The sequence below is a fragment of the Gossypium arboreum genome, chromosome 4, assembly GCF_025698485.1.
Source record: "Gossypium arboreum isolate Shixiya-1 chromosome 4, ASM2569848v2, whole genome shotgun sequence".
NCBI classification, from domain to species: domain Eukaryota; kingdom Viridiplantae; phylum Streptophyta; class Magnoliopsida; order Malvales; family Malvaceae; genus Gossypium; species Gossypium arboreum.
In genome coordinates this window covers 72,909,901-72,981,989 of record NC_069073.1, presented here as the reverse complement: position 1 = coordinate 72,981,989, position 72,089 = coordinate 72,909,901, and the positions used below count along the sequence as shown (strand labels likewise).

The 72,089-nt window shown below is 36.4% G+C and overlaps 1 protein-coding gene, 1 long non-coding RNA gene and 1 pseudogene across 8 annotated transcripts; all 3 read right to left on the bottom strand.

Annotated features, from left to right (window-relative positions):
* Positions 1 to 38,302: 38,302 nt before the first annotated feature.
* On the bottom strand, positions 38,303 to 57,798 carry LOC108458892 (mRNA-decapping enzyme-like protein; annotated as a pseudogene).
* Positions 52,091 to 52,970, bottom strand: LOC128291840 (uncharacterized). Its single transcript, XR_008281775.1, has 3 exons — positions 52,606 to 52,970; positions 52,420 to 52,454; positions 52,091 to 52,298 (listed from the first exon to the last, which is right to left on the bottom strand). It is a non-coding gene; the product is annotated as an uncharacterized LOC128291840 (long non-coding RNA).
* A 1,712-nt stretch (positions 57,799 to 59,510) lies between the features above and the next one.
* LOC108458406 (uncharacterized) lies at positions 59,511 to 63,540 on the bottom strand. 7 transcript variants are annotated; one of them, XR_001867289.2, is made up of 8 exons: positions 63,103 to 63,540; positions 62,563 to 62,653; positions 62,111 to 62,274; positions 61,964 to 62,021; positions 61,812 to 61,860; positions 60,552 to 61,439; positions 60,325 to 60,475; positions 59,511 to 59,794 (listed from the first exon to the last, which is right to left on the bottom strand). XR_001867289.2 is itself a non-coding variant. In XM_017757788.2 (8 exons), the coding sequence occupies exons 2-6, from the start codon at positions 62,621 to 62,623 to the stop codon at positions 61,398 to 61,400; spliced, it is 345 nt and encodes a 114-aa protein (XP_017613277.1). In that variant the 5' UTR covers positions 62,624 to 62,653; positions 63,103 to 63,540; the 3' UTR covers positions 59,511 to 59,794; positions 60,325 to 60,475; positions 60,552 to 61,397. The 7 variants fall into 7 exon arrangements, 4 of the variants coding, with proteins under 4 accessions (XP_017613277.1, XP_017613278.1, XP_052883259.1 ...); XR_008281784.1 differs by having other exon boundaries at positions 60,552 to 60,705; XM_017757788.2 differs by having other exon boundaries at positions 61,993 to 62,021.
* Between the last annotated feature and the right edge of the window lie 8,549 nt (positions 63,541 to 72,089).

Genomic DNA, 72,089 nt, shown 5'->3' with positions numbered 1-72,089 from the left:
AGTATGCCGAGTGTTCAACGGCTAGTTCTAAAGGAAGTTCAAACAGTAATCTTGATGAATACATCAAAGATGAGAAAGTAAGTTATTATGTGCAAGTGGCACAGGTATGTACATCGAACTCATGTGAATGACATGAGATATGATAGGCTTGTGGTAAGAATATATATATATATATATATGAAGAATGAGTTTAAGAGATTTGATAATATGCAAGATCATGTTCATTATGTTAAACGTATGATTAATACTTGTTTAAGTTGCATTTTATTTGCATGTGAACTTACCAAGCTCTAATGCTTACCCCATTTCCTTTCTCTTTCTTATAGTGTTGCCAAGCTAGCTCGGGGATCAAAAGACGTCGGAGACTCGATCACACTATCAGTTGAATATTTGGGTATAACTAGTCTCATCATTTTGAGTATGGCATTTATAGGGACTTGGTCTTTTTGTTATATGTCATATTGATTAGCCAAATGAGTTGGCTCACGAAAGTATTATGATTATTTTGTATATGGCCATGAGAGGTGGCTCATATTGATTATTTGAGTTGTAACTCTAATTATTGGTACATACATGCAAATGTGTTCACGTTTTAATGTGGTTATTGTAACACCCCAAACCCGTGACCGTCACCGGATTTGACCACGTGGTGTTACCGGGCTTACTTCCCTTTATTTGTCTCTCTGAAATATTTGATTTACATTCTAGGCAGGCTAGTTAACTGCGTCCACTGTCACCTTAAAGTCATATCTCGAGTTCCAGAACTCGAAAATCAGTTCCGTCAATTTTCCCTAAAACTAGACTCATAATCCCATCTACACATTTGTTTCTAGAATTTTTGGTCAAGCCAATTAGTACAGTTTATTAGTTAAAGTCACCTCTGTTTCAGAGTTCCACTACACTGACCTTTTCGCATTACGACCTAGATATCATATCGTACAGAGCTTCAATGATCATGCCGTTTGTTTCTAATGAAACTAGACTCAAAGGGGAATCTATTCATATAAGGCATGACTCCTAATTGTTTCTGGATAATTTATAGTAAATTTTCAAAGTCGAAACAGAGGATCCAGAAACTGTTCTGCCCTGTCTCACAAAATCTCGAATATCTCTTAAAATACGGCTCATATGGTCGTTTCGTTTCGTCCATATGAAAATAGATTCATCAAGGTTAAATTTCATAATTTGTTCACTATTTAATTCTACTTATACTATTTTTAGTGATTTTTCCATCTCACCTCACTACTGCTGGCAGCATCTGTTACTGAAGCAAACAATGACTATTTCATAATTCTTCCATGGCCGACTATTTCATCATACATAATACAACTATGGCCACCTTATCAAAATTAAGGTTTCTAAGGCTCGTGACTATAGGTTTTAGGATCACACTCAACCGACCACATAGGCCATTTTCGCATGGCTTAAAGTTTACAACCCACAATTCAACAAAACAAAATAGCCTATACATGCCAAATCTTCTCCTAGTTTAACTACGAAGACAATACCAAAAGATTTCCAGCGGTGTGATGACTTCAACGACGGTTCCGAAAGCACGCAAACGATCACGAGTCCAAGAGACCTAAAATGGGTGACAAGAAAACACCGAATGAGTTTATAACTCAGAAGTCATAAGCATTCATCAACCATCCATTAATAAAATTATCACAACATGAAACGATAAACGACGCTAGGTACTCCATCCATATCAAAACTATACCATAATTCCTCGGACCTTTCGGTTCAATCTCATACCAAGTCATACATCCACATTTCATATTCCGTACAATAAGATATTTGAGGCATTTTCACACACCAACTCATTTTCACCATAATCATACAATTGCAATCATCACATAGATTTAAAGCTTACCAAGCTCAACCCCGAGCATGAGCATATTGCCTATTCGTCATGAGCTCAAGGTACTTACCCGATCCGCTGTCCGGATTAACTCGATAATGTCGCACACTCAGTGCCAATTGTAATGCAAGAGCATATAGTGAATCCGCACACTTAGTGCTATAAAATCAGCTCGCACACATAGTGCTATATAATCAAATTCGCACACTTAGTGCTATAAAATCAGCTCGCACACATAGTGCTATATAATTTGAGCTCGCACACTTAGTGCCATATATTTCCAGCTTGCACACTTAGTGCCATTCTCATCACTTGTACACACTTATTGCCCGCACACTTAGTGCCGAAAGCAAATTTTCTACACTTTTCACTATCTCTTTTACATTCATCAATATCATCTTTTCATACACATACATTCGTATATATTTCATCTCATTAAACACAATTGCATAGATATTACGATCATTTAATCAATAACAAATATATGCTTAATGACTTACCTTGTGTTAGGTAAAACGGTTCCAACTCAACTACTCGATGCTCTTTCCCTTGCCTTTGCTTGATTCTCCCCCTTTAACTTCTTGTGCTAAATCAATAAGTTAACTAGTTTAACCGTCTTGCTAAATATTTATATCAAAATATTAATAATTTCATAGCATAGGAGACACATGACAAATTCATATATTTCTACTTTATGCTTTTGAGCTATTCGGCTAATAACCTTATGCAATCACCATACTATCAGTAGTCCAATCACACATGCATATCCATACTTGGGCATTCGGCAATCACCCTTGTTAATTTCTCATTTTCAGTCGGTTATATGTATACGTAATCCTAAGGTAATATTACGAATGGGCTTACATATATATGCATCTATGGCCGAATGACCAAGCTCAACTCGACATCACATATGCTCCTTATTGATGGTCGAATATGTATATATATATATATATATCAACTATGCTATCACCTTTAACTCATCAAATCACAAAATTTTATCTCATGAACACTTGACCCATTTCTCATGAGAATGAAACAACAAATAAGATGAACATCCCATTTTACCCCATGTGGCGAATGCACCATTTGCTACCCAACTAATGATTTCACAATTCCAACCTCATTTCAACCTCAACTTATGCCATATAACATGAAAACAACCTCTACCCCTAACTCTTGATGTACGGCTTAGTGCTCCAAATCTCCATAGTAGTCTTGAGTTTCTTGACATTGTTAAAATGTATGCAACAATTGGATAAACATGTATAAATAAAGGTTTAAACAACACTTCAAGACTCACCTCCAACTAGCAAAAGGGTTGCCGAACTTCATAAATGAAGACCTCTATTTCCTTCCCTTAGTTTTGGTTTTGGCAAGATGGAGAAGAAGATGAACACTCCTCTTCCATTATCTCTTTTATTAATCTCTATTTCTCATCTATTTTAATTTTACTTGCCAATATAAAATGATAAACAACATAACTTGGTGGGATGAAGCCTTGCTTGGCGGCCACTTAACATGGATTGGGCATTTTGACATGCAAATCCAATCTTTCCTATTTTAATACTATTTGGTCCTTACTCATTTACCTATCATAATTCTCTAAGTCTCTCAACTAAATCCTTTCAAGCAAAATTCACATTCCTCCTATAAAATTAAAACATCAAATTTTTATACAAGTACTATCACACATATAAGATATGCAAATAAAATTTTAAATAAATTTTATGACTCGGTTTTGTGGTCTCGAAACCACTTCCCGACTAGGGTCAATTTGGGGCTGTCACAGTTATGGTTGCTTATGGTTAATAAGTGTGATGGATGGCATGTCTGATTGGTGTATGAATTATGATTAAAATGTATAACAATAAAGGTGATGCAAGTATGTAACTTGAAAGTAGGTAAGTAAAGATGATAAACAAATATGCAATTGGTGTGGAATGCCATATGTAACTCTCCCCCACTTAAGAAATTTTCGTCCCCGAAAATCTTACCGGTAAATAGGCTCGAGTATCGCTCTTTCATAGAGTCCTCAAGTTCCCAAGTGGCTTCTTCAATTCCGTGTTTATGCCACAACACCTTCACTAATGGGATTTTCTTATTTCGCAACTTTTTTACTTCACGCATCAGAATGCGAACCGGCTCTTCTTCATAGCTCAAATTAGGCTGAATCTCAATCTCAGATGGAGTGATTACGTGCGATAGATCGGACCTATATCGTCGAAGCATCGAGACATGAAAAACATTGTGAATCTTTTCGAGCTCAGGGGGTAAAATTAATCGGTATGCGACTGGTCCAACTCGTTCGGATACTTCATACGGACCGATGAATCTCGGACTCAATTTTCCCTTATGGCCAAATCTAAGCACCTTCTTCTAGGGTGAGACTTTGAGAAATACCTTGTCTCCAACCTGATATTCAATGTCTTTCCTTTTCAAATCCGCATACGACTTTTGGCGATCCGAAGCAGCCTTCAAACTTTCACGAATTACTCGAACTTTTTGCTCGGCATCCTTAACCAAATCAACCCCGAAGATTTTACCTTCACTAAGTTCAGTCCAGAATAGTGGGGTACGGCATTTACGTCCGTATAAAGCCTCGTAAGGCGCCATCTTAATACTTGATTGAAAGCTATTGTTGTAAGCGAATTCAACCAAAGGTAAATACCGTTCCCATGAACCACTAAACTCAAGGATGCAACATCTTAACATATCCTCGAGTATTTGAATTATCCGTTCGGATTGACCATCGGTTTGGGGGTGAAAAGCAGTGCTAAAATGCAGCTTGGTACCCAAAGCCTCTTGCAATTTCTTCCAAAATCGCGATGTAAATCTTGGGTCTCTATCCGACACGATAGAAATAGGCACCCCATGCAATCGAATAATTTGGGAGACGATAATTCGCCAATTTATCAAGCGAAAAATCCGTGCGGACAGAATAAAATGAGCGGACTTGGTGGGTCTATCAACAATGACCCGATCACATCCTTCTTACTCGTTGACAATGGCGGTCCGGATACAAAGTCCATGGTGACTCGATCCCATTTCCACTCGGGTATCGTGATCGGTGAAGTAATCCCGATGGCACTTGATGTTCCGCTTTCACTTGTTGACATATCGACACCTTGAAACAAATTCGAAATGTCTCGTTTCATCTTGGCCACCAAAATTGGCGTTTAGTTCATTGTACATTTTAGTACTACCGGGTGGATTGACATTCGACTCTCGTGAGCCTCGTTCAAAATCATCGAAACAAGTTCAATTCCTTGGAATACATAATCGACCCTTGAACGTCAAGCAATCATGGTCGTCAATCTGAAATTCGATTCCTCATTGAAACACATTCGCTCGCTTAGCGACCAATTCGGCGTCGACCTTCGAGATTCGAGTACTTGATGAATCAATAACGGTTTGGTCTCTAATTCGACTACTAGCACCTCATCGGGTGAAGCAGATAGATGAGCATCCATCGCTCTCAAAGCAAGCAAAGGCCTTACGACTTAAAGCATCGGCCACCACGTTGGCCTTTCCCGGGTGATAATCAATGATGAGTTCATAGTCTTTCAACAACTCATGCCAACGTCTTTGTCGCAAGTTTAAATCTCTCTGAGTCATCAAATATTTTAGACTCTTGTGGTCCGAATAAATGTGACACCTTTCTCCAAACAAGTAATGCCGCCATATCTTCAAGGCGAACACTATGGCTGCTAGTTCAAGGTCATGGGTCGGATAGTTTCTCTCATGCGGCTTTAGTTGTCTTGACGCGTAAGCCACAACTCGACCTTCTTGCATCAACACACAACCTAACCCAAGCAAGGATGCGTCACTGTATATGACAAACTCTTTACCGAACTCCGGCTGTACTAGTACCGGGGCCTCGGTTAAACAGGTTTTTAGTCGATCGAAACTTTCTTGACAAAGATTCGACCACTCGAACTTAACATCTTTTTGAAGTAGTTTTGTCATCGGTGCAGCTATCATCGAAAAACCTTTCACAAATCGTCGATAGTATCCGGCAAGCCCCAAAAAGCTCCTAACCTCGGTAACATTCCTTGGAGGTTTCCAATCGACTATGGCCGAAATTTTGTTCGGGTCCACCCTGACACCCGATGCGGACACCACGTGCCCCAAAAAGCTAACCTCTTTCAACCAAAATTCACATTTACTGAACTTTGCGTATAACTGCTTATCTCGTAAGATTTGCAACACTAGCCTCAGGTGTTCAGCATGTTCAGTTTCATCTCTCGAATAGACCAAAATGTCATCGATAAATACAACTACGAACCGATCCAAGTATGGCCTGAAAATTCTATTCATTAAATCCATAAATACCGCAGGGGCATTAGTAAGCCCAAACGGCATCACCAAGAATTCGTAGTGACCGTACCTCGTTCTAAAAGCAGTCTTGGGTATGTCCGATTCTCGGACCCTTAAGCGATAGTACCCGACCTTAAATCTATCTTTGAAAACACCGAGGCTCCCTTTAATTGATCAAACAAATCGTCAATTCGTGGAAGCGGATATTTGTTCTTTATCGTCACTTTATTCAAGCGACGATAGTCGATGCACAATCTCATAGTTCCATCCTTCTTCTTCACAAACAATCTTTGGTGCGCCCCATGGAGAAAAACTCGGTCGAGCGAAACCTCTATCCGTCAATTCTTGCAATTGAACCTTCAATTCCTTTAATTACGTTAATGCCATACGACACGGGCTATTGAGATCGGCGTAGTACCGGTACAACCGATGCGAATTCCACTTCTCGAACCGGTGGCAATCTCGGTAACTCCTCGGGAAAAACATCGAATACTCACAAACCATCTGGTACCGATTCGAGTTTCCTTTCCGTCTCTTTACTTTCAAACACATACGCAAGGTATGTTTCACACCCTTTTCACATACCTCCGAGCGGTCATAGAAGATATTATCGGCGGCACTCCTTTTAAATCATGAGACTCGACTCGGACTACCTCATTATTTGCACTCCTCAAATCAATGGTTTTCCTTTTGCGATCCACCATCGCATCATGTACGATCAGCCAATCCATACCAAGAATAACATCGAATTCATCAAATGGTAGAAGCATCGATCGGTAGGAAAACGAGATTCTCGAATTATTAGGGGCATCTCTTGCACACTTTATCAACGAGTACGTATTGACCCAAAGGGTTTGACACTCGAATTACGAACTCGAAGAGACTCAACAGTAGAGTCTTCTTTGGATGCTAAGGTTCCACATACATATGAATGAGTAGAGTGGGGTCAATCAATGCAATCACACTAGTATCAAAGAGAGTGAAAGTACCGGTGATAACGTTAGGGAGGATGCCTCCTCTCGTGCTTGCGGATGGCATATGCTCTAGCAGAACACGGGTCTCGGATCGGACAGCCGTATTAGAGGCTCCTCTCGACTACCACCCCTACCTCCAGAGATTCTCGGGGCCTACCTCCAGCCGTCGTTCCACTAGGTCTTGCACCTTGCGTCTTATTCCTCTCATCTAGCTCGTGCAATCTCTAATGAAGTGGTCCTTGAACCGCATCCATAACAGCCCTATTAATGACTTACCCCAACATTCACCTAGGTGTCGTCTTCCACATTGGGGGCATTCAGGTCTCTCTTGACGATTATTGCCCACACTAGCTATCAAGTAGCTCGGAGTCCGTCAATGGTCGGGCTCGATGGAAATTCCCGATCGCCTCGACTTATTAGTGTCCTCCACGAACTTCTTTACTGTCGAGAACGGAGCTTTACTCGCCAATCTTTTACGATAATCTCTGGCTTTAAATTCAGCCTTCTTCTTTTCCTTTCCGAGTTCTTCCGCCTTGCAGGCTCGTTCGACTAGTGTTACGAACTCTTTTATCTCCAAAATACCCACTAGCAGCTTTAAGTCTTCATTCAATCCTTCTTCAAATCTTTTGCACATAGCAACCTCATCAGCCACACACTCCCGAGCATACCGACTAAGTCTTACAAACTCATGTTCGTATTCAGATACGGTCATCCGGCCTTGCTTGAGTTCCAAGAATTCCTTACGCTTCTGATCGATGAACCGTTGACTAATGTATTTATTTCGAAATTCGGAGTGAAAGAAATCCCAAGTAACTCGTTCATTTGGGACTATGGAAATTAAAGTCCTCCACCAATAGTAAGTTGAGTCTCACAACAAGGATATAGCACACTTAAGACATTCATCGGGTGTGCATGACAGTTCATCTAACACTCGAATGGTGTTATCGAGCGAATTCACTCTTTCGGCATCATCGGTGACTATGGCCTTGAACTCCCCCACGCTTCCTAACCAAGTCTACTGGTGGTTTGCTTAGCCTCACAGGATCAGAATCGGAGGCATTACGGACTCTTGGGCGGAGTATTTAAATTCGGGAATGGTTGGACAGTAGGGTTGGTTCGGGCATATTATGCGACCCACTCATTCATCATGGTGAAGAAGGCTTGTTTCGCCCTTCATTTTGATTATTCGCGGATGACCGAGGCTCAACAGCGGTGTCCCTTGCGCGGAGCAGCCGCTACACTTTCAACGCCATCCGCCAAGGGTCTCTATCCGGGTTCCATTGCTAATCAAAACAAAAATTTCAACCGTCAAGTCATCACATTATTAAGCACTAACAATTTGGCATGTATAGCTACACTCACACGCGCTACGGTAGTCCTAGAACCGACTAAACCATAGCTCTGATACCAATAAAATGTAACACCCCAAACTCGTGACCGTCACCGGATTTGACCACGTGGTGTTACCGGGCTTACTTCCCTTTATTTGTCTCTCTGAAATATTTGATTTCTGTTCCAGGCAGGCTAGTTAACTGCGTCACTGTCACCTTAAAAGTCATATCTCAAGTTCCAGAACTCGAAAATCAGTTCCGTCAATTTTCCCTGAAACTAGACTCATAATGCCATCTACAAATTTTTTTCTAGAATTTTTGGTCAAGTCAATTAGTACAGTTTATTAGTTAAAGTCACCCCTGTTTCAGAGTTTGACTACACTAAACTTTGTGCATTACGACCTGGATATCATCTCGTACAGAGCTCCAATGATCATACTGTTTGTTTCTAATGAAAATAGACTCAAAGGGGAATCTATAAATATAAGGAATGACTCATAATTGTTTCTGGATAATTTATAGTAAATTTTCAAAGTTGAAACAGAGGATCCAGAAACTGTTCTGGCCCTGTCTCATAAAATCTCGAATATCTCTTAAAATAAGGCTCATATGGTCGTTTCGTTTCATCCATATGAAAATAGATTCATCAAGGTTCAATTTAATAATTTATTCACTATTTAATTCTACTTATACTATTTTTAGTGATTTTTCCATCTCACCTCACTACTGCTGGCAGCATCATTCTTGAAGCAAACAATGACTATTTCATAATTCTTCCATGGCCAACTATTTCATCATACATAATACAACTATGGCCACCTTATCAAAATTAAGGTTTCTAAGGCTCGTGACTATAGGTTTTAGGATCACACTCAACCGACCACATAGGCCATTTTCGCATGGCTTAAAGTTTACAACCCACAATTCAACAAAACAAAATAGTCTATACATGCCAAATGTTCTCCTAGTTTAACTACGAAGACAATACCAAAAGATTTCCAGCCGGTGTGATGACTTCAACGACGGTTCCGAGCACGCATAAACGATACGAGTCCAAGAGACCTAAAATGGGTGACAAGAAAACACCGAGTGAGTTTATAACTCAAGAAGTCATAAGCATTCATCAACCATCCATTAATAAAATTATCACAACATGAAACGATAAACGACGCTAGGTACTCCATCCATATCAAAACTATACCATAATTCCTCGGACCTTTCGGTTCAATCTCATACCAAGTCATACATCCACATTTCATATTCCGTACAATAAGATATTTGAGGCATTTTCACACACCAACTCATTTTCACCATAATCATACAATTCCAATCATCACATAGATTTAAAGCTTACCAAGCTCAACCCCGAGCATGAGCATATTGCCTATTCGTCATGAGCTCAAGGTACTTACCCGATCCGCTATGCGGGATTAACTCGATAATGTCGCACACTCGAGTGCCAATTGTAATGCAAGAGCATATAGTGAATCCGCACACTTAGTGCTATAAAATCAGCTCGCACACATAGTGCTATATAATCAAATTCGCACACTTAGTGCTATAAAATCAGCTCGCACACATAGTGCTATATAATTTGAGCTCGCACACTTAGTGCCATATATTTCCAGCTTGCACACTTAGTGCCATTCTCGTCACCAGTACACACTTATTGCCCGCACACTTAGTGCCGAAAGCAAATTTTCTACACTTTTCACTATCTCTTTTACATTCATCAATATCATCTTTTCATACACATACATTCGTATATATTTCATCTCATTAAACACAATTGCATAGATATTACGATCATTTAATCTATAACAAATATATGCTTAATGACTTACCTTGTGTTAGGTAAAATGGTTCCAACTCAACTACTCGATGCTCTTTCCTTGCCTTTGCTTGATTCTCCCCTTTAACTTCTTGTGCTAAATCAATAAGTTAACTAGTTTAACCGTCTTGCTAAATATTTATATCAAAATATTAATAATTTCATAGCAAAGGAGACACATGACAAATTCATATATTTCTACTTTATGCTTTTGAGCTATTCGCTAATAACCTTATGCAATCACCATACTATCGTAGTCCAATCACACATGCATATCCATACTTGGGCATTCGCAATCACCCTTGTTAATTTCTCATTTTCAATCGGTTATATGTATACGTAATCCTAAGGTAATATTACGAATGGGCTTACATATATATGCATCTATGGCGAATGACCAAGCTCAACTCGACATCACATATGCTCCTTATTGATGGTCGAATATATATATATATATATATATATATATATATATCAACTATGCTATCACCTTTAACTCATCAAATCACAAAATTTTATCTCATGAACACTTGACCCATTTCTCATGAGAATGAAACAACAAATAAGATGAACATCCCATTTTACCCCATGTGGCGAATGCACCATTTGCTACCCAACTAATGATTTCACAATTCCAACCTCATTTCAACCTCTACTTATGCCATATAACATGAAAACAACCTCTACCCCTAACTCTTGATGTACGGCTTAGTGCTCCAAATCTCCATAGTAGTCTTGAGTTTCTTGACATTGTTAAAAATGTATGCAACAATTGGATAAACATGTATAAATAAAGGTTTAAACAACACTTCAAGACTCACCTCCAACTAGCAAAAGGGTTGCCGAACTTCATAAATGAAGACCCTCTATTTCCTTCCCTTAGTTTTGGTTTTGGCAAGATGGAGAAGAAGATGAACACTCCTCTTCCATTATCTCTTTTATTAATCTCTATTTCTCATCTATTTTAATTTTACTTGCCAATATAAAATGATAAACAACATAACTTGGTGGGATGAAGCCTTGCTTGGCCGGCCACTTAACATGGATTGGGCATTTTGACATGCAAATCCAATCTTTCCTATTTTAATACTATTTGGTCCTTACTCATTTACCTATCATAATTCTCTAAGTCTCTCAACTAAATCCTTTCAAGCAAAATTCACATTCCTCCTATAAAATTAAAACATCAAATTTTTATACAAGTACTATCACACATATAAGATATGCAAATAAAATTTTAAATAAATTTTATGACTCGGTTTTGTGGTCTCGAAACCACTTCCCGACTAGGGTCAATTTGGGGCTGTCATAGTTATGGTTGCTTATGGTTAATAAGTGTGATGGATGGCATGTCTGATTGGTGTATAAAGTATGATTAAAATGTATAACAATAAAGGTGATGCAAGTATGTAACTTGAAAGTAGGTAAGTAAAGATGATAAACAAATATGCAATTGGTGTGGAATGCCATATGAAAGCATGATAGTTTAAATAGGTAATATGTTGACATTACCAAGTCATAGTTTAACCATGAATGTGAATGCCTGAATAGCCAAGAGTGCCATGGTGCATGCCATCAAGTGTGTGCAAGTATGTGAGTGTTTAAGGGTGACAAATGGCTTGGAAAATAACCTAGAAATTGTCCACACGGTTAGGCACACGGGCAAGTGTCTTGGGCTTGTGTGACACACAGTCTGCCCCAAGGGCGTGTGATCTGGCTGTGTCTCCCCTGCACCCTAATTATGCAAAACAGATTGCCTAATCAAGTGTGAAGGACACGGCATTAGGACATGGGCGTGTGAAGGATACGGCCTTAGGACATGGGCGTGTGCCCAGGCCGTGTGAAGTCTGCACTTAATTTGTGGAATTTAATTCGCCACACAACCTAAGTACACGAGCGTGTGACCTGGCCGTGTGACCTTACTTGGTTGATGACGTCATAGTCAGAGAGTTACATGGGCTGAGGAAACGGGCGTGTCTCAAGCCACACGGGCTTGTGTGACCACATGGCTTACCCCCACGGGCGTGTGACTCCCCAAAGTAGGAAATTTTTCTAAGTTATCTTAAAGTTTTCTGTAATGACCCAAAATTCACGGGTATCGAAAAAGTATAATATCGGGCCTCTGTCTTAGTAAACTGAGTTCGTAAATAATTATTAGAAATATTTATGAGTCTAGTAGTGAGCTTAATTAAATTTTAATTAGGTGAATTTAGCTTAATTAAGAGTAATTACGGAAAAGGATTAAATTGAATAAAGGGTAAAAGATTAATTATAGATTAAAGAAAAACTTAAGGGCTAAATAATCAATTAGACTAATTGCTTAGAATGAGGCGGTTAATGAGTATAAAAATCTTGAGGTTTTGTTATTAATCTATTATTATAATTAATAATAATAATAGTTATTATGGTTTTCTATTTAAATATTATTATTATTATTATATTATGAAATAAAATAAATTAAGACAAGTGTATGGTGATAAGATGGTACAAGTGTAATAATGTATATATATACACTTGTATTATAATTATTTATTTACTTAAAATTTAAATTAAAATATATTTATTAATTAAATAATTATATTATAAAATTTTGTATGATAAAAAATAAAAGAAAGATAAATGGATGGTCATGATAATATACAAATGTAAAAATATTTATATGTACAATTGTGATATATGTATTTGTTATTAAATAGATATTTATTATAATTATTATAGCTTTATATTAAATTATTGAATTATTATTATTATTAAAATAAATTAAAATGAAGACAATTGTATAACGATTAATGGTACATGTGTAATATATATATAAATACACTTGTAATAAAATAAAATATTTTCTTATAATTTAAGTAAAAGATATTTATGAATTAAATATTATTATATTATATTATTATAATGTATTATTATTATTATTAACTAATACATATATATGAAATAAAGTAAAATAACAAAAGAAATAAAAGGAGAAAAGAAACAGAAGCTTTCGAAATAGGGGAAAGGAAAGAAGAAAAGAAAAGGAAAAGGAAAAACTAAGGTTTTAAAGTTTGGAGTTTAATTTGGTCAGTTAATTAAGTCATTTTCTTTTAATTTTGATGTCTTAGAAGTTTTAGAACAAAGTTTTGTAGAAATTAAGTTGAGATTTTGGAAGTTCTTAGGTTTTTTAGTATAGTTCATGTTGAACAAATGATTGAATTAGGGATTAAGTTGATAGAATTCTTATTTAGAATTGATTAAATGATTAAATTGTAAAGTAAGCTATAAGTTTTGTGTTTGAAGGACTAAATTGAAAGAAATTTAAAATTAGAGTTTTATCATGAACATTGGATATTTATGTTGAATATGATAGAAAATTGAGTAGAAACAAAGTATGAAATGAGTTAGAAAAGTAAGTGAACTTAGTTAGGATCAAATTGAAAATAAGGTAGAAATTGAATAGAAATTCAATTTTTCAATATAAATTAGTGATGTATTAATAGTATAAATTATTTTAATTTTTGTAGCTAGCAAAGAACCTGATGCATCGACACCGAAAGAAAAAGAGAAGGTTATTGAGGAGTAATCGATCAAATCATGGTTTGTATTATTATAATTCAAACTACTATTTATTAAATGTTATATTTAAATTTATGTTTATGGTAAGTAAAATTATAAGGTAAGTATCAATATTGAATTGAATGAAATTGAGATGAAGTATGATTATGTATGAATATTTGATAGTATATTGTTGGAAAGTGGAAAATTGTATCGAATTGAATTGTACATTGAAAGTGAAATTGAAAATGAGAAATGATTTGAACACCCTATTAACTGGTCGGGCTGAGTCAGATATAGTTGGTATGCCATAGGATTGGAAGAGTACGAGAAATTATCGGCTTTGCTGATCAGGCACTATATGTGTCGTATCAGGCACCACGTGTGTCATTTCAGGCACTTTATGTGTCGTATACTGCTTCTGATATACTGATTAGGTACTGAGTACCGTTTTAGGCACAATATGCTGTACTGGTGTGTTTGGTGGGAATCAGTGTATCCGCCATAGTTCGGGTTTGTTAATAAGGTGAATATTTGAAATGAGAGAATTGAATAAATTTGATTGATCGTATGATTAAAAGTATGAGAAAGAAATTGTTAATCGATTTGTGAATTGAAATTGTAAGTAAGATTTGGAAACATGAACCTGAGGTTCATGAATTGATCAAGTTCAAGTTATTAAGATATGATATTGTTGATGAATTATTATATATGAAATATGAAACTGAATGTAAATTAGTTCTTATGATTTATAAATTTCACATGTTTAATGTTATATGATTAATATTTATAATTCATTAAAGTTATATAGTTTGAATTATGGTAATACCACTGAGTACGAAATACTCAGCGTACAGTTATTTTCGTGCCCAGGTCAGTAGAAGTCAAAAGTCCCGGTTCAACATCCAGATCAATCCCGACTTCAGTACAACTTTGGTGATGTATTTTCTTTTCCTTTTGGTAAACGTGGCATGTACCTAGGTCATATATAAGTCATATGATTTTGGTTATAAAGTGTGGATGGTTTGTAATGTTTTGAACTTAGTTTTAAGTGAAATGGAAAAGAGTATATTATAAAATTTAGCATTAAACTTCAATAGAAAAATAAATGAAGTTATTAGTCAATTTGAATGATATTATAAATGTTTAATTATTAGATTACTATGTTAATGAAATAGTTATGATATAAGTGTATTTGAGTATAAATTGTTTTTGGATTGGTTGCGGTTTGAAAATTGCAGGGAAGGTTAGATTTTTATAAAGGGGTTATACTGAGTTTTAAAAATAAAAAATTTATGAAAAATTTTCGGAGTACTCGAACAAGTCCCATTCCACTTCTAATACATATTTTGGGCCTCGAAGGTCCATCAAAAGGACTTAATCGTTAATTTATAATATGTATGCTATTTATTTGTGAATTAATCGTAAATAGCCAATATGTTCGGTAATGCCTCGTAACCCTGTTCCGGTGACGGTTTAAGGTTAAGGGGTGTTACAGTTGTTGGTATCAAAGCTATTTAGGTTTAGTCGATTCTCAGAGTAAATCAAGCTCGGAATTGAGTCTAGAGGTACATGCCACTGTTTAGTCGGAACTGAGTCGGGATTTGGATGCTGACTTATTTGTTTATTTCTATTTTATAGATAAAAGATGTCAAATGAACGCATAAATGATATTGACCAAGAAGTGTATACCGGAGATGATGAATCGTATGGATTAGATTAAACAGAATCAGTAACACCTAGTGTAAACCCGATGAGAAATCAACCTTCTAATGTGGATAGAAGAAATGATAGAGATAGAGATGATTCGTAATTGTTGAGAGTTATTGCTGATGCCTTATAAAGAGTAGCGGGGACTGCTCCTGCTACTACATCTGTACCTACTCAGAGACGGGCCCCAATAAAAGAATCAATAAAATACGGTGCCACTGAATTCTTGGGTCTGAAAGAAGTCGATCCATCCATAGTAGTGAATTGGATGGAATCGACTAAAAAAGTTCTACAATAATTGGAATGTACCCCCCGAAAGTGCTTGATCTGTGCTATTTCTCTACTGCAAGGAGAGGCTTATCTGTGGTGGGAATTTTTAATTCGACATCTGCCAATTGAACAGGTAACATGGGAATTATTTTAGAAAAATTCCAGAAGAAATACGATGGGAAGCTGTATATCGAAGACAAGAAGCCAGAATTTTTAATGTTGAGACAGGGTGATATGTCAGTGGTAGACTATGAGTGGGAATTTTCTAAACTCAGCCGATATGCTTCAGAGTTCATACCGACAGAGGCTGATAGTTGCAAGCAATTTTTACAGGGTTTATGAGATGAAATCAGAGTATAATTGGTATCACACTGAATCACAGAATTTGTAGACTTGATTGAAAGGGAAAAAATGGTAGAGAAATTTCTGAGATTGGATAAAAACCCTGAAATGGCTAGATCGACCAGAAAACAGGTTGGAACTCTAGTTCAAATCCACTACCAAAAAGATCTAGAGAATCCAGGGGTGGTTGGAGACCTAGTTTTAGATCGGACCGAGGTGATAGAAGCCTGGGAAAACAAACGATAGTATCTACCGATAGTGTGAGAGGTCCACCCCAGGATGTAAAAATTTCAGAATGTGAACATTGTGGGAAAAAGCATTTGGGTGAATATTGGAAAGTGATTAGAGATTGTTTCCGCTGTGGGTTGAAAGAGCATTTTGTTAAAGACTGTCTGAAGAATAAAAATGTTACACCTGCAGCATCCCAAAGATCAGTGTCTACTGCTCGAGGCAGAGGTGGAGTGTACAAAGGGGCAATGATATAGTTACACAGTAGTCAGAAGCTAGAGCACCAGCTAAGGAGTATGTAGTTTGGACTTGGGAAGAAGGTGATGCACACGATGTTGTGACAGGTATATTTTTACTGCATTCTAAACCTATATATGATTTAATTGATCTGGGTTTGTCAGATTCATATATTAATTCAAAATTGGTCAAGTCAGGGAAATTAAAATCTGAGATGTCTAGATTTTTAATAGAAGTGCCTAGCCCTTCGGGACAAACAGTGTCTGTGGGTCGAGTTTGCTAGAGATGCCGTTGATAATACAGGATAAAATGTTTTCTGTTTATTTTTTTATCATGCTTTTCGATGATTTTGATGTAATATTGGGTATGGATTGGTTATCTGAACATGGAGTGGTCTTGGACTGTTATAAAAAGAGATTCAGTATTCAGACAGACGATGGGGATAGAATTAAGGTGAATGGCATCCGTACCAGTGGCTCGACAAGCATTATTTCGACGATAAAAGCTAATAAATTGCTTCAGTAGAGTTGTACATTAGATCTAGCTTATGTTATCAATTCTGATTCGGTTGGTAGTCAGTACAGCAAGATCAGAACTGTATGTGAGTTTCCAGATGTTTTCCCTGAACAACTACCGAGCTTACCACCTGACAGAGAGGTTGAATTTGCTATTTAGGTTTATCTGGGTAACACTCCAATAACTATACCTCTGTACTGTATGTCGCCTACAGAATCAAAAGAGTTAAAAATACATTTGTAAGACTTATTAGACCGTGGCTTTATTCGACTGAGTATATCTCCTTGGGAAGCCCCGATATTGAAAAATATGGATCAGTGCAGCTATGTATCGATTATCGGCAGTTGAATAAGGTAACAATTAAGAATAAATATCCATTACCTCGCATTGATGATTTATTTGATCAGTTGAAAAGAGCTTCTGTATTTTCGAAGATTGACTTCAGATCGGGCTATTATCAGATGTGGTATTTTTGGGACATGTGGTATCTACTAATGGGATTAGAGTTGATCCGAAGAAGATCGAGGCGATTGTACAATAGAAGGCACCAAAAATGTATCTGAGGTACGTAGTTGTAGTTTCTTGGGATTAGCTGGATACTATACAAGATTTGTTAATGGGTTTTCGAAGATAGCATTACCGATGCCAAAGCTGCTACAAAAGAATGTTCCTTTCATTTGGGATGATCAGTGCCAGAGGAATTTTGAAACTTTGAAACAAATGTTGACTGAGACACCTATTTTAACCTTACCAGAGTCGAGAAAGGACTTTGTTGTATATAATGATGCATCTCTGAGTGGTTTAGGTTGTGTATTGATGCAGGATAGAAATGTAATAGCTTATGCATCTCGACAGCTAAAGCCATTTGAACGTAACTACCCGGCACACGATTTGGAGTTGGCTGCAGTAATCTTTGCATTGAAGATTTGGAGGCATTACTTGTATGGTGAGAAATGTTATATTTGTAACACCCCGAACCCGAGACCGTCGCCGGAGTCGAACGCGAGGTGTTAACAGACTTCAACCCACTTATTGACAATTTTCAGACAAGCTGCCAATCTGAGTACTAGTCGCTCTAAAATTCATAACTTGAGTTTTACAACTCGAAAATCAGTTCCGTAAATTTTTCCTGAAACTAGACTCATATGTCCATCTACATATTTTTTTCTAGAATTTTTGGTCGAGCCAATTAGTACAGTTTATTAGTTAAAGTCTCGCCTGTTGTAGGGATCGACTACACTGACCTTTGTGCGTTACGAATTGGATATCTCCTGTACAGGGCTTCAATACTAATGCCGTTTGTTTCTATAGAAACTAGACTCAGAGAGGAATCTACATATATGGAATGACTCCTAATTATCTCTGGTTAATTTACAATGATTTTCCAAAGTTGGAACAGGGGATCCAGAAACCGTTCTGGCCCTATTTCACAAGAACTTTAAAATCTGTTAACTTATAACTCATATGACCATTTCGTTTCTTCCATATGAAAGTAGATTCATCAAGGTACACTTACATAATTTATTTGCTATTTAATACCATTCCTACTATTTTTAGTGATTTTTCACATCCACGTCACTGCTGCTGTCAGCATCTGCCTTTAGTAGGCTTTACCTATTTCATACTTTCCATGATTCAATTGGCCCTTTTTACATACATAGCACAAAGCGTGATCATGATTAACCATTCCAATGGCTAATCGTTTCAAAATAATTCCATACCTCATAAGGGTCAACATACAAACGATTATAGTTCTATGCTAAAACGTATATAAGCCATTTTCGCATGGCTATCCAAGTTTACACAAACCGAAGGTACATGACCTTCAACAAAGGATGGTCCTATACATGCCATTTCAAAGTTCAACCAAAATTTGTACCAAAATGGGGCTTCGATAGTGTGGATGACTTGACTTCTTTGATCCCGAATCCGATAGCTAACGAGCGAAACCTATAAAACAGAGAGCCAAAGCAACGGGTAAGCATTTTAATGCTTAGTAAGTCTCAAGCAATGAAATCAGCTTTGACTAAGGTATTTTATTCACATGGCTAATTAAACCACTTTACTAATTCACATTCCCATACTCATACTTATTTCACATCACCGACCCTTATGTTCATACACAAAAGAACAACTTAGCCCAAGGCCGGTAGCTCGTTTATCAACTTAGCGCATACTTACTTGTAAGAATTCAATTAGTACAAGCACATACAAACATACCTCATTGCTGGAATTTTCACAAGTGTATAAGCTGAAATTTTCACAGCAAGATTGCTCACTTCGAATCACATACTTTCGGATTTAACCGGATATAGCGACTTCAGACGATTGCCTTCGGTCATAACCCGGATTTGGTGACTTGCACAAAGGCCTTCGGTCTTAGCCCGGATATATCAACTCGCACGAATGCCTTGGTCTTAGCCCGATATATCAACTCGACGAATGCCTTGGTCTTAGCCCGGATATATCAACTCGCATCGAATGCCTTCGGTCTTAGCCCGGATATATCAACTCGCACGAATGCCTTCGGTCTTAGCCGGATATATTTCCAATGTTCACTTACATATATATCAATATTCAAGACACGTCCATAGTTCATTTTCGTTACTAAAGCTCTAACACAAAATATCTATCAACCTTTACTATTTCGCTCAATGGCCACACAAACAAGGAGCATAATTTTGATATAATTCAAGTAGGGTCATCACTCAAGACTTACCTTGGATGTTGTCGAGCGATTTCGACGGCTATTCAACTACTTTTTCCTTCCCTTTATCGGATTTAGCTCCCTTTGCTCTTGAGCTAATTTACACAAATTTAACTTATTAAAATCTCATCATGATAGCTTATGGCGAATATGACAAGGAGTGTAAATGGTCATATGGCCATCCTTTAGCTCAAATACACAATGGTCATGCACATTTTACATCACAACAAGCAATTCAATACATTCAAACATCAACGTGAAGTTCAAAGTACTTGGCCCTTATATACATTAGGCATCAAAGTTGTATATGTACGAAATCATAAATCGAACTCAACACATTAGTTAATATTCCTCTTAGCGAATTTTCTAAGCCAAGAATAGGCATCAATATGCTTGCCTCAAACCGAATGCATGCACACTAATTACCCTCATGTGGCGAATATACACTTAATACCACACAAAAAAAAAACAGCATACATTTTACTACTAACACATTACATATCGTAATTCATTGCACATCTCTTATTTACTTCATAATCAACACATCATCACAAGCAAATGTACACTTTGAATTAGTATATATGTCATACCAATCCATCATGTGCAAACATATATTCATGTAGGTGCAAGGGCCGAATTCTCAAGTGGCTTATATCCAAATATATACACATTTCCAAAGCTTAAATCTTACTTACCATGCAACATGCATGAATTATACTTATGGATATATCATGGCCGAACACCACAACACCACACCATTTCAATTTGGTCATGGTGAAACAAAGAACTTAGTATCTCATTCAAAAAAAATGCTAAAAGAAAATCTAAGAATCTTCAATCCTCCATCACATGTATCACTTTCAAGCTTGTTATTTAACATGCAATGGCATTAACACCACATTCACTTTGGCGAATTTCATTCCCATGACATAACAAGGATTTGAACCATGGGCTAACAAGAACATTAAGCTAGCAACTAAAAACATGCATGAACCTCAAACATACCTTAATCTTGATGCAAGTTTAGCCAACCTCTTCCTAATCCTCTTCCAAACCAAGTATGAAGCAAAACTCCTTCCTTAACCTTAGTATTTTCGGCCAACAAGAGAGTGAAAAGAGATGAACAAAATTTTTCTTTCTTCCTTTAGGACATTCGCCAAGCTATGGAGGAAGATGGACACTTTTTTTTTTTTGTTTCTCATCTACTAACATTAATTGTTTATTCCATAACCCTTATTTTATTCTTTCCATCATAACCCATTTACTAAACATGTTTCATGACATGATTTTTGCCCATAAATCCTTGTCATGGCGGCCACTAGCTATGGGGAAATTTGACATGCAAGTCCATTGTTTTGCATGCATCCTTTAATTAGTCATCACACATTTCCCTCATACTTTCAAAGTTTATTACTAGGTCCTTTCTAGTGAAATTCACATCTATAATTCTAAATCAAAGCATAAAAATATCACACATGAGTTAACACACATTATAGGCAATAAAATAAATATTAAATTATTTTTATGCCTTGGTTTTGTGGTCCCGAAACCACATTTCGACTAGGGTCGTTTTAAGGCTGTCACAACTCTCCCCACTTTAGAAATTTTCGTCCCGAAAATCTTACCGTAAATAGGTTTGGATATTGCTCTTTCATAGAGTTCTCGGGTTCCCAAGTAGCTTCTTCTATCCGTGTTTGAGCCATAACACTTTCACTAGCGGAACCCTTTTGTTTCGCAACTCTTTCATTTCACGAGCTAGGATACGAATCGGTTCTTCTTCATAACTCATATCGGCTTGAATTTCAACCTCGATGGACTAATTACGTGCGACGGATCAGATCTATAGCGTCAAGCATTGAAACATGGAAGACGTTGTGAATCTTTCCAAGTTCAGGGGCAAGATCAAACGATACGCATAATCGGGCCAACTCGTTCGAGATTTCAGACGGCCCAATGAATCTCGGCTCAACTTGCCCTTACTACCGAATCGAGTATCTTTTTCCACGGCGAAACTTTAAGAAACACTTTATCTCCCACCGATACTCAATGTCCTTTCGTTTCAAATCCGCATACGATTTTCGACGATCGGAGGCTATCTTGATTTTCACGGATTACTTTTACTTCATTCAGCATCTTTAATCAAATCCACTCCAAAATTTTGTTCTCACCGAGCTCGGTCCAAAACAATGGTGTACGGCATTTACGCCGTACAAAGCCTCGTAAGGCGCCATCTTAATACTTGATTGAAAACTATTGTTGTGCGAATTCAATCAAAGGTAGGTACCGCTCCCACGAACCATCGAACTCGAGGATGCAACATCTCAACATATCCTCAAGTATCCGAATTATACGCTTCGGATTGACCATCGGTTTGGGGGTGAAAAGCGGTCTTGAAATGCAACTTGGTGCCCAATGCTTCTTGTAATTTCTTCCAAAATCGCGAGGTGAACCTCGGATCTCTATCCAACACAATGTAAATCGGTACCCGTGTAATCTCACAATCGAGAAACGTACAATTCAGCTAGTTTATCCAATGAAAATCCATACGCACAGGATAAAGTGAGCCGACTTAGTCGATCTATCAATAATAACCCAAATTGCATCCTTCTTACTTGTTGACAACGGCGGTCCGGACACAAAGTCCATTGTGACTCGATCCCATTTCCACTCGGGTATCGTGATCGGTCAAGTAACCTCAAGGCACTTGATGCTCGCTTTCACTTGTTGACATATTAAACATCTTGCAACAAAGTCGAGATGTCTCGCTTCATACCATGCCACCAAAACCGACGTTTCAACTCATTGTACATCTTCGTACTCCCCGGGTGGATTGCCATTCGGCTACAATGAGCTTCGTTCAGAATTATCGAAATAAGTTCCGAATTCTTTGGAACACACAAACGACTTCTGAACCTCAAACAATCGTCATCATCAATTTGAAACTCCGATTCCTTGTTCGAACACACTCAATTGTTTTGCACGCAACTCCTCATCAATTTTCCGAGCTTCACGAATTTGATGAGTCAACAATGGTTTGGCCTTTAATTCGCTACTAACACATTGTCGGGTAGGATAGACAAGTGTACATTCATCGTCAGAAGCAAACAAAGTGATTTCCGCTTAAGGCATCCGCAACCACATTAGCCTTTCCCGGGTGATAGTCAATGACCAGCTCATAATCCTTTAACAGCTCGAGCCAACGTCTTTGTCGCAGATTTAAGTCTCTTTGAGTCATCAAATATTTGAGACTTTTGTGATCCGAATACACATGGCACTTCTCACCAAATAAGTAATGTCGCCATATCTTTAAGGCGAATACGATGGCAGCCAATTCGAGATCATGGGTCGGATAATTTTTCTCATGTGGCTTTAATTGTCTCGACGATAGGCCACAACTCGACCTTCTTGCATCAATACGCAACCTAACCCAAGTAGGGAGGCGTCACTATAGATGACAAACTCTTTGCCAGATTCGGGCTGTACTAGTACTGGAGCTTCCGTCAAATGAGTTTTCAATTGGTCAAAACTTTTCTGACACTTTTCCGTCCATTCAAACTTGACATCTTTCTGAAGCAGTTTCGTCATGGGTGTGGCTATCATCGAGAATCCTTTTACAAACCGTCGGTAGTAACCGGCAAGTCCCAAAAAGCTCCGAACCTCGAATATTTCTCGGAGGTTTCCAGTTGAGTATGGCTGAAATTTTGCTTGGGTCGACTCGAATACCCGTCGAGATACCACGTGACCCAAGAAGCTAACCTCTCTTAACCGAACTCACACTTGCTAAACTTAGCATATAACCGCTTATCCCGTAAAATTTGCAACACTAATCTCGGTGCTCGCATGTTCGGTCTCATCTCTTGAATAGACCAAGATGTCGTCGATGAACACAACTACGAACCGATCCAAATATGATCCGAAGATCCGATTCATCAAATCCATAAATACCGTAGGGCATTAGTGAGCCCAAACGGCATCACTAAGAACTCGTAGTGACCATATCTCGCTCAAGGCGGTTTTGGGTATGTCCGAATCTCGGATTCATGAATCGATAATAGCCCGATCTCAAATCTATTTTTGAGAACACCGAGGCTCCTTCAGTTGATCGAACAAATCATCGATACGTGGTAACGGATACTTGTTCTTTATTGTCACTTTATTAAGGCGACGATAGTCGATGCACAACCTCATGGTTCCGTCCTTCTTTTCACAAACAACACTGGTGCACCCCAAGGTGAAAAACTCGGCGAGCAAAACCTCTATCCATCAACTCTTGCAACCGAGCTTTCAACTCCTTTAATTCCGTCTTTGCCATACGATATGGAGCTATCGAAATCGGTGTGGTCGGTACAAGCTCAATGCCAAACTCTATCTCCGAACAGTGGCAAACCCGGCAATTCTTGGGAAAAACGTCCGGTATTCACAAACCACCGCGCATGATTTGGGTTCTATTCTAACTCCTTATCATCAAGTATATACGCAAGGTATGCTTCACACCCTTTTCTTACATATTTCGGGCCAACATTGATGATATTACGGTGGCAACCCTTCAAGTTCGTAGACTCAACTCGGATCATCTCGTTGTTTGCGCATCTCAAATCAATAGTCTTGCTTTTGCAATTCACAACCGCATCATGCACGGTCAACCAATCCAACCCAAGAATAACATCAAATTCATCGAACGGCAAAAGCATCAAGTCCATGGGAAAAGCAGTACCTCAATTACTAGGGGCATTTCTTACACACTTTGTCGACCAGCACATAACGACCCAAAGGATTTGACACCAATTACGAACTCGAGAGACTCAATAGGTAAAGTCTTCTTTGGATGCTAAGGTTTCGCATATATAAGAATGAGTAGAACCGAGGTCAATCAAAGCAATCACATTAGTATCAAAGAGAGTGAAAGTACCAGTAATAACGTCGGCGAGGAGGCATCCTCGCGCGCCAGATAGCATAAGTCCTAGCTGGAGCGCGAGCCTCGGATCTGGTCGCGAGATCTCTAGATCCTCTCGACCACCACTAGCCTTGCCCGTATTTCCGGATGGTCTACCTCGGCGGTGGTAGTACCGGTTTCCCACTACGATCTACATTCTGCTCGCACAACCTCGGGCAATCTTTAATGAAGTGGTCAACTGATCCACACTTGTAACAGAGCGGTCACGGAATCTACAGACTTCCAAAATGCCATTTGCCACAATCGGCACTCCGTCCTCTCTCGTCGATCATTCCCACTCATGGCGATCAAGTGATTCGTGTGGTCACAGGGTCGATCGCGATCTCGTCTAGAAAAGCCGAAGTGTCTCTAGATCGGCCTAAGCCATCTCTAAGTTTCTTTGATGATTGGAAGGGCTTCCCGAATACCTCTTCTGAAACTCCCTTGCTCCCGCTTCCGCTTTCCTTTTCTCCATACTAAACTCCTCGGCTTTGCGCTCGCTCGACGAGAGTCACAAACTCTGATTTCCAAAATGCCAACATACGCTTTATCTCATCATTCAGTCCATCTTGAGCGTTTACATCATCGACTTCAAGAAATGCATTCTCGCAGATCGGCTAAGCCTCACGAATTTTCGTTCATAGTCGGTAACCGACATGGAACCTTGTTTAAGTTCGAGAAATTCCTTTCGTTTTGGTCCATAAATCTCGATCGATATACTTTTTCCAAACTCGGTTTGGAAGAACTCCCAAGTTACTTGTTCGCGGGCACAATGAAGTCGAGTACTCCACCAATAGTAGGCGTAATCACGTAGCAAGGAGATGGTACACTTTAGGCATTCATCGGTGTACAAGATAGCTCATCGAGTACCGGATCGTGTTGTCCAACCAAAATTGGCTTGCTCGGCATCATCACTATCCGTAGCTTTAAATTCAGTAGCCCCATGTTTTGGATTCTATCAACTGGGGCTTATTCGACCTTATTTGGTCAATTACGGAGGCATTGTAGGTCTTGGGGTGTGTTTGTTGGGAATGGAGGTTGTGGAACAGCAGTATTAGTTCGAATGTATTGGTTGAACCAATCATTCATCACGCTATAAAAGGCTTGTCTAGCCTCGTCATTCGGATTGCTAGCAACAGGTTGAGAGTCATGGCGCTGTCCCTTGTGCGGGAGCAGCGCCACACTCTCCACATCATCAGCTATCGCTCGGTTGGGATCGGGATCCATTACTATAAATAAACACAAGTTCAAACGTCGAAATCACCACACTATCATATAATCACATAAAATGGCATGTATAGCTAGACCCAAACGCATTACGGTAGTCCTAGAATCGACTAAACCGTAGCTCGATACCAATAAAATTGTAACACCCGAACCGAGACCGTCACGAGTCGAACGCGAGGTGTTAACTGAACTTCAACCCACTTATTGACAATTTTCAGACAAGCTGCCAATCTGAGTACTAGTCGCTCTAAAATTCATAACTTGAGTTTTACAACTCGAAAATCAGTTCCGTAAATTTTTCCTGAAACTAGACTCATATGTCCATCTACATATTTTTTCTAGAATTTTGGTCGAGCCAATTAGTACAGTTTATTAGTTAAAGTCTCGCCTGTTGTAGGGATCGACTACACTGACCTTTGTGCGTTACGAATTGGATATCTCCTGTACAGGGCTTCAATACTAATGCCGTTTGTTTCTATAGAAACTAGACTCAGAGAGGAATCTACACATATATGGAATGACTCCTAATTATCTCTGGTTAATTTACAATGATTTTCCAAAGTTGGAACAGGGATCCAGAAACCGTTCTGGCCCTATTTCACAAGAACTTTAAAATCTGTTAACTTATAACTCATATGACCATTTCGTTTCTTCCATATGAAAGTAGATTCATCAAGGTACACTTACATAATTTATTTGCTATTTAATACCATTCCTACTATTTTAGTGATTTTCACATCCACGTCACTGCTGCTGTCAGCATCTGCCTTTAGTAGGCTTTACCTATTTCATACTTTCCATGATTCAATTGGCCCTTTTTACATACATAGCACAAAGCGTGATCATGATTAACCATTCCAATGGCTAATCGTTTCAAAATAATTCCATACCTCATAAGGGTCAACATACAAGCGATTATAGTTCTATGCTAAAACGTATATAAGCCATTTTCGCATGGCTATCCAAGTTTACACAAACCGGAAGGTACATGACCTTCAACAAAGGATGGTCCTATACATGCCATTTCAAAGTTCAACCAAAATTTGTACCAAAATGGGGCTTCGATAGTGTGGATGACTTGACTTCTTTGATCCCGAATCCGATAGCTAACGAGCGAAACCTATAAAACAGAGAGCCAAAGCAACGGGGTAAGCATTTTAATGCTTAGTAAGTCTCAAGCAATGAAATCAGCTTTGACTAAGGTATTTTATTCACATGGCTAATTAAACCACTTTACTAATTCACATTCCCATACTCATACTTATTTCACATCACCGACCCTTATGTTCATACACAAAAGAACAACTTAGCCCAAGGCCGTAGCTCGTTTATCAACTTAGCGCATACTTACTTGTAAGAATTCAATTAGTACAAGCACATACAAACATACCTCATTGCTGGAATTTTCACAAGTGTATAAGCTGAAATTTTCACAGCAAGATTGCTCACTTCCGAATCACATACTTTCGGGATTTAACCGGATATAGCGACTTCGACGATTGCCTTGGTCATAACCCGATTTGGTGACTTGCACAAAGGCCTTGGTCTTAGCCGGATATATCAACTCGCACGAATGCCTTGGTCTTAGCCCGGATATATCAACTCGCATACGAATGCCTTGGTCTTAGCCGGATATATCAACTTCGCACGAATGCCTTGGTCTTAGCCCGGATATATCAACTCGCATACGAATGCCTTGGTCTTAGCCCGGATATATTTCCAATGTTCACTTACATATATATCAATATTCAAGACACGTCCATAGTTCATTTTCGTTACTAAAGCTCTAACACAAAATATCTATCAACCTTTACTATTTCGCTCAATGGCCACACAAACAAGGAGCATAATTTTGATATAATTCAAGTAGGGTCATCACTCAAGACTTACCTTGGATGTTGTCGAGCGATTTCGACGGCTATTCAACTACTTTTTCCTTCCCTTTATCGGATTTAGCTCCCTTTGCTCTTGAGCTAATTTACACAAATTTAACTTATTAAAATCTCATCATGATAGCTTATGGCGAATATGACAAGGAGTGTAAATGGTCATATGGCCATCCTTTAGCTCAAATACACAATGGTCATGCACATTTTACATCACAACAAGCAATTCAATACATTCAAACATCAACGTGAAGTTCAAAGTACTTGGCCCTTATATACATTAGGCATCAAAGTTGTATATGTACGAAATCATAAATCGAACTCAACACATTAGTTAATATTCCTCTTAGTCAATTTTCTAAGCCAAGAATAGGCATCAATATGCTTGCCTCAAACCGAATGCATGCACACTAATTACCCCTCATGTGCCGAATATACACTTAATACCACACAAAAAAAAAACAGCATACATTTTACTACTAACACATTACATATCGTAATTCATTGCACATCTCTTATTTACTTCATAATCAACACATCATCACAAGCAAATGTACACTTTGAATTAGTATATATGTCATACCAATCCATCATGTGCAAACATATATTCATGTAGGTGCAAGGGCCGAATTCTCAAGTGGCTTATATCCAAATATATACACATTTCCAAAGCTTAAATCTTACTTACCATGCAACATGCATGAATTATACTTATGGATATATCATGGCCGAACACCACAACACCACACCATTTCAATTTGGTCATGGTGAAACAAAGAACTTAGTATCTCATTCAAAAAAAATGCTAAAAGAAAATCTAAGAATCTTCAATCCTCCATCACATGTATCACTTTCAAGCTTGTTATTTAACATGCAATGGCATTAACACCACATTCACTTTGGCGAATTTCATTCCCATGACATAACAAGGATTTGAACCATGGGCTAACAAGAACATTAAGCTAGCAACTAAAAACATGCATGAACCTCAAACATACCTTAATCTTGATGCAAGTTTAGCCAACCTCTTCCTAATCCTCTTCCAAACCAAGTATGAAGCAAAACTCCTTCCTTAACCTTAGTATTTTCGCCAACAAGAGAGTGAAAAGAGATGAACAAAATTTTTCTTTCTTCCTTTAGGACATTCGCCAAGCTATGGAGGAAGATGGACACTTTTTTTTTTTTTGTTTCTCATCTACTAACATTAATTGTTTATTCCATAACCCTTATTTTATTCTTTCCATCATAACCCATTTACCAAACATGTTTCATGACATGATTTTTGCCCATAAATCCTTGTCATGGCCGGCCACTAGCTATGGGGAAATTTGACATGCAAGTCCATTGTTTTGCATGCATCCTTTAATTAGTCATCACACATTTCCCTCATACTTTCAAAGTTTATTACTAGGTCCTTTCTAGTGAAATTCACATCTATAATTCTAAATCAAAGCATAAAAATATCACACATGAGTTAAACACATTATAGGCAATAAAATAAATATTAAATTATTTTTATGCCTTGGTTTTGTGGTCCCGAAACCACATTTCGACTAGGGTCGTTTTAAGGCTGTCACAATATTTACACAGATCATAAGAGCCTCAAATATCTATTGTCGCAAAAGGAGTTAAATTTAAGGCAAAGATGGTGGATCGAGCTTCTGAAAGATTATGACTGTGTTATAGATTATCATCCGGAGAAGGCAAACATAGTAGCTGATACATTGAGCAGAAAAGCTGCGGTTGAATTACGGGTAATGTTCACTCGACTTAGCATTAATGATGATGGAAACTTATTAGCTGAATTAAGAGTTAAGCCAGTAATGTTTGATCAAATCAGAGCAGCCCAGTTAGAAGATGAAGAGTTAGTGAAGAAAAGAGAGATGGTACAGAATGGTATGGTAGAAAATTAAAACATTGATAAACATGATTATTTGAAGTTCCGAAATCAGATTTGTGTTCCAGTTGCTTCTGAGCTAAAAGAGTTGATCCTTCGAAAAGCACACGATAGTGCCTTTGCTTTACACCCTGGTCGAACAAAGATGTATCATGATTTATGAAAGTTATATTGGTGGCTAGGGAGGAAGAAAGATATAGTCGAGTATGTTGGTAAATGCCTGACTTGTCACTAGATAAAAGCAGGACATCAGGTACCAATAGGTTTGTTACAGCCTATTACTATTCCCGAGTGAAAATAAGATTGTGTTACTATGGATTTTGTTACGGGATTGCCACTATTAACAACTAAAAAGAATGCCATCTGGGTAATTGTGGATCGGTTAACAAAGTCAGCTCATTTTATAGCAGTAACCGACTGGTCATTGCAGAAGCTTGTCGAGGTTTATATCCAGGAAATTGTTAGATTACATGGTATTCCAGTATCGATAATTTCAAATCAGGATCTTCGGTTTACATCGAGATTTTAGAAGCAGTTACATGAGTCGTTGGGTACGCTGCTTAATTTTAGCATTGCATTTCATCCGCAAACTGATAGACAGTTGGAGCGGGTAATTTAGATTTTAGAAGACAACTTGAAAGCTTGTATTATTGACTTTGAATCAGGTTGGGAACGTTATCTGCCACTAGCTGAGTTTGTTTATAATAATAGTTTCCAATCTAGCATTCAAATGGCTCCATATGAAGTTCTATATGGTCGAAGGTGTAGATCGCCTGTATGTTGGACAGAATTGAATGAAAGAAAGGTGATTGGGCTAGAATTGATTCAAGAGACAGAGGAAACAATTAAGAAGATCAAAGAAAAATTGAAAACAGCTTTCTACAGGCAGAAATCCTACGCACATTTGAAACGGCGAGATATAGAATATTCTGATGGTGATAAAGTGTTTTTTAAAGTGTCGTATTGGAAGAGAGTCTTGAGATTTGGCCGGAAAGGTAAATTGAGTCCACGTTATATCGGACCATATGAGATTATGGAAAGAATTGGGCCGGTTGCCTATCGATTGGCTTTACCTCCAGAATTATAGAAGATTGACGATGTTTTCATGTTTCGATGCTTCAGAGTTATATATCAGATCCTTCTCATGTTGTTACCATAGAAGACATTGAAATTTGATTTGATTTGACTTATGAAGAAAAGTCGATTCAGATATTAGCTCAAGAAGTGAAAGAATTAAGAAATAAAGGGTTCCTCTAGTAAAAGTGCTACGCAGAAATCATAAGGTTGAGGAAGCAACTTGGGAATCGGAGAAAACTATGAGAGCATAATATCCTTACCTCTTCTCAGGTAAAATTCGAAGATGAAATTTATTAACGGGGAAGAAATGTAATGACCCAAAATTCACGGGCATAGGAAATGTACAATATCGGGCCTTCGTCTTAGTAAACTGAGTTTGTAAATAATTATTAGAAATATTTAGGAGCCTAGTAGTGAGCTTAATTAAGTTTTAGTTAGGTGAATTTAGCTTAAATGGAGGAGGACTGCATAATATAGATTATCCGTCCTTCAACCCTAGCACCGATGAGGAACAAGGCCACTATATGGGTACTAATTCTAGATCTCTAAATAACTCGTATAGTAACACTTATAATGCAGGTTAGAGGAACCATCCCAATTTCTCGTGGGGTGGTCAAGGAAATCAAAGACCACAACATCCTCTAGGTTTTCAACAACCACATTACCAACAAAATAAGAATTTGAACCTTAAAGAGATGCTCACAAAATTCATCTCGGTGTCAGAAACTCATTTTTAGAATACCAAAATAGCACTTAAGAATCAACAAGCATTGATTCAAGGGCTCGAAACTCAAATAGGACAACTTGCTAAGTTGATTTCTGAATGACCACAAGGTAGCCGACCAAGTAACACTGAAACTAAACCAAGGGAGCAACTTCATGCCATTACTGTGCACAATGATGAAGGGTTAATTGAAGCTAAATCGAAATCGAGGTAAGATAATGTGGTAGATAACGGTAAGGTTGATGTAAGTAAATAGTATAAACCTTGTGTACCATACCCTAAGGCGACAAGGAAAGACCACACAGACGAACAATTCGGTAAATTCTTTAAATTATTAAAAAAATTACATATTAACTTACCGTTTATTGAAGCTCTTTCGCAGATGCCAAAAGCAATGAAATTTTTAAAGGAGCTCTTGGCTAATAAATGAAAGTTAAATGATGCATCGTATGTGGAATTAAACGCAGTTTGCTCAGCCATTGTACAAAATAAGCTACCCAACAAGTTGAAATATCCAAGGAGTTTTGCGATTCCTTGCTTAATTGGTAGTTTAAATGTTAACAATGCTTTGGCTGATTCAGGGGCAATCATTAATTTCATGCCTTATAAAATGTTTAAACAACTTGGTCTTAGGAAACCCAAACAAACTAGGATGAGCATTCAATTGGCAAATAAAACAGTTAGATTTCCTAGGGGTATTATTGAATACGTGCTTGTCAAAATTGATAAATTTATATTCCCAATTGATTTTGTTGTTCTAGAAATGGAAGAAGATAGTGACGTGCCTTTGATTTTAGGATGACCCTTTTTAGTAACTACTAGGACTATAATTGATATTGGCACAGGAAAACTAATACTTCATATAGGAGATGACACGATTACTCTCCAACCTCATGATTCGATTAAATTATCTAGTAAGCAAGATGGCTATACAAGTTCTATTAATATAAATAACATTATGGCTCAAACTTCCTTTTAGGAAACCCCTAGGACGAACGTGATGGACAAACATTCTAGTCCATGTGACAAAAACAGAACGAGTCATGAGAACGAAGACTACAAATCGATGAACTAGACGAATGGCAAACACATGTCAAGGAGAAACCAAAAGCACACGATGAATCAAAGCAACACCACGACAAGCGTAGGGATGAAACAACGCAATTTAAGGTCGGGGAAAAAGTATTGTTAAATGAAAAGGACCCCCGAATTGCTACTTTAGAGCACAACACAAACGGAGAAATTCCCATCATGGTACTGAAAACCTTCCCACATGGTACAATCGAGGTAACACATACTGAATTCGAAACTTTAAAGGTAAATAATACTCGACTCAGACCTTATTTTGATAAAATTGATAGTAGAGGTGAGGAGTTTCAACTCCTCAATCTATTGTGACAACACGAAATTAAGGTAAGTCAAGCTTAGACTTTAAATAAGTGCTTCTCGGGAGGCAACCCGAGCACTAACCCCACTAACTAGCTCATTTTAACTATTTTTCATATTTTTTTATGCAATAACAGTGACCCATACGGCTTGGACACACGGACGTGTCCATGACCTTGTGGAAACAGGGCTAAAAACCCCAAGTATCGAGCCACACGGTCATATATTCGATTCACACAGTCGTACGACACAGCTGTGTGAAAATTGGAGCAAAATTTTTAAATTTTTAACAAGTTAGAGAGGTACACGGAAAAGGCACACGGCCATGTGTTCGGACACACGGGCGTGTGGGATACCACACGAGCGTGGGAGAAGCGAACAACGAAGAAAATGGTCGTGCGACACAGCCGTGTGAACCACACGGCCTAGACACAGGGGCGTGTTCCCAAGCCGTGTGACGATTGGACATTCAATTTTTGCGACAAACACAAGCTAAAATCGAGCCACACGGGCATGTGACACAATCGTGTGGCCCAACACGGGGCCTTAACACGACTGTGCCCGTATTTTAACCCTAGGCCCTATTTCATTTTTTTATTTTTATTTTTTCGTTTTCTCTCTTGTCTTCTTCCCCAATCCTTACCGCCTCAACCCCCCTCTCTCACCGTTCGGTCACCGGTATTTCCCTCAGAGCACAGCCTTCATTAAGACCCCCTCCTTAGCCCCAAACGAAACTCCCCTCACCCTCTTTCCCCACCACTACCACTGAGTCACCAACCTCCTGCTGCCACTTTGACAGATTTATCTAAGCGACTCACTCGCTTTGAGGAGTAGTGGTTTCAGCGGTTCAGCAGCATCGATGGCACTCTTCGACAGATTTTCCACTACCTCCACATCTCTCCTTCAGCACCTTCGACCTACGAGGCATCTGATGATGAGGACCTTTGAGTCCCTTTATTTTACTATTATTTTATTTTTATTACAATTCTATTTTGTCTCTTATTTATTTTTGAAGACTTATGTTTTTTATTTTTATTTTGAACTATGTTTATCTTTATAATTATTATTAAGTGATCCCTCAATTCTCTCCCACAGTGGTGTTTATTTTCTTATTAGTACCTCAGAATCATGTCTTTCATTCGGCTTTCTCTACAATTCTTGCTTTCGCTCTTCCAAGGATTTTATCTAAAAATTCAGGGCAGTCTCGCTTCTCTCTCTCTTTTATGATATTATGCTTCTATTGCTATTATCTATCTTTGTACATTGAGGACAATGCACATCTTAAGTGTGGGGATGTTATTTATGTGATTATCAGAAAATCCCTGAATTTTTATCTTGTTCTCAAATAATTTTCTCATATCATTATTAGAGTAAATTCTGATTGGTTTATGATTTTTATTGATATGTTTTCAATTAAATCATAGGTAACTGTGCATTGATTGTTTAAACTTTAAGACATTAGAGAATCAAGCATGATAAGTTGACTTTTGAGAAGTAAAATTGCTAGGTTGCTTCCCTGAATCGAGGTATGATCTTGAAGTTTTGAATTTGCAGGATTGACATCAAATACCCATAAATTTCGTGAGATTTTGAGCCTTTCAGAGCATATATCTTTCTTGCTCACTGATTGTTTTTATGAGTATGTCAACATTGATTTGCTATTCTAAAACTTGCATCGATTATACATGTCGAGACCACACCTTTGATTTGATATACTAAAATGATAAAGGCACTTAGGTTTTAACCCATTTACCCCATAAAAAGCCTACCCACATAAGTGACCCCTAGTGAACCCCTTTGAGCCTAAACTATTATTTCTCGATTTTCCCCTTAATATTAACCCACAACTTAACCCTTTTTAATTTATTAAGAATTTCTCCCTTTTTATTGATTCCCTTTTTATCGAGATTTAATTTGATTAGTTACCTAATTATGTTCATTCATTCCAATTGCTGAATTATTTCTTATTATGTATTTTCCATTATTGTTCTTATTCTTAAAAAAAACGTATATTCATTCAAATTAGATATTTTTCTAAAAAACTTGGATAAGTTATCATATTAAGAGAAAAGCTCCCTTTATTAGTTTTGGTTAGTGTTAATTCTGGCACTTGTTTGTAATTCAGTGATTAGCTTTATTTTTCTAAGTTTGGTAATTTATTAAATTAATCTTGATATTAACCCACCTTTTCAGCCTTTATCCACACCTTTAACCCAAGCCCCATTATAACCCTGTTAAAGAACTTTTGATTTGTGTATCATTTCATTATAGTGGGGAAGATTTGATATTCCTGCAAGCCTCTGGTAATAACTTTTCATGTTTGACTATTGAGTGCTTAATTATTGAACCTTAAACACTTTGAGTGATTTGAGTGAATCATTAGTGAGGATGTCAACCTTGTTAATTTGAAATTAAAGGTGATTACTTAGATAAAGGGGGATACCTATGATTTTATGATTGAAATACTCAATTTGGATTATTTGAAACTTTAATGTTCTTATAGTTAAGCTTTTAACGTATGATTACTTGTGGATTATTTTGAACATTATTGATGAGAATTATAAGTTGAGAATGATTTATTTTATTTGTGAGTTGAGGATTTTGCTTGAGGACAAGCAAATGCTTAAGTGTGGGGATATTTGATAAACCATAATATATACATATTTTTACCCCATGCTTGGCATATTTATGGATGATTTTTCCTTGGTTTCATTGAATTTGATGCTCCTAATCCTTTAATTTCATGTTTTATACTCAGGAAAGCTTACAAACAAATTGGGCATAAATCAGTGTTTCACACGGCCTAGGCACTTCCACACGGGTGATCCACACGTCCGTGTATGTCACACGGGTAGACCACATGCCCGTGTGTCATGGCCGTGTTGACATTTATCCAAGTCAGAATTACACACGGCCTGAGCACCTTCACACTGGCGTGGCACACGGCTGTGTCCCTGTTGAGCCCAAGTCTAGTTCTACTCGAAAAAGGCTAATTTTGGGTTATTTTGGGCATTCAAAAGTCTATAAAAAACCCTAGAAGAGGATTAGGGAGGAGACACAGAGTTGAAGGCAAAAAATACTCAAGGACAGCCATCGGAATCATCTCGGAGGCAGGATCTACATCAAGGCTGAAGATCTCCATCCAATTTCCTAGAAGTCTTTGGGTTTCTTTATGTTTTGTTGTTTTCCAAACTTTGAGATGTTTTCCATTATTATTATGAACTAAACTCCCTAAATACCTAAGGGAGATAAAACCTAAGATGGATCTTATTATTATTTAAGTTATATGATACATACTTTGTTCTTATTCTTAATTGTGAATTTAACTCTTGCTTTAATATTCCAGGATAGTAATTCAGGTTTTTGATGTGCTTATTCAGTGGAGAAAAAGTCCTTGTTTAAGAGTAGATCATTCATAATTAAGCGGAGTTGCATGCAATCCTAGAGATAGGACGACATAAATCTGTCGGATTAGAGTCAAATCTAATAAGGGAATCCATAGATCAAGTTAATGCGATAATATGGGTTTTAATTAGAAAGAGATCTCAATTAATCAACCTAGAGTCAGTTGTTTTTTGTCTCAAGAGAGATATTAACATAAATCAGGGATTTCTACGGATTAAGTCAAGTGAATAAATCGTCTAACTCAAAGGTAATAAGTGAAGTCTAGGTGAATTCTTCCTTGGGTATTGTCTTCTCCATCGGTTTTCTAAAAAGTATTCTCCAACTTTAATCTCTGTCGTAATCTTATTTAATTAGATAATTAGTTTTAAATAAAACATTTGCTTAATTTTTAGGCCAGATAATATAAAGATAGTAATTACTAGTACTTTTAGTCCTCATGGATACGATATTTCCGGTCTCACCATAACTATACTACTGTTCAATAGGTGTGCTTGCCTTAAGTTAAACTTTTAATTAGTTTCACGGCCATCACCATCCCAAACTAACCAACCCTCTATCCAACCGTTCTCTAATATTAGTCTCTGGTAAGTTCACCATTTCCCAAGTGAACCAAGGTCTCGAAAAATCTCCATCCACCAAATTGCATTCCTCTAGCACTTGTCTAAAGTTTTCCATTCGCCTTTCATCCCTTGGGATACCTTCTTTTTTTTCATATGAATATAATATCTCATTAAAATCACCACAAATAATCTGGGGCATATCACAATTTCTTTTTAGGCGTCGAATCAAATCCCAACTTCCCTCTTTCTGTGTCTTACATCCGAGGCTCTATAAAAACCAGTAAATATCCACATCGAACTATCATCACCTTCTTTGATAATGGCATCAATATGATTTTTAGAAAAACTCTTAATGCTAACCATATCATTGCCATTCCATGCGAAACTAAGCCCCCTTCGAGAACTTTTCGCCTAAACATCAATTCCATTTATAAATCCATATTTTCTACGCACCTTTTCCATATGCCCACCATCTAATTTTGTCACCATGAAGATGACAACTTTTAAGGATTAATAGACTTCAACATGAATTGAAACCTTCGAATTATCTACATACTCCCTAATCCGCAGATATTTCAATATAGAATTTTTATTGTACCCGGTCAACTTGCCCATTAGCAGCCACCAGTCCTTGTTGAATGTGAGCATTATTTTGCTAAACAATAATTCCTTGTGAATTAGATAACTTAGAAACATTAGGAACTAATACATTTATTTTGGGCATTTTCTTCCTTTCGACATTCACTATTGGATTCTTTTCAAGATCATGCTTCGTATTAATTCTACCCATTCCAATAGAGGATCCAATTGGATTCAAATAAGGAATAATTTGGGATCCCTCAAAATTAAACCAAAAAATCAGGTTAATATGATTCCTCGGATTGTTCCCCCAATCATTCCTTGAATTACTCCCTTAAAAAATACACAAATGTTAAAACTTAAAACAAACTTCCAAATCTAATGCTTCCAAGTTCCAACAGTTTGAAAGAGCTAAAAGCAGAAACTTATCTCATAAGTTGACATAACAGAGGTCACTCTATAAACACAATCAATCTTATAATCATTTATAGCAAATAATGAATTCTGGCAAAGGGAAAAGTAGAACTAAACACAAATTAACCAACCCTCAAACTTGGTTTTTAATTTCCCTTACACATCTTAGACTTTTACTTTGATGAATTAGGCATTAGGTAAAAAAAATATACCTACACCTTGTCCACCATTAATGATTATTATGGATCAAAGAACGTTTCAAAGTTGAGGTACCTAATTGAAGAAAGTAAAAGTAAATAGTGCACATGTAACATAAAAAATAACCTTTTGAAGCTCAATCTTTATAGTACTTAGGCATTGTGCATCTTTAGCAATGCATGGTAGAACATGCCAATGAGTTGATTATCTTGGGTTAAGAACAACAACAAAAACAAAAGGTTGTCAATAACTAGAAAGGAAGCTTCAAATTATTGTATATACACATGTATGTAACTTGGAGTTTACTATTGACCTTCCAAGCATACCACATAGTTACAATATTTAAAATCTAAGGAAAAATGTTCATCAATACTAACCAATAGGTGCAAAGATATTCACATATTGCATCTATTATATTTTAGGGTCATTTGCATTTTCTGCTCATAGTATCAAGAATAACAATTTTTTTCTTTATATCTGCTTTTTATATGTATGCATATGTGTATATATATACATATATATGTCTTTGGCTGAATGTCTTAATTAATCATCATACATAAGTCATAACTGCTATTAGTTAATATTACAAGTTAAAATAAGAAACAATATACAAAAACTGATAAATACCTAAGCAAGCATTAGTAGTGCATCACGAACTTTATCCTTGCTAATAATAAGTTCGTAGTGCAAAGTAGGCAATCTAGCAGGAGTGAGAGATGTAGGGGAGTAGGTGGTGGAAAGCATTGATGCATTGGAGTGCCATAAAGACGTTGTAGATTTAGGGGTGGATGAAGAGCAAAAGAAGTTGGAGATGATGTAGAAATAGGTGGCATCATCAAAGAGGATAATAATAAGGAATGATACAAAAAATTAAGAAGGCTTAACAAGATTGGTTACTTGGTTGTTGCTACTTACTAAATTGAGCAAAGGTGGAGTAGAAAGAGGAAAGGGTGACACTGATGGAGTGAGGGTTGTAGTGGAGATGACAAGTAGTGTGTGAGAGTGTAGAGGGGTGGATAAGATAAAATGGTAAGGTTGTATTGGTTTTGTACCATTTGTAGCATTAGTTCCAGGATTCATAACAACCTAAAGTTAGTGAACCAAATAAGTTTGAAATCAGTCATTAGCCAAAAGGTGAGTGTCAGTAGTAGTCTTACACTAAAGAAGTTAACAAATAATGAATCTTTAGGAGTATTAGTAGCAGGAGAGGCAGTTTGAGGTGGCTCTAAGGGACCTTTAATTGCTGATATGCCAGGAACTGTTTCTAGTTCCTCAAATTCACTACATTATAGTATGATACAAGCTTAGTGAACACAGAACCATAAGAAAACAAAGATATTAATATTGGCTAATCATGACATTACAAATTTACCCATGTGACTTAGCATGTCATACAAGTTTTATCTATTGAATTAGATTTTGGAAGAACCTTTAACCCTACAGATGAGGCCAGTTTAGACTCATTGTCATAACAATAATTTTTTCAGATAAACTTCTTCTCCCACTCACCTATTTTAAGAATATATGTGACCCTTCAAACCGGGCCTAGATGTTACAGCCCAAACCAAATGATTACATAGGCCATAGAAATAGAGAAAACCTTGAGTTGAAAAAAATGGATCTAATCTTTGAAAAGGCACTTTAATATTCCCTTTTTATACATTGTAGTAAAAATATTACTTCGAAGGAAGCCTTACTTATTATTGTAAAAAATTGTTTTAATCATAAAAAAAATATTTGATTAATTGAGTTTGCAGGAAGCAAATTTTATTAAGAAAACCATTAAAATGTTTAATCCATAAAAATAATCCATGCAAAAACATTCAATGTTTATAGTTTTAAAAACAAAATATCTCATGCCACAGTTTAATAATTTTCCAAAAAATAAAATCCAAAATATAATAAAAAAGCTTATAAAAGTCCCAAATCATCTTAAAAATCCATAACCAAGAAACTATTATTTCGAGAGCTTCTTTGGTGACCGATTCTGAGTCCTAGTTACAAGGATTACCTTAGACACACGAGTAGTATGGGTGAGCTATAAAAGGCTCAGTGTGAGATCGAAACAAAATATATACACAAACAATATGACATACATTTCAACACATCGAATAACATATCCAAAATAATATGTATACAATTTTCACAGAAATCAATATTACATATAAAAAAAATCAAGGCATGCTTTTGTAACAATACACATTTTGAAGAATTTCCTACCCATCTCCGCTACACACCAATATCGAGTTCCCCAGAACTCGTCCATCCAATAACACACCATTTGCTGACAAACCACTATTGAAAACGATCACATAGCACATTGTGGACAAGCCACCATATAAATGACAAGAATAACCACATGGCACATTGTTGACAAGCCACCACATAATTATCGATAAACAACCACATAATTGTAGATAAACTGCCACATATCTTCATCCTTTTAGGAATCCCACCCCATGTAACACCCCTAACTCGTGACCGACGCCGGTGTCGGACACGAGGGGTTAACGGCCAAATCCTCTCAAGATACCAACCAATTTGACATTACCAGTCAGGCTGGAAAACTGCATCACCGTCGCCTTAAAAATCATATCTCGAGTTTCAAAACTCAGAAACTGGTTTCGTAAATTTTCCCTGAATTTAGATTCAAATACCCATCCATGGATTTATTTTTAGAATTTTTGGTCAGGCCAATTGGTACAGTTTATTAGTTAAAGTCACCCATGTTACAGGGATTGACTGCTCTGACCTTCGCGCGTTACAACTTTAATATCTCTCTGTACATGGCTTTAATACTGGTGCCGTTTGTTTCTAATGAAACTAGACTCAAAATGGAATCTGTACATATAAGGCATGACTCCTAATTCTTTCTGGATAATTTATGGTAAATTTTCAAAGTTACGACAGGGGACCCAGAAACTGTTCTGGCCCTGTCTCACGAGAACTTTAATATTTCTCAGTATACTGCTCATATGGTCGTTTTGTTTTGTCCATATAAAAATAGATTCATCAAGGTTCAATTCCATAATTTACTCACTATTTAATTCTACTTCTACTATTTTTAGTGATTTTTCAATCTCATCTCACTGCTGCTGTCCGCAACAGTTACTGCAGTAAACTATGCCAATTTCATGAATCTTTCCTTGGCCTTAATCATCCATCATACATGACACAAATTATGGCCACCTTATCAAAATTAGAGTTTCTAAGACTCGTGGCTATAGGTTCTAGCATCCCACTCGACGACCACATAGGCCATTTTCACATGGCTTAAAGTTTACAACCCACAATTCGACAAAATATAATAGCCTATACATGCCAAATGTTCTTCAACAACAAAAACAATACCACAAGATTTCAGCCGGTGTGATGACTTCAACGACAGTCCCGATCACGCAAACAATACGAGTCCGAGAGACCTAAAATGGGTGACAAGAAAAACCGAGTGAGTTTACAACTCAGAAGTCATAAGCATTCATCAATCCACCGATAAAGTTACTACAACATGTACAACAAACGAGGCTAGGTACTCATCCATATCGAATCTATACCATAATACCTCGGACCTTTCGGTCCAATCTCGTACCAAATCATACATCCACATTTCATATTTTACACAACAAGATAATCAAGCATTTTACACATTAACTCATTTTCCAGCACAACCATACAATTTCAATCATCACATAGATTTAAGGCTTATCAAATTCAACCCCAAGCATGAACGTATTCTCTATTCGTCATGAGCTCGAGGTACTTACGATCCGCTGTCCATACTCAATTCAATGGAGACACACCCTCCATATATATAGAGTACGCACACAGTGCTTACTACTCGATTTCGCACACTTAGTGCCACGTAATTTAAGCCCGCACACACAAGTGCCATACCCTTCGAGCTCGCACACCCAAAGTCAGTATTTTTCCAGCTTGCACACATAGTGTCATATTTTTCCAGCATGCACACTTAGTGCCTTATATTTCCAGCACGCACACTTAGTGCCATATATTTCCAGCACGCACACTTAGTGCCGATCTCATCACCGTACACACGTATTGCCAAGACACTTAGTGCCGAAAGCAAACTTTCTACACATTTCACTATTTCTTTTACATTCAACAAATGTCATCACTCCATACACATACATTTTCATTTATATATATATATCATCCCATTAAACACAATTGCATAAATTTTACAATCATTTAAGCAATATCAAATACGTGCTTAATGACTTACCTTGTGTTCGGTAATTAATTCCAAGTCGGCTACTCGATGATCTTGATTTCCCTTGTTGGACGCTCTCCTTTAGGATCTTGAGCTTAAACAAATAAATTAGCTCATTCAACCGCTTTGGTACATATATTGGTATCCACATTTTAATGATCTTATGACATACGGAACGACATGGTAAAATTTTTATCTTACTACCTTACGTTCTTAGCTATTCGGCTAATAGCCTTATGCAATTACCATACTATCAATAATCCAATCATATTCATTACTCAAGTATAGTATTTTCACATTCGGCAATAGTATTACATACAATAGCCGATTCTTCTTACTTTGTATTTATGCATCTATTTGATCATTAGTTTAGTTCAAACACCCATACACCAAGATTTATCAAGTTTAGCATGAAACATAACCTTAATCCTCAATGACCACTATGGCCGAAAATCCTAGTCAACCCAAAATCACAATTTCTAACACATAATTGTTCATAACACAATTAAAGCATCCTCTCCATTCCAACACTTCAAGACACATACATTTCCCACAAATCTCCAACTTTACATTCGGCCTTAGTGTACATACACAAGCCAATTTTTTTTTTCTTCCTATCATCCAACTTAACTATATGAATATTTAACTAGCTCACACTTCACCCATCCACAATCACTCATTTAACACAAAGAAAATAATCAACTCCTTCACTATCTACCATGGCGAATACTTCATGCACCACCCAAATCCAAAATTTTAACATGGGCTAGTTAAAGAACTTAGTAATCAACTTACTTTAAGCTGAAATTTCAAAATCTAACATGAATTACTAACCTTGTTTTGAGCTTAAAGTTGACCGAAATCTCCCCTTCCCCTTTCTTTCTTCAATTCGCTAAGAGATAACCAAAGGAAATGAAGCTCTTTTTTTTCTTTCTTTGCTCCATTCACTGCAAGGGGGGCAACCACACACACACACATTTTTTTTTGTTTATCTTCCTACAACCTTAATATTTTATCAATTTTGACATCAACCATTAACAAAACATGTTTATGACATGTTTTCTTTTGCCCATCATCCTTGTCATGGTCGGCCACTAGGCTATCTTTAGGAAATTTGACATGCAAATCCTCATTTTAACAACATGCATTATTAGGCCACTTTGCATTTGCCTAGCACATTTCTAAATTTTCTCACACAAGTCCTTTCTAGTGAAATTCACCTTTATAACACTAAATCAAATCATCAAAAATGTCACACACAATTTAACACATATCATAGGCATCACAATAAATTTTAAATTATTTTTATGCCTCGGTTTTGTGGTCCCGAAACCACATCCCGTCTAGGGTCAATTTTGGGCTGTCACAACTCTCCCCCACTTAAGAAATTTTCGTCCCCGAAAATCTTACCGGTAAATAGGCTCGGGTATCGCTCTTTCATAGAGTCCTCAAGTTCCCAAGTGGCTTCTTCAATTCCGTGTTTATGCCACAACACCTTCACTAACGGGATTTTCTTATTGCGCAACTCTTTTACTTCACGCATCATAATGCGAACCGGTTCCTCTTCATAGCTCAAATTAGGCTGAATCTCAATCTCAGATGGAGCAATTACGTGCGATGGATCAGACCTATATCGTCGAAGCATCGAGACATGAAAAACATTGTGAATCTTTTCGAGCTCAGGGGGCAAAATCAAATGATACGCGACTGGACCGACTCGTTCGGATATCTCATATGGCCCGATGAACCTCGGGCTCAATTTGCCCTTACGGCCAAATCTAAGCACTTTCTTCCAGGTTGAGACTTTGAGAAATACCTTGTCTCCAACCTGATATTCAATATCTTTTCTTTTCAAATCCGCATACGACTTTTGGCGATCCGGCGACTTTCAAACTTTCACGAATTACTCGAACTTTTTGCTCGGCATCCTTAACCAAATCAACCTCAAGATTTTTCCTTCACTAAGTTCAGTCCAGAATAATGGGGTACGGCATTTGCGACCGTATAAAGCCTCGTAAGGCGCCATCTTGATACTTGATTGAAAGCTATTGTTGTAAGCGAATTCAACCAAAGGTAAATACCGTTCCCATGCACCACTAAACTCAAGGATGCAACATCTCAACATATCCTCGAGTACTTGAATTATCCGTTCGGATTGACCATCGGTTTGGGGGTGAAAAGCAGTGCTAAAATGCAGCTTGGTACCCAAAGCCTCTTGCAATTTCTTCCAAAATCACGATGTAAATCTTGGGTCTCTATCCGACACGATAGAAATAGGCACCCATGCAATCGAATAATTTGGGAGACGTATAATTACGCCAATTTATCAGCGAAAAATCGGTCGGACAGAATAAAATGAGCAGACTTGGTCGGTTTATCAACAATGACCCAGATCGCATCCTTCTTACTCACCGACAATGGCGGTCCGGATACAAAGTCCATGGTGACTCGATCCCATTTCCACTTGGGTATCGTGATCGGTGAAGTAATCCGATGGCACTTGATGTTCCGCTTTCACTTGTTGACATATCGACACCTTGAAACAAATTTAGAAATGTCTCGTTTCATCCGGGCCACCAAAATTGGCATTTCAAATCGTTGTACATCTTCGTACTCCCGGGTGGATTGCCATTCGGCTACAATGGGCTTCATTTAGAATTATCGAAATAAGTTTCAATTCTTTGGAACACAGACGACTTGAACCTCAAACAATTGTCATCATCAATTTGAAACTCGATTCCTTGTTCGAACACACTCACCCGTTTACAAGCAACTCCTCATCAACTTTCGAGCTTCCGAATTTGATGAGCCAACAATGGTTTGGCCTTTAATTCGCTACTAACACATTGTCGGGTAGAATAGACAAGTGTACATTCATCGTCGTAAAAGCAAGCAGTGATTTCGACTTAAGGCATCCGCAACCACATTAGCCTTTCCGGATGATAATCAATGACGAGTTCATAATCTTTTAACAACTCGAGCCATCGTCTTTGTCGCAGATTTAAGTCTCTCGAGTCATCAAATATTTGAGACTTTTGTGATCCGAATACACATGGCACTTCTCACCAAATAAGTAATGTCGCCATATCTTTAAGGCGAATACGATGGCGACCAATTCGAGATCATGGGTTGGATAATTTTTCTCATGTGGCTTTAATTGTCTCGACGCGATAGGCCACAACTCGACCTTCTTGCATCAATACGCAACCTAACCCAAGTAGGGAGGCATCACTATAGATGACAAACTCTTTGCCGATTCGGGCGTACTAGAACTGGAGCTTTCGTCAAATGGGTTTTCAATTGGTCGAAACTTTTCTGACACTTTTCCGTCCATTCAAATTTGACATCTTTCTGAAGCAGTTTTGTCATGGGTGTGGCTATCATCGAGAATCCTTTTACAAACCGTCGGTAGTAACCAAGCAAGCCCCAAAAGCTCCTAACTTCGGTAACATTCCTTGGAGGTTTCCAATTGACTATGGCCGAAATTTTGTTCGGGTCCACCCTGACACCGATGCGGACACCACGTGCCCCAAAAAGCTAACCTCTTTCAACCAAAATTCACATTTACTGAACTTTGCGTATAACTGCTTATCTCGTAAGATTTGCAACACTAGCTTTAGGTGTTCAGCATGTTCAGTTTCATCTCTCGAATAGACCAAAATGTCATCGATAAATACAATTACGAACCGATCCAAGTATGGCCTGAAATTTCTATTCATTAAATCCATAAACACCGCAGGGGCATTAGTGAGCCCAAACGGCATCACCAAGAATTCGTAGTGACCGTACCTTGTTCTAAAAGCGGTTTTGGGTATGTCCGATTCTTGGACCCTCAACTGATAGTATCCCGACCTCAAATCTATCTTTGAAAACACCGAGGCTCCCTTTAATTGATCAAACAAATCGTCAATTCGTGGCAACGGATATTTATTCTTTATCGTCACTTTATTGAGTTGACGGTAGTCGATGCACAACCTCATGCTTCCGTCCTTCTTTTTCACAAACAATACTGGTGCGCCCCATGGAGAAAAACTCGGTCGAGCGAAACCTCTATCCGTCAATTCTTGCAATTGAACCTTCAATTCCTTTAACTCCGTTAATGCCATACGATACGGAGCTATTGAGATCGGCGTAGTGCCGGTACAACCGATGCGAATTCCACTTCTCGAACCGGTGGCAATCCGGTAACTCCTCCGGAAAAACATCGAATACTCACAAACCATCGATACCGATTCCGGTTTCTTTTCCGTCTCTTTACTCTCCAACACATACGCAAGGTATGTTTCACACCCTTTTCACATATCTCCGGCGGTCATAGAAGATATTATCGCGGCACTCCTTTTAAATCGAAGAGACTCGACTCGGACTACCTCATTATTTGCACTCCTCAAATCAATGGTTTTCCTTTTGCGATCCACCACCTTGCATCATGTACTGTCACCAATCCATACCAAGAATAACATCGAATTCATCAAATGGTAGAAGCATCGGATCGGTAGGAAAGCAGATTCTCGAATTATTAGGGGCATCTCTTGCACACTTTATCAACGAGTACGTATTGACCCAAAGGGTTTGACACTCGAATTACGAACTCGAGAGACTCAACGGTAGAGTCTTCTTGGATGCTAATGTTTCACATACATATGAATGAGTAGAGCGGGGTCAATCAATGCAATCACACTAGTATCAAAGAGAGTAAAAGTACCGGTGATAACGTCGGGGAGGATACCTCCTCTCGTGCGCGGATGGCATATGCTCTAGCAGAGCTCGGGTCTCAGATCGAGCAGTCGTATCGGTGGCTCCCCTCGATTACCACCCCTACCTCCTGAAACCCTCGGGGTCTACCTCTAGCTGTCGCCCACTAGATCTCGCACCTTGCATCTTATTCTTCTCATCTAGCTCGTGCAATCCCTAATGAAGTGGTCCTTGAACCACATCCGTAATGAGCCAGGTTAACAGACTTACCCCAACATTCACCTAGGTGTCGTCTTCCACATTGGGGACATTCAGGTCTCTCTTGACGATTATTGCCCACACTAGCTACCGATGTAGCTCGGGAGTCCGTCAATGGTCGGGCTCTAATGGAAATTCTGCGATCGTCCTCGACTTCTTCGGTGTCCTCCCGAACCTCTTTACTGATCGAGAACGGAGCTTTACTCGTTGATCTTTTACGGTAATCTCTTGCTTCAAATTCAGCCTTCTTCTTCTCCTTCCCAAGTTCTTCCGCCTTGCGTGCTCGTTCGACTAGTGTCACGAACTCCTTTATCTCCAAAATTCCCACTAGTAACTTTAACTCCTCATTCAATCCTTCAAATCTTTTGCACATAGCAACCTCATCAGCCACACACTCCCGAGCATACCGACTAAGTCTTACGAACTCATGTTCAGATTCGAGATCTGATCATACGGCCTTGCTTGAGTTCCGGGAACTCCTTACGCTTCGATCGATGAACCGTTGACTAATATATTTCTTCCGAAATTCGTTTGAAAGAAATCCCAAGTAACTTGTTCCTTTGGGACTATGGAAATCAAGGTCCTCCACCAATAGTAGGTGAGTCTCGCAACAAAGATATAGCACACTTAAGACATTCATCGGTGTGCATGACAGTTCATCAAACACTCTAATGGTGTTATCAAGCGAACTTCGGCCCTTTCGGCATCGTCGGTAACTATGGCCTTAAACTCCTCGGCCCCACGCTTCCTAATCAAGTCCACGGTGGTTTACTCAGCCTCACAGGATCGATGAATCGATGGCATCACGGGCTCTTGGGGTGGATTATTTAAATTCGGGAATGGTTGGACACCGGATTGGTTCGGGCATATTGCGCGACCCACTCATTCATCATGGTGAAGAAGGCTTGTTTCGCCCCTTCATTTTGATTATTCGCGGATGACTGAGGCTCAACAGGCGGTGTCCCTTGCGCAGGGGCAGCCACTACACTTTCAACGTCATTCGCCAAGGGTCTCTCTATCCCGGGTTCCATCGCTAATCAAAACAAAAATTTCAACCGTCAGAAGTCATCACATTATTAAGCACTAACAATTTGGCATGTATAGCTAGACTCACACGCTCTATGGTAGTCCTAGAACCGACTAAACCATAGCTCTGATACCAATAAAATTGTAACACCCCTAACTCGTGACCGACGCCAGTGTCGGACACGAGGGGTTAACGGCCAAATCCTCTCAAGATACCAACCAATTTGACATTACCAGTCGGGCTGGAAAACTGCATCACCGTCGCCTTAAAAATCATATCTCGAGTTTCAAAACTCAGAAACTGGTTTCGTAAATTTTCCCTGAATTTAGACTCACATACGCATCCATAGATTTATTTTTAGAATTTTTGGTCAGGCCAATTGGTACAGTTTATTAGTTAAAGTCACCCATGTTACAGGGATCGACTGCTCTGACCTTCGCGTGTTACAACTTGAATATCTCTCTGTACAGGGCTTTAATACTGGTTCTGTTTGTTTCTAATGAAACTAGACTAAAAATGAAATCTGTACATATAAGGCATGACTCCTAATTCTTTCTGGATAATTTATGGTAAATTTTCAAAGTCGCGACAGGGGACCCAGAAACCGTTCTGGCCCTGTCTCACGAGAACTTTAATATTTCTCAGTATACTGCTCATATGGTCGTTTCGTTTTGTCCATATAAAAATAGATTCATCAAGGTTCAGTTCCATAATTTACTCACTATTTAATTCTACTTCTACTATTTTTAGTGATTTTTCAATCTCATCTCACTGCTGCTGTCCGCAACAGTTACTGCAGTAGACTATGCCAATTTCATGAATCTTTCCTTGGCCTTAATCATCCATCATACATGACACAAATTATGGCCACCTTATCAAAATTAGAGTTTCTAAGACTCGTGGCTATAGGTTCTAGCATCCCACTCGACGACCACATAGGCCATTTTCACATGGCTTAAAGTTTACAACCCACAATTCGACAAAATATAATAGCCTATACATGCCAAATGTTCTTCAACAACAAAAACAATACCACAAGATTTCAGCTGGTGTGATGACTTCAACGACGGTCCCGATCACGCAAACAATACGAGTCCGAGAGACCTAAAATGGATGACAAGAAAAACACCGAGTGAGTTTACAACTCAGTAAGTCATAAGCATTCATCAATCCACTGATAAAGTTACTACAACATGTACAACAAACGAGGCTAGGTACTCATCCATATCGAATCTATACCATAATACCTCGGACCTTTCGGTCCAATCTCGTACCAAATCATACATCCACATTTCATATTTTACACAACAAGATAATCAAGCATTTTACACATTAACTCATTTTCCAGCACAACCATACAATTTCAATCATCACATAGATTTAAGGCTTATCAAATTCAACCCCAAGCATGAACGTATTCTCTATTCGTCATGAGCTCGAGGTACTTACCCGATCCGCTGTCCATACTCAATTCAATGGAGACACACCTCCATATATATAGAGTACGCACACAGTGCTTACTACTCGATTTCGCACACTTAGTGCCACGTAATTTAAGCCCGCACACACAGTGCCATACCCTCCGAGCTCGCACACCCAAAGGTCGTATTTTTCCAGCTTGCACACATAGTGTCATATTTTTCCAGCATGCACACTTAGTGCCTTATATTTCCAGCACGCACACTTAGTGCCATATATTTCCAGCACGCACACTTAGTGCCGATCTCAATCACCGTACACACGTATTGTTCAAGACACTTAGTGCCGAAAGCAAACTTTCTACACATTTCACTATTTCTTTTACATTCAACAAATGTCATCACTCCATACACATACATTTTCATTTATATATATATATCATCCCATTAAACACAATTGCATAAATTTTACAATCATTTAAGCAATATCAAATACGTGCTTAATGACTTACCTTGTGTTCGTAATTAATTCCAAGTCGGCTACTCGATGATCTTCGATTTCCCCTTGTTGGACGCCTCTCCTTTAGGATCTTGAGCTTAAACAAATAAATTAGCTCATTCAACTGCTTTGGTACATATATTGGTATCCACATTTTAATGATCTTATGACATACGGAACGACATGGTAAAATTTTTATCTTACTACCTTACGTTCTTAGCTATTCGGCTAATAGCCTTATGCAATTACCATACTATCAATAATCCAATCATATTCATTACTCAAGTATAGTATTTTCACATTCGCAATAGTATTACATACAATAGCCGATTCTTCTTACTTTGTATTTATGCATCTATTTGATCATTAGTTTAGTTCAAACACCCATACACCAAGATTTATCAAGTTTAGCATGAAACATAACCTTAATCCTCAATGACCACTATGGCGAAAATCCTAGTCAACCCAAAATCACAATTTCTAACACATAATTGTTCATAACACAATTAAAGCATCCTCTCCATTCCAACACTTCAAGACACATACATTTCCCACAAATCTCCAACTTTACATTCGGCCTTAGTGTACATACACAAGCGATTTTTTTTCTTCCTATCATCCAACCTAACTATATGAATATTTAACTAGCTCACACTTCACCCATCCACAATCACTCATTTAACACAAAGAAAATAATCAACTCCCTTCACTATCTACCATGGCCGAATACTTCATGCACCACCCAAATCCAAAATTTTAACATGGGCTAGTTAAAGAACTTAGTAATCAACTTACATTAAGCTGAAATTTCAAAATCTAACATGAATTACTAACCTTGTTTTGAGCTTAAAGTTGACCGAAATCTCCCTCCCCTTTCTTTCTTCAATTCGCTAAGAGAGAACCAAAGGAAATGAAGCTCTTTTTTTTTCTTTCTTTGCTCCATTCACGGCAAGGGGGGCAACACACACACACACACATTTTTTTTTGTTTCTCTTCCTACAACCTTAATATTTTATCAATTTTGACATCAACCATTAACAAAACATGTTTATGACATGTTTTCTTTTGCCCATCATCCTTGTCATGGCCGGCCACTAGGCTATCTTTAGGAAATTTGACATGCAAATCCTCATTTTCACAACATGCATTATTAGGCCACTTTGCATTTGCCTAGCACATTTCTAAATTTTCTCACACAAGTCCTTTCTAGTGAAATTCACCTTTATAACACTAAATCAAATCATCAAAAATGTCACACACAATTTAACACATATCATAGGCATCACAATAAATTTTAAATTATTTTTATGCCTCGGTTTTGTGGTCCCGAAACCACATCCCGTCTAGGGTCAATTTTGGGCTGTCACACCCCATGCATATGATATGGTCATTTTCTCATTTTAATCAATTCACATTAACATGTTGTAAACATGTTTTACACATAGGATTAAATATCACATGGTTATATTCATATTCTCATATTTACATAACGGAATCATAACAATAACACATAAGCCATACATTATATGTCATCAGAATGAGATCTACACATATATTAATACCACAAAGATGCAATTTGCACAAACATCACAATCAAATAATAACATCACATCACATAATATACTTTTTAATAACAACGAAAAAAGTCACTTGGGTTTCTCATTGATGGGGTTGTCAACCCTCTTTATAAGTATTTAGTGTAGCCACTTATAAAAAATTATTAACATACTAATATAATAAAAATAAACACTCATCACATAACATAAGTTAAAGATCCCACACCTTTTTGTAGATCTAAACCGTACACTCCCTTTGTAGAAGTCTCACTTGAATCTAGTCCCAATCACAAATCTAATCACATGAATATCTTTTTTTAGTCACAATGTAATGAAAAAATAAGTCCTTTAATATAAGATCTAATGCAGGAAATCTCATTAATACTTTCCCTTAATTCAAACGCTCAGATCTGTTACTCTCACGATGCCATACAATTGGTTTCTCAAAGGATTGTTATTCGGTCCTTCATAACACATGGAGATTGAAAGTTAATCTCAAGAAAACAATTATAGTTGAGTCATTTTTTGAGAAAGAGGAAAAAAAAATAAAGAAAGACGATGATTCCATCACTTTGCATAACTTACACTACTAAATAGCACAACAAAGTCGGAGATGAATCCTGGAGAAACATTTAGAAGTTTAATGATCTATAAGGGATCATGTGATCGGTGAGATATATACACAAGTGGAGTGAAAAAAAATTAAATAATGAGTCAATTTGAAGAAAAAAGTGAAATAAATTGGAAAGGAGAGGAAAAGAGGAGAAAAACCCAAAACCCAGTGACAATTGACGTCGACGATAGTGACGGTGGCAATGGTAGTGGTCTAGCGGTAGTTCATGGTGGCGACGAAAGATGGTGATCGGAGGAGAAGAATGAGAGAAGAAGGGTATGGACGGTGGTGAGGTGGTGGTGCAACTAAGGCTCACAGCGGAGGAATTGAAGCAAAGATGAAGAGAAATGGTGGTGGTTGCCAAAAAGAGAGAAAATGGTAGAGGAAAAGAGAAGAAAAGAGAATATGGGAGGAAATGAGGGTGGTGAACGGTTTAGGAGGCTTTTGGGGTGGTCAAAACCTTTGTTTTGGCAAGAAAATAATGAAAGGAATGAGAAAGAACAAATGAGCAGAAAAGGGGATGTGTCTCACAACTTATGGCAAGTTTGACTTGTTAAAATAGGAAAGCAATCCTCCACATAAGACAACAAGGGGGTGGATGATTTGCATTTATTGTTCACATGGGAATTGTGCCAAAAATAGAAAATTAAAACAAGGGAGTAAAGGGATTCGAACTAGGGACCTCTAGGATAGTTAATGAGCTTCCTACCACTCAGCCACAACACTTCCTTGTTTTCACAATTGCGTAATTAATTTAAAATATAGGAGATTATAATATCACTCTTGTATAATCAATTGAAAAGTGGGATGTGACAATATACTTCCAATTTGTAACTCCATGCCATTACTGTCCTCTACTCTCCAGTTCTTGCTTCATATACTCCTAACTCCCTACTTACTATTTTCTTAACCTGCTACAACATTTGGTACCCTAGAGTCCACTCTATAGTCCCACACTCCAACTCTTTATCACCTTAATCCTTGGTTGCAATGCTACCTCATGTCATGCCCGAAGTTCTACACGTGCAGTATGGACAATTTGCAAGACATTATTTTGTTCAATATAACATATAGTGCTAAAAGCATCAGGCATGAAGGGTTAAACAAAAATAGATATCCTATGAGCTGCATGGCAAATTTAATAGTTAACTATGTTCCAAGGCTTCAGAAAAACAACAACTTATAGATGATTCAAAAAAGTCATTACCTTTTGCTTGAAGATACTTTTGGCTTTGCAGGGAATTTTGAATATGCATGAAGTATTTTGTGAATATAACAAATACGACGTTAGAGTTCAAACCTCCAAAAGGAACAAACATGGAAGTTCTATTAGTGAAATCATCTCTAACAAAAGTATACTTACGTAAGTTTTAACAGATTACTTTCATGGCATTTCATAAATTAAAAAAGTTTTAAAATCGCTCTAATGAAGAGGAACCTCTATTTTAGATATTACCAAAGTTTGTCAAATTACACATAACATACCATTATGCATATCATCAAGTCACAACTCTCAAATTGATAGTTTGTGGAGCTATTATCTATTCAACATATTAAAGTTCATTGACCTCACTTATCTATAATTTTGTTACCAAATTTGTGAAACAAAAAAAAAAAATTCAATCAACCAGAAGAGTATTGTCAAATAAAAATCCATCAAGTGAATGCCTTCAACAACTAAACCCTTCCTTTTGGGGGAGAATAATGATAATGAATAAAGCATAGCATATACAATATAGAAAAAATCTAACCTCGGTGTTTGAATTCATTTCAGGTAACTATTCTCAAAGTCAATTATTAAAAGTCTGTAAAATTTGAAAAAAGAAAAAAGAAAAAGAAAAGAACTAAAATAGAAAGAAAGATGCTATACCTACTAAAAAGGTTTGCAACATCCTCACATTCACGCGAATTATAGAACCAAATGCCATTAACTTCCTGCGCTGCATTTCGGTACAACAAGTATGGAACTTGAACCTCATACTCAAAATCTCCTAGTAAATTCTCCACTAAATTATTTGTTTGTTAAAACTAGCTTTAGTATTAAATAAGGCAAAAGAAAAAAGTCCGTGATCTTTCATTAAGATTAAGAACTTTGACCTGTATTATGCCGATTCATTACAATGAACTGAAACCGCGGTTGCATATTCCTAAAAAATTAAGGAAACAGTCAGAAATCATTACTACAATTTAACCAATTTCCTAGGTTAATTACTTGCTTCAAACAAGCTAATGCTTAAAAAAAAGGCTCAAGCACATTAACTGATTTTACCTTTTAACGACAAAGAGAGATCCTTCAACATTTTTTTGACTCTAAAAAATAAAATAAAAAACGAGAATTATTTAAAACACAGATGTCATAACGTTGCCTACATAAGAGTAAAAGGGCCTAGTAAGCCACCTATCGTCACAAACTAATTAGAGTTAGGTTGGTTAGCCACTTATCATCTAAAAGTCTAGAATTAATACTATAGAAAAATCTAAAAAGTCTAGACTCGATCTCATCACCAAATTTCGGGTTTGGGGGTACGGTTACGTGTGGGGAAGGTTATAGCACCCCCACAACGCCTATCCGGGGATAGTACTACGGGGTCTTAGAAGCTAGGTTTTTTCCATTTACGCATATTAATATCTTAATTTAGGCTAAAATCTTATTGAAATCTTAAATAAAAACTCTAAAGAAAATGCCTCTGATTTACTTGTAACTCGATTAAGATATGTTCACCAAACTTATCTAATTTGAAACTTAAATTAGAGATTTTTACTTTTAACGGGAACTCTAAAGGATTCCTAAATAATTGTAATAAAATACCTTCAATTCCTAAAATTAATTCTATTTTAAAATTCTAAAAAAAAGCTAGAAATTACCAATGAATTAAGAGAAATATTAAAAGACATCTACAACTTGTTCAATCTTTTATTATTTTTATTTTTAAAAGATTTAATTGATAATGTTGAATCTATCAAGATCTTATGAAAGTATCCTATGTCGGGTTTATAATTTATTTTACTTTAAAATTCTTGATGTAAAATTTAAATTGTTAAAAATCCTAAAATAATATATTTTAAATAATATTTATTTGCTTTCTTAAAAGATTCTAAAATAAAATACTTAGAAAGACTTACTCATGAATTACAATTCACCTACAAAAATATTTAGCTTTAATCTTGAATAAAGTCCTAAAGAATATTTACATATTAATTTAAGATTTTAAAGAGGAATCCTATACGATATTTAAAATTAGTTTAAAACCCTAAAAAATCTTACATATTATTTATAATTTTTCTAGGGTAAATGATAAATAAGATCTTAAAGACTAACCTGGATTCAAATGTAAAAATCTTATGGTTTCATTAAAATGTAACACCTACTTAACTAACTTCATGTCAACAATTATAGGATGGAAAAATGACCTAAGGTTCCTCTTTTAAAACGAATAATAATAAAATATGAAAATTAATTAAATTGGCTAGAGTTAATGAAAAGTTAAAACTCTTTCAAAATGGCAATTAATAAAAGGAAAACTTAAATAAATGAAATAAATAAGACTTTTACATGATGATGATAATAATAACAATAATACACCTTATTCATAATAAAATAAAAGAATCAAAGTAACATAAACAAATAATATTAAAATATATGTTAAGGAGAATGTGTAAAAAATATATAAATAGACATGAAAATAAATAAAGATGAAATAAGTATAAATAAAAATTATACAAGTGTGAATAAATATAAAACATTAAAATAAAATGCATAATTGACATTAAATATATAAGGTAATGAAAGGTAAGATATAAGTGTAAATAAATTATTAAAGATGGAAACAAAATGACATAACTTGATTTTTGGGCTAAAAGATAAAAAATGTGGAAGGCAGAGGACTGATGTAGCAATTAATTTACTTTTAATTTTTAAATTTCGGATTAAATCGAAGGTTTGAATAAATAAAAGGGTTAGCGGTGTAAATAGGCCAGAGAGTGAGGGCGATGCTACAAAAAAAGGGTATTTTTGTGAATTTAAAAAATAAGGGGTGAGAATAAATTACTCATTTTTGGCACCTATAAATGGAAAAAAAGTATTCATTCTTTCATTTTTAACCTCATTTAAAAAAAAAAAACTCTTCCTCTTTCTATGTTGGCCATAACTCCACCAACAGAGAGCCCAACAACTCTCCAGCCTTCGGTGGTAGAGCTACCATTTTTTTTTTGTAAAATTAAAATCTTCTTAAAAAAATCACTGCTTTTCTTAAAAATTCAAGCTTTATTTCAAAATAGTTGAAAAAAATCAAAATTTTATTTTAAAATTTTAAACTTTTCCTTTAAATGAATAAAAACATATTTTTATTTTTAAAATCTAAACTTTCTATTTTAAAAAAAATTACTATTTTTCTTAAAAATAAAGCTTTATTTCAAATAGTTGAAAGAAATCGAAACTTTGTTTTAAAAATTTAAACTTTTCCTTTAATATGACTAAATCTAAACTATCTTCTTTTTAAAAAAAAATCAAAACTTTTACTAAGATCAAACTTTTTTTTTAAAAAAAAAACCTAATAAAGGGGAAAGAGAAAAAAAAGCGATTTTTGGGGCTCCTAGGGGAGGAGGACCGACAGTTCGGTGACATCCCCTTCATTAGAGCCCAAAACACGATCCCTCATGATATGTATATGGCAAAAAAAAAAAAAGGAAAAAAAAGAAATATAATGCTTATTGTTTTTTTTTTTACTTTTTTTTTAAGAACGAAATATGAAAAACCTCTTCTTTCTTTATTTTCTTTAATTTCATTTCATGTATATATGCTACTTTTCAGTCTTGTTTATTTATAAAAAAAAAAAAAAAAAAGACAATACTAACATTTAATTATAATAATAGTATCATAATTTGGGCCCTTGATAGGCCCAAAAAAATAAAAAATAAAAGAAAAACAAAAATATCTAATTGGGCTCAGACAAAAATAGTGTCCACAACAAAGGAGAGTGAGGATATAAAACTGAAAAGTGAAAAACTTGAAAATTCTAAACTAGACTAGAAACGAAAAATTAAGATTCCAAAGATTGAAAAGGAGAGTTGTGACAAAGCGAACCCATTGATTACTATCGATGTTGAATTCGTAGAAGGTAACGTGAGCGGCAGTTATCAAAGTCTCTTCAAGGATCGATTCGTTGGAGAACGGTGAGATTGAGTATCTTCGTGGTTTGTTGATCGATATTAGGCATCAATTTTCTAGTCTCAGACATTTTCTGATTGGATTAATTTGAAAACCTAAACCCCAACTTCAATTGTTTTGATGATCTCCCGGGAAATTTAATTTTCCTTTTTGATAGCTTAACGTTAAATGATAATTGGAGTCCCTAGATAGTCTGCAGTTAGCAGTTTCCTTCCTTTTTAGATTCTAAATGACTAAAATAACCTTTTTCCCTCTAAAATGTTACACATGCAAAAAGAAAAAGTAAAATGGTAAATTGCGTCCGTAGCTACCTATTACTAACTTTATTTTTTAATTATAAAATGATAGTTGAATTTATTAATTTTGTCTTCTTTTTTTTTTTTTTTTAAAATTCGTTTTTGTTAAATGACTAAGGATAAAAGATGGCATGGTTGTTAATGCATTATGCACACTTTTTTTATTTCCTCGTAATATCCGCTTGTTTTTTTTTTATTATTTCATATTTTAAAAAAAATTTAAACTTTAAATTAATTTTTAGAGTTTCAAAATATTTCTTTGATTTGAGGCGCTCAAGCTAGCACATTATTGGGAGCTAATCAAATTGTGCTAAAAATGGATATTATTGTTGCAACAACACAAGTGAACGTACAGGAGTTGGATCGTACTTGCAATGCAATAGCAAAGGTTTCCAAGATGTTGTTGCAATTGGATTGGATAGTTAAAATTCGTCATGTTTACAAAAAGGGTAATAAGGTAGTAGACACACTAGCGACTCTTGCTTTTTCACCACACTAGTATTTACATGTTTTCAAAGCCTCCGGATGAGGTTACCTTAATGGTGTTAGTACATTATTAGCATGTTTGGTTGGTTGTAATAACCACTCAGTTCCAAGTCTATTTTGAGTGTTACAGTATTTTGTTAGTTTGGTTGGTCGAATGTTATTCAATAGAATAACTCATTATAGGACTATTCCTCAAAGCCTTTGAATAGTCATTTTTTTTACTTCATCCTCTGTCGAAACCATTTTTTTGAAAAACGGGAATCGACTTTTTAAGATAAAAGTTTAGAGTCGCCATCAATCCTTTTTGATGAGATGTGATCAGATCACCTCAAAACGTGGTCGTTTTTCAATAAACAGATTGATTTATCAAAACAACGATTTTGGTCTGCGAAAATTGGAAAAACGGGTTCGAGAGTCGATTACGTGCGAGGAAGGGTTATTACCCTCGTCACGCCCAAATTTGGTACCTAATTAATTATTCAGTGTCTTAATGTCGAAAATTGAAAATTTGACAAGAGTTTAAAATACGATCCTTCTTAGTATTAATGCTTTTTTAAAGTATTTGGATGAATTAAAACGTATGTCAAGGACCGTTTCATCTCAAGGTAAAATGTTATATCCAGTACGTTAAGACACCAGACCTCGACCTTCGAGTATGAGCTTGCCTTCTATTTCATTTAAAACTCTTGTATTTAAATTTTAAAAAGGACACTACAAGAGAACAGACTTTTAGCGGCGTTTTTTTTTATCTTTAGTTGCATTTTCATAAGCGAAACAAAAAATGCCTCTATAATAGGGGCCGCAAAAATTTGTGGCGTTTATTTAAAAAAAGCCGCTAAAGACCATGACTTTTAGCGACGCTTTTTTTACAAACGCCGTTAAAAACCATGACCTTTAGCGGCGCTTTTCTCACAAACGCTACTAACGAACATGACTTTTAGCGGCGCTTTTCTCACAAACGCCTCTAAAAATCATGAACTTCAAAAAAATTATTTTATTTTAATTAAATAATATTTATTTCTATGTTAAATATTATATTATGCTTAGTTTTGAAATTTAAACTTTAAACAAATTTGAAATTTTAAGGATAAATAAAAATATTAATTAAATTAAATTTTCCATTAAAATTTAAACTTCAAAACTAAATATAAAAATTAATGAATTTAAATTTAATACATAAACATTGATTCAATATGTAATTTAATACATAAAAGAAACACACAAAGTATTACAATTTCTAAAACAAAATTCATCCTGGTGAGAATATAATGCCAAATCATCATCACCTCTCATTGCAATGCCTGCATATATAACTTAGTGAAGTTCTTTGATCTTGATCTTGGTTAAGACTTGTTCCAGCAATAAAGAAAATTGTTAAACGGAATCTCGGTCACCTGACTGAGCAAAACAAGGAAATTAGCTATACCATCTACTGTAATGAAAGTGAAATCAGTAAAAAGTAAACCCATAATAAAAAAACTGATGCTAGGCTAATCGTAAATGCTACTGTAGCTGTAAATAAGTGACAAGCATAAGTCCAGTTTCATGTTTAAGGGACTCATGTCAAAATCAAACTGGTAATGGATAAACTCAGGACTCATCAAGATAAAAACATTGTTACATTAGCAATCAATCGTTATTGAAGAAAAAACAAAAGTGAAAATCATGTGATTAGCAATCAAACATTGTTACATCAACATGTTTTAGGTTATCAAAAATGCATCAAACAGATAAGCCAATTATGTACTCATACATCATTTTATTCATGTTTAAGCATGCATATGTTTGTTGGTAGAACATGAAGCATACAAGTTTAAGGAACTAGAAGAGCTTAGGATAGTTTTCAGCGAGGATGAGAAAGAAGTTTGAAAACAGAGAATATAAGAAGACTCTTCAATACTGAAGAAAAGTAAAGAAGTAAAAAGCACCTGAAGCTGTAGTGCCTCAGAACGATAGCTGTGGAAATAATTTTGGCCTCAGTGCTCGACTAAACTCAATACCAGCTGTTACACGGCCAATGCTCAGACTGCTATTGTTATGTTGGTTACCATGCACAAGTGTGCCTGGGGTTCTTGAATTCTTTAAAAAAGAGAGAGATAGAGCTCAATGTAGAAATCAACCTTCCAATTATTTAAAAAGTAAAAGCAAAACCCACCTGGATAATTATTGTTCTAGATATCCTCTTATCATCTCCTTCAATCCATGGGTCTGTATAGTTAATGCGGAATATAGAGTCGATTTGGCCCCTTTCTAAGGAAATATTAAGCTTTTGGTTTCTTCCAAACAAATTTCTATGAGAATATGCAAAGCTACACATAGGACATAACAAATGAGACAAGATAAACAGCATAAAACATTGCATCAGATATATATAGAAGACTCAAATTCCTCTCCCTTTAGTCTCAAGGACAATAGGACAGAAATCAAGCAATGCTAAAGGCTCAAAGCGACATAAACAGGTCAGTAAGATGAAACATAATGGTCCTGCATTAGCAGCAGTCTCCAAGACTGCACTATGCTGCTACGACCCTGAGAATTTGAATCAGACTTGTAATAGCCAGAAGAAACATAGTAACAGTCTTAAAATACATTAAGCATAGTAACATGTTTATTTCATCATGCTTTGAACAACAATAAACAACTATTAAGCATTATATTAAATCAACTCTTTAACACATTCAAACAACTTAAAATACATCATTCGAATATCATAAATCACAACTTTCAGACACCATAAATTGCAGCATTTAACACCTAAATTTTCAGCATTTAACACATAAAATGGTTTTCTCTTTATTAAACACTTATACGACCTTCAAAGCCAAAGTATGCACCTGTAAGCCAAAGTATATCAAGAAGTCACTTAAGTAGATATGCTTAACAGAATTAAAAGAAAGAAAAGAAAAAAACAAGTCTCATCCTTCAAGTCGAAGAAGGGAGCCAAATAATTATAGTGCTGTCCACAATGTCTGATTACTGTAGTCCAGTTCCATGTATGTAGCTAGAAACAGATCGAACTGCTATCTGTATCTTCCTTATGTACCTGTTAAGGAAGAATATGCAAGTGTATCAGAAAAACAATGAAAATACAATGAGTTACTCGCCAACCATTTGTATCTAAAGAAAAAATGAAGAGAGAAACATAATTGCGCATGGAGAGCATTAAGAATTCACTTATACACCTTCAAATTACTTTACTTAAAGGTTAAACAATACAGTTAAATATCAGTTTAGTAGTGATGGTGGTTAGACCAAGCAGGGTTAACACTCTTAACTACCAGTTGTCGAAGAATTGGTTCAGGTTTTAAAGGTCTTACCTATTAAGTGATGATTAATAGAGAAATGGGTTTAATGCAGTACCAACAACAAGACCATATATAAGCATATTGATTGGCTATTCCAGTGAATATCTAACCTTGATATGCACGTAGATTGGCAAGTGAACTCTCAATAATAGACAGATCCTGCAGAAAAAGAAGAAAAACAAAAAACAAAGATATCAACCTGAGTTAAAAAAGTTATATGCTATGCTTCTCATAATATAAAGACCCCATTAGACAACCACACCTTCCCACTAATTTCCTATTGATGCATACCTCGATTGATCTCCTTCACTATCATCGTTCTAGAAAGTTATGAAAAACATGTTAGTAGATTGGTAAATCAAAATTTAAATGCAGAAGGAATACTCCAGAGGTCTTTTGAGGTACTCACCAATCCAGAGTCCTGGTCACTGCAGGACCGAATGTATATGTCTTGGCCACCATAGTAGATCGATGAACTTAGATGACATGGTTCTATTTGCTCCTGATAGATGGAACCCACTCTTCCATTTTCTGCACTTCGAACTTCACCTGCATGCCCTTTAGAATGATTACCTGACAAGTTTGGATTGATTATTTAGAGAGTTTTCAAACACAAAAACAAGGATTCAAGAACCAGTGCAGTGCATCAAGTCATTGAACGACATAAAATAAGTGTATTCAAAACACGAGCAAAGAGTATAATCTAATTTCTACCATAATCTCTTAAGTTACCAAATAGTGTTAAATCAAATACCAGAGTTATAAAGACTCTAGCAAGACAAAAACTTGAGCAAATTCTTGTCCATAAATATACGAATGATTTTAATAAAATCCTGAAAAGGCTAAAAATGATGTACAAACCATTGGTTGTAGGCTTTGCATTCTGGGGCACATTCAGGGAATCCTGTGGTAAAGCCACCATACCAGGACGAAAATACCTTCCTCCTGACACCTAAACCAACACCAACATGGTGTAATTAACAAAAACTAAAACTTCAACGATCGAAACAAAAAAGAAAAGCAGAAACAGAAAATTGGGCTGAAAAGAGAACTTACATATGAGATAACACTGGCAAAGAACTATACAAAATACGTTAAAAAACAACAGAACAAGACCAATACTAAGAAACAATGTCAAGTCTTTGTTTCCTTAAGCATCAATAACGTTTAGAGAAGATTAAAAAAATTTTCCACTCGTAAAAAAAAAAAGAAGAACAAAAATCTTTAAAACAAAAATCTTTTATTTAGCATCAAATAACCCAATTGAAAGAAGAACGGATTCAACCTTTGAAGCTTTATGTGACTAGAAACTCCATTAACAAAAGAATTAAAGTCCAAAGAAATGAAAGAGAAATCAAACCCCATAAAGATATAACTTTTGAATATGATAAAAGAAAATACCTTAGATTGAGGAGACAATAGAGCCCTTAAAACCTCATTACTTGTATGTTGTTGCAAATCTCAGCTCCCCTGCTAGATTCAAGATCTCCATGAATACTAACAGGATTTGTGAGCTTTTGGTTCTGTAGCCTTCCTAAATAAGGATCCAAAACTTCGATTCCATATTTTTTACTATGCTAAACAAGTTATCCCCTGTGATTAATTGCTGCATTTGGTTCCAAGGTATCGTATGGGTTTTTTCAAAACTAAAGGGAAAGGGAAAGGGAAAGGGAAAGGGGAAGGGATCGTATGGGTTCCAAGGTAAACTGATGAAAACGGCGTGTGTGAAAAGGGAGTTTTGAGGATACCAATTTTAGGGGGAAATTTTAGGGTTTCGAAAGGAGAGGGAATTTGGTAATAAAAAGACGCCAAATTTTTTTAAGTAAAATGATTGTTTGTGGCGTTTTTTATATAAATGCCACTAATCTCTATTTTATACTTTTTATTTTTATATTTCATTTTATTTATTATCAATGTTTTTATTTATTTATCAATATTTTTTAAATCTAATATTTAAATATATCAAATGGTTTAGATTAAATATTTTTGAAAATAAAAGCATTAATCTTAACCGTTAACCTTAAGTCATAAAACATAAACCCTAAACTTTTACCCATTAACCTCTAACCCTTACCCCCTATCATCTAAACTTTAAACGATTAAATTTTAGAATATATTTTTATAATTTTGAAACGATTAAATCAAAAATTTTCCATTATTCAAAGGGATGAAGTGCAATTTTACCTTTAGAATTTTTAAAAATTTCAAAAAATCAAAATGGAAAATTTTTCATTTTAGAAAGGCAAAGACCCTTTCAACCCCCTACTTATGCCCCTAAATATATATTAATTATAGGGTTTAAGATTTAATTGAATATGATTCACTTGAGATTAACATACTACCCATGGCCATTAAACCTTAAACCATAAAACCCTAAATCATAGACCTTAAATCTTAAATATTAAACCCTAAACCCAAAAATAAATTTAATCAATATTAAGTATTGCTTCCGTAATTTATTATGAACATAAGCTTTTACATTAATATCTATGTATATACACATCAACATCCATATGATGTTTTTTGGGGTTTAAGGTTTTAAAGGTTATAGATAGTGTTTAGGGTTTTATTAGGTTTAAGGGTTTAAGAGTCTAGGATTTTAGAGTTAATTTGATGATAATTCATGTTTAGGTAATAATATTAGTTATTAATTTTTGCTAAAACAACCCTAAAATCATAATTAAATTACATCCATAAATGAAAATTTAAATAAATTCACAATTCACAATTGGCGTTGAATGTTAATTGCTAAGACTCAGTCAACAGTTGGGTGACATCCCAATACCATCAAACATGTCATCTAATTTGTATGCCAACACACCAATGTTGTTCAATTGTAGTTCATGTTTCAAAGGTTTAGACCTTTTTCTTCCCTTTCAAACCCCATTCAGTTTCAAGCTACACTCTTTCAAATTGAAATTCTTTAATTGTATGTGACATCGTTTCAAACCCCATTCAGTTTTAATTCCATAATTTATTATGAACATAAGCTTTTACATTAATATCTATGTATATACACATCAACATCCATATGATGTTTTTTGGAGTTTAGGGTTTTAGGGGTTATAGTTTAGTTTTTAAGGGTTTAGTGTTTTAGGGGTTATAGATTAGTGTTTATTATTTTTTTGAGGGTATAGGGTTTTAGGGATTATATGACTTTTAGCGGCGTTTTGTCGAAAGTGCCGCTAATGCTATGGTTTTTAGTGGCGTTTCACCAAAAGCGCCGCTAATGCTCTGGTTTTTAGCGGCGTTTCACCAAAAGCGCCGCTAATGCTCTGGTTTTTAGCGGCGTTTTTGGTAAAACGCCGCTATTGCTCTGTTTTTAGACCAAAAACGCCGCTATTGCTCCGTGTTTTATAATTTCTGCGGCGTTTTTTGATAAAACGCCGCTAAAGCCCTATTTTCCTGTAGTGGGACATTCGGATATTTAGATCAAACGGAAAATCGAAACCCAGTACGTTAGGGCACGACTACTCGAATTTCTAAATACAGAATATTGTCTTTGTTTTATTTAAAACTCATGTATTTTAATTTAAAAGGATAATTGGTTACTTAGATCAAACGAAAAACCGAAACCCAGTATGTTAAGACACGATTTCTCGAATTTCCAAGTACCGAATATTGCCTTTACTTGAAAAATCCAGACAAAAAATAATAATAAATAAAATAATATAGAGATAAAAAATGGAATAACAAAGAAAATTCGAATGAAAATTTAATTTAAATCGAGAGTGGGCAAATAAACACATGTATAACAAAATATTGAATGAAATAGTTTAAAAATAGAACGGATAATAAAAATAATAGTAATAAAAATAAAAACTATAATGGTAATAATATTAAAAAGGTAAATATATAATGATCATAATAGTGTTAAAATAATAATAATAGAAACAATAGTAATAAAAGTAATAATAAAATAGAAAATAACAATGATACATTAATAATAATATACGTGCTAATAATAATAATATAAAAAAGGAAATAATACTATATTAATAAAAATAATAATAGTAGGTTAATAATAGTAGTAATAAAAGGTAAAAGTAATAATAAAATAATAAAACACTATTACGTACTACTAATAAAAAAAAAGAAAACAGCAATAGTATATAGAATAATAGTAAAAGTAATAATAATAATAATAATAATAATAATAATAACACTCTCCCCCTCCCTTCAAAATCCGGCCATCTGTCTGGCCTTACTCCGGTCACCGGACCCCCACGCGCCGCCTTGGTGTCACCATACACGACGGCCAGACCTCACAAAAAACCTCTTTTGCTTTGATTTTTGATTAATCTCGTGTATTTCTTGTATTGAAAGTCTCTATTCGAATCTCTCTCCTTTTTTCTCCAAAAAAAAAACCCTTTACAATAGTTTTGAATGGCTTTTATAGCCAAATTTTACAACTGATTGCCTCTTTCTTTTTGCAGGCAGGTGGGGTGATGGAGTTAGTAAGGTGGTTTAGTGGGGTGGTTTAGTAGTTGGTTTAGTGGGGTGTTAATTGGACTGTTAATTTATTTGGTGTTTTGGGCTCTGCTTGTTGGGCCCGGGCAAAATTTGGGATCTACAGCTGTCCTTCTTTGCTCATTGTCATGTAACGGGAACGAAGTAAAGACTTTAAAAGGGCCAATTTTGCCCGATCTTGCCGAGTCTTGATTTCTTTCGGGCTTCTTTTCTTCAAGCCGCCTTGTTCCAAACCACTGCATCTTCAGGAGTGTAGGAATTGGTGCTTTGATCTGCTCCAATGTTATTTTAGGGAGAAGAGATTTGTAGCTTCGATCTACTCCGCTAATGCTTAGGGAGATAAGATCTACAATCTTCGGCCTGCTCACTGCTGCTCAGAGAGATAAGGCTAGTGGCTTAAATCTGCTTCCCTACTACCTGGGAAAATAAGATTCACCGTCTTCGATCTACTCCACTACTGCTTAGGGAAATAAGATTTGTAATCTTCAGCCTGCTCCACTGTTGCTCATAGAGATAACGCTGATGGCTTAAATCTGCTTCCTTACTACCTCGGGAAGAGAAGATTCGCCGTCTTCGATCTACTCCACTATTGTTCAGGGAGATAAGATTTACAATCTTCAGACTGCTCACTGCTGCTCAGAAAGATAAGGCTAGTGGCTTAAATCTGCTTCCCTACTACCTCGGGAAGATGAGATTCACCGTCTTCGATCTACTCCACTACTTCTTAGGGAGATAAGATCTGTAATCTTCAGCCTGCTCCACTACTACTCAAGGAGATAAGGATGGTGGCTTAAATCTGCTCCATTGTCGCTACATAGAAATAAGATTTGCCATCTTCGATCTACTCCACTACTACTTAGGGAGATAAGATCTGCAATTTTCAGTCTGCTCCACTGCAACTTCAGGGTGATAAGACTTGTATCTTGAACCTGCTCCGCTGCAACTTTAGAGAGATAAGGCTGGTGGCTTAAATCTGCTCTATTGCCACTACATGGAGGTAAGATTTTCCGTCTTCAATCTGCTCCACTACTGCTTAGGAAGATAAGATCTGTAATTTTTAGTCTGCTCCACTGCAACTTCAGGGTGATAAGAATTGTATCTTGAACCTGTTCCGCTGCAACTTCAAGGAGATAAGGCTGGTGGCTTAAATCTGCTCCATTGCCGCTACATGGAGATAAGATTTTCCGTCTTCGATCTGCTCCACTACTGCTTAGGAAGATAAGATCTACAATTTTCAGTCTACTCCACTGCAACTTTAGGGAGATAAGACTTGTATCTTGAAGCTGCTCCACTACAACTTTAGGGAGATAAGGCTGGTGGCTTAAATCTGCTCCATTGCCACTATATAGAAATAAGATTTGCTGTCTTTGATATGCTCCACTACTGCTTAGGGAGATAAGATCTGTAAATTCACCGATGTTACTACACCGTTCTCTGGGGGATATGTCTTGTAGGCTCGATTTCAGATGCCTATGTTTATACCAAATGATTAGGATGCTATGATCAGAATGAATCAGATGCTCCTAACCAAATGTGTTTTGAATGATATGAATGTAGAAATGTCATGAGAATGATTCCTTTTTAAATGCTTAAAGTGTCATCGCTCGTTGTTCATCAGAGTTTTGTCACTGATGTGCTATCCTGTTTTCTTTGCTCAGCTGGTATCTTTGACAGAAAATTCAAAAAAATAATCACCATTTGCTCATTTGGTTTACTCCACTGCATCTTCAGGGAGATAAAATTTGTGGTTTCTTCTATCCATCCCACTGCAACTAAGGGATATAGAATTTGTACCATCTTTAATTTATCCTACTGCAACTCAGGGGTATAGGATTTGTGGCTTCTTCAATCAATTGATCTGGGTAGCACGACCAGATGCGCATGTAGGAATGTAGAATGTCATTTTTTCGAGAATGATCCCATTTTAATGCTTGGGTTACTCATTATTCGTCGAGGTTGTATCACCGACGCAATATCTTGTCTCTTCGTTCAATTGATATCTTTGACAAGAAATCCAAAGAGATAGTCACGATTTAGACTCCTCTTTCTCAAAAATTTCCAACCCTTAGATTTGGTGAGTTCTAAACAACAGTCTTATTTCAGGTTCTTGTACTATTTAGAAACTTTTTAGAGTAATATGCATAAATTCCTTTGTGAAAGTTTTATTAGTCCATTAATCATTATTTCAATACAAAATGCTTGAAAAGATCATAACAATGGATAAAAAAGAAAATAATTGGGAGTATAGATCGAAACAAATAAGTTAATCAAAAATAGCAAATGCAATAAGAAGGAAATTTATTGGGAGCATATCTTGAAACAAATAAAGCAATAAAAAATAGTAAATTCAATATGGGTAAGATGAAGACTAGGTGCCCTAGATATCGCGGTCTGAGCTTCTCTGACGAACTTTTTGAGGACCATTTTGAGCTCGACATGTGTTTAAGAGATCTAGAGTACTTTGTCGATGTCCCAAGATGCAGCATACCCCCTCCTTGTTAATTCAAGCATAGCAAGACTGCCGTATGCCCCACTTTTTATTTGAATTGCCTTTTACAGGTTTTTAATTGAAAACCCCTTTGGCTTCAAAGCACCCTTTGCGAGTTTTCACCTTAGCCTCTCTTTTTTCTTTTTTCTTTTTTCTTTTTTTTTTTTTTGTGTTTTTTCCTTATTTTTTTGAAACTACTAACTGTGACTGAATCTGAATTCACCGGATTGGGCAGTCCTTGCCATCCGTCTCGGTCAATATCAATGCTCCTCTAGAACAGACCTTCTTTACTACGTAAGGTCCTTCCCAGTTTAGCATCCACTTTCCTCTAAAGTCCTTTTGTATAGAAAGGATCTTCTTCAATGCTAGATCCACCTTGTGGAATTCTTTAGGACGAACCTTTTTGTCGTAAGCTCGCATCATTCGTTTTTGGTATGTTTTGACCATAACGGGTAATTTTCAACCTCTTTTCTTCAATTAAGTTCACTGGATCCTTCTGCTTCATCCAATTCTTGACTCAATCGGAGCTTGGAGAGAATGAATCTCGATTTCAATGGGCAAACCGCTTCCATTCCATAAACTAATAAAAAAGGTGTTGCCTTGACAAAGGTTCTGGCCGACGATCGATAAGCATAGAGGGTGAATGGTGACTTCCTATGCTAATATTTACAAGTCTCTGTCATTTTCACCACGATCCTTTTTTTTTTTGCTACCTCTGCTGCACCATTCATTTTGGGGTGATACGGTGTCTAGTCTTGAACAGTCTGCGAACTTTTAATATCATGTTGTTGTGCATTGTTAGATATGATCCTTTCTGGCATTCATTGTCAGCACATGATCTTTTTTTTATGGAATTTGATGACTGTCGACTTTGTAACATTGGCATCTGAAGTGACTTTCACCTATTTAGTGAAGTAATCGATGACCACAAAGATGACGATGTGTAACACCCCTTACTCGTATTCAAAGCCAGAACAGGGTTCGAGGCATTACTAGACTTACATTATAACATTTAAACACTTTTAAGTCATAAATCTTACATACAATTTAAAACTTTTATCAATCACAATCATATTGTCCCTTACTAGGCTCATCGCAGCCTTAAAACATGCTCGGAAGAGGTTCGGGATTAAATCAATGATATTTTAAAACTTTTGGAAACTTAGAAAATTTTCATCTCTACAAGGGTCACACGCCCGTGTCTCTGGTCGTACGGACATTCGAATTGGGAACACATGGCCGTGTCCCAGCCCATGCTCAACCCGGTGGAGCTCACTGACTTACCTCACACGGCTAGACCACACGCCCGTGTATCTAGTCTGTATGTCATCCACACGCTCGTGTCCAAGCCATGTGTAACGCCTCCACGCCCGAGACCATCACCGAGTCGAGCTTGAGGGGTTACCGAACATAATTTATCAATTTAAGAACTTCAAATCATTTGTTTCTACATTCACAGCTTTCTAGCTACTCGCGTCACAGTTACAATAAAAATCATATCTCGAGTTAAAAAAACTCGAAATCAAGATCCGTAAATTTTCCCTGAATCTAGACTCATATATCTATTTACTAATTTTTTTCTAGAATTTTTTATTTGGCCAATTAGTACAGTTTATTAATTAAAGTATCCCCTGTTTCAGGGTTCAACTGCTCTGACCTATGTGTATTACGAATCAGATATATCTCTATAAAAAATTTCAATGACTATGAGGTTTGTTTCTATTAAAACTAGACTCAATAAGGAATCTGTACATATAAATAAAAACTTCTAATTATTTTAGTAAAATTTATTATGAATTTTTAAAGTCAGAACAGGGGATCCAGAAATCACTCTGGCCCTGTTTCACAAAAGTTTAAATATCTCATAAAATATAAGTTATGTCTGTTTTGTTCAATCCACATGAAACTAGACTCATTAAGCTTCAATTTCATAACTTACTCATCATTTAGTTCCATTTATACTATTTTTAGTGATTTTTCAAATTCATGTCATTCTTTGCAGACAATATTCTGCTTTTAAGGCAAGTTTCATCTTTCCATGAATTTTTATGAACTAGATAACCTATTAAACTTCCATAATATCAAACATGATCTAAATTAGCCATCACCATGACTTATCAATATCAAACATTTTCTCAACCAAACATGGCCATATCATAAAATTATTTACACAAAATAAGTATATTGCTATACATGCCATACTTAAGTTTTACAAGCCATTTACCCGGATGAAAGTCCTTTGGATAGTGTGATCGAACCTTGACCCTCCCGATTCCCGAAATGGCTTGTTCAAAACTACAGATAAATAAAGAGGAGGAGTAAGCATAAATGCTTAGTAAGTTCATATGTAAATAACAAGTAACATAACAATACAAATATACCAAACAACTTTAGCATGGTATCACCAAAACATATATCACATTTCTAAACATCATTCCTCATCTTACCACTTTATCATTGTTGTATCTATTTTCAACCCGAGGGTTAAGAACATACCTGTCCAAAGTGTCCATTTCACAACACTTACCAAAATGTCGCTTGCATCTTAAGTGTTCTTCCATTTCACTAGAAATTTCACCCGTTGAACACATCGAATACAACTTGGATACGGATAATTTGCACATAAGTGCCTCATATGTAATCAAGCTACCATGTAACCCGCCCATAAGTGAACTCGGACTCAACTCAACGAGCTCAGGCGTTCGCATCCATAAGTGAACTCGGACTCAACTCAACGAGTTTGGATGCCTAGTTACATTTCACGAACTCGGACTCAACTCAACGAGTTCGGACATTCGCATCCATAAGTGAACTCGGACTCAACTCAACGAGTTCGGATGCTCAACCATCCTAGTGACATGTCACTTGTATCCTAATCTATTCCTAAGGTTCAAGCAGGCGTTTTCCTCGATCACACATCTTTGCCGTCTTCCACGGAATATCAAAATCAGACTTGGTGATAGTTCATACTCATCAAGTAATTCACATAATTACATATTATTCAACAATAACCACAAAGCATAATATTTCATGATAATAATCAGCATCATATCTTATAAACAACATTAAATTGCTTAAAATGACAATTATGTTACTACATTTACACATGAACTTACCTTGGTACCAAAATATAAAGATTTTGCAATTTAGTCCACAATCTTTTCTTTTCCTCGATCGCGACTTGAATCTCATTTTTCTTGATCTATAATACCAAAGTAATCTTATTTAATACATACATTCATCAAAACAGCATTTAATACGAACTTTGGAAAAATTACACTTTTGCCCCTAAACTTTTGCATAATTACACTTTTGCCCCTAGGCTCGGGAATTAAACTTTATTCCTTATTCTTATGTTTTATAACATGCTGATCATTTTTCCCTTCTATGGCAACATCAAATTCTCTCTCTAACATATACTTGTGACTAT

Excerpts from the sequence above, each read along its gene's own strand:
- LOC108458406 (XM_017757788.2), bottom strand. The coding sequence starts at position 62,623 with ATGGTGGCTTTACCACAGGATTCCCTGAATGTGCCCCAGAATGCAAAG. Across the intron at positions 62,275-62,562 it reads TGCAAAGCCTACAACCAATG|GTAATCATTCTAAAGGGCAT; the intron begins GTTTGTACATCA and ends CAAACTTGTCAG. Across the intron at positions 61,861-61,992 it reads AGTGAAGGAGATCAATCGAG|GATCTGTCTATTATTGAGAG; the intron begins GTATGCATCAAT and ends CTTTTTCTGCAG.